Consider the following 72,089-nt stretch of genomic DNA (forward strand, 5'->3'; position numbering starts at 1 on the left):
ATAAAGGACTAAAGATCTCTAAACAATTAGGACCACTTACATTAAAGTCCACCGATCCATCTGGATTGAGGCAGAGGGAGAGAGAGTGGAGTAGAATTAGCCCAAAATTAACCTATTTTCAGCCAACTCTACTCCCTTTTACTCTCCCTCCCTTCCCCCTCAATCCAAACGGGCCCTTAGTGGATCTAGATGAGATGATTGGTGGGCAGCCTTCCCCCCAAATTTTTTTTTTTTTTTTTTTTTTTTTTTTTTTTTTTTTTTTTTTTTTTTTTTTTTTTCGGAGAGATTGATTCCTAGTCTCAAACCCACAACATGCCGCTTTGAGTGGAAGGCACTTGCCATTACACAAAGGCCCAACATCTAATCTGGACCATTTACATGATGATCTGATTATCAAATGACAACAAACTGAGGCCTACATTATTAGGACCACTTACCTGATGATATTAGTATCAAATGGTAACAAGCAGATGCATAAAGTTTCCCACTATGTTCAATTCACCAATGACCTAAGTTCAACCAATTACCGGAGCCACCTGCACAGAAATTAGTCGTGTTCCACACGTCAAATCCTGTTAGATCCAGCCAGTAATTTCAAGCATTGGTTCCACAAAGAAAGAGCACATTGTACCAAAATTCAAATACACAAAAACAGAGGCCAATCGCACCCAAATTCAAGAACAAGTTTATCAAACTTCAACATACAGCAGCACAAATTATCTAATAATTTCCAACTAGACCCTGCAATTGAAACACTTCATCACAAACTGGAACCATGGTGTGCAAGTATATATATAAATAAACACATTCACATAAACCATTGTCAATAAAGTCAAACCACATATTAAACTTAACACAGTGTACTTGCAAAAGAAAACATAATACACACACACAACCAACAATTCCTCAATTAAATAAAGCAATAAAATCCATGGCCTTTGTTCTGTTTCTGAGAAAATATGAAGAAATGGAAGGAACCCATTTTTTGTTTTTTCCATCTTTAAAGATTTCATTCACCAAAACTTGAGATTAGGGAAACCCACGAAACTACAAGTCCTGGGGGCAATTCTTAGATTGTTATGAACATAATGCAAAAAAAGAGAAATGAAATGAAGTATAAATGACCTTGAAAGCGTTTTGTTTTTTTCTTGTTTAGACAAATGAAGTTGATGAAGCTGTTCCATGTAGTTGGAAGATCATCATAGAGGTGAAAACATTGAATGTGTGTTTTGTTTTGTAGTCTACATGGTTTGTTTGTTTGATTTGGATTTGGTTCTTTTATTGTATGACTGACTTCCGGAGAGTCAACTGGTTCTTCTGTAGTAGAAAAATCAAAAAGTTCCTGCACACTTCGGCACTAAAACTAAAAGCCTCTTCGGACGAGCCCGGTTGGGTCAAAGGGCTGGATGTGGGCCTTGGTTGGTCCTGGCATATTTAAGGAAAAAGAAAATATACATAGCCCATTCAATTTGAGAATTTTTTAGGATGCCCATTTGAGATTATTATTATTTAAATTTAAGTGCATTGGTTACTTTTAAAATTTTTATATTTCAATTGAGCAGTTTTTATTTATTTTTTTTTTTTTGGGAGTTGCACAACTTTTGGTTAAAGTGGTATTTATTTAGAGTTCAAATTCGGTAAAAATAGGGTCATCAAGGTAGACGGAAAGAAAAGGTTAGGTAAATTACAAGAAACAAAAGGAAAAAAATAAAAAACGATGGACTTAAGTTTGCGTGCATAATTGTCGTAGCGACGGGCAGCTTCAATGGGTTCAGGATTGTCGCAATACCAATGGATTGTGTCCAAAGTAACAAGCTTAGCCCACGTCCTCTTTTTCAATTCAATTGCAAAATTTTTCTCCAGGAAGCTCCACTGCTCTAAAGTCACCTCTAAACGGTCTCGAGCTGCAAGAAAGGGGGACAGTTAGACTAACAACGATAAACATTAAAAACAAAGTTTATACCAGACGAATACCTACTGGACGGAGGCATTATACCCCAAGTTTTGTCAACGGGCAAGTACTCCTGATCGTTAGGGTGACACATCCAATCGTCAATGAATAAATACCGACTCTTCTAGTTTCTGTTGGAGTCAAAAGTGTCACACACTAGCCTAAGTACAGGCTTCCTTGGATGGAAACTATACATGCCCTTAGACTGGTTAATTTCTAATGGATAGTAGAAATGGAAGAACTCCTTCACTGTCATCCTACGCTCCCCATCGCTCAAAACCCCATACAAAACTTCCGCACTGATGAAAACTCTCTAGGCATTCAGAGAGATTTGGGTGACGTCAAGCCCAAGGTACTAAAAAAGACGACAGTGAAGAGCACTTAAAGGGAACCTAAGTCCGGCCTTAAACATTTGCTCATACACGCCAATGTCCTCGATGCCCTTGAGATAACACTTTTCAAACTTACCAAGTTGACGGATGGGGATGCCGACGGGTATTTGGTATCTCGCCCTAAGGGTTTTGAAGTGTTTTTGCTTGACGATGGAATTGAAGTCATTTACAGTCCACAATGGGAGAAGGATAAACTCTCTTAAGCCGTAAGGACCTACGACGAATTGGACGGGAGGATCAACGTATATTACTTCTAAACTATTCGAGTCACCACCTGAACCTCCTTCCGAACCATCCACGTCCTTATCCTCTTTCACGGAAGAATTGGCAAACAGAACCTTGTTATCGTAGGAGGTGTCGGGGTCCTCCTGACCTGATGGGAACACCTCATCGTAGCCCACTCCTTTGCGGACACACGATTGCTCACTCGACACCTCACTAGACATCTATCACCTACATGTGACAAATAAACCCCTAAGACTCTACAGGTCTGCTTAGGTGACGGGTGCGCAACATTAAAAAAAAAAAAAAAAGTATAAAGCAACGAGTGCTTACTAGTTGAATGATACGTTGTGGCAATGGGCAAGGTGTGGCAGATGGTTGCACCAGGTAGACGGTCACCCAAAGCAACGGAGAAGACGTAGTTGAAAAATAGGTAGACGGTAGCGCTCTGGCTCTGAAAATTTGTTGAGGAAAGTGAAAATGAGAGTAAGCAGTGGCATATATATAGAGGGAATGGCACGAAAGACGAAGGGATGCTTCGGTACGAGCAAATGACCACTGAAAATGTGCCACGTGCCCTACTGCATTAATGGCACTAGGATAGCCTCTCAAATCAGAGTGCATATCCCAAGGGTTTGGTCAGACCATTTGGAAAATAAAGCGACAGACCCATGGAGTGAGGAGGCAACTGAAGAGGATAAAATTGAAGTAAATGGCCTAGTTTGATGAGACTTGCCATGAATGATAGGACTGGTAGTGCATGATCAAAGTGATGGAAGGAGACGGGGGTACACATCCAAGGAGGACAGATTCCCCATGATGGACGGATAAGAATGTAGACAGATATAAAGTGAACGGTGGCAAGGTCACGTGGCATCCACATGACTTAAGTAGCCCCCAAGAAACCCCAAATGGAAATGTCTTGCGCTTCACAATTAACCCTAGTCAACAAAATCTCTATATGGAAAGGATCCCATAAAATACGCACATTTACGAGGATCTTCCTTACAAGAAAAAATTCCTCTTCACCAAGAAACCAAAGTCGGTTCCATGCTACTATAAAAAACCCAAAACCCTCAGGAATCAAGGTACGCACAATTTTACCCCAACTCTGGCACTCTAGAGTTGTGAACATTCTTTAACTTAACCATTGGAGGGCATTTGGCTGGTACCACACTGATACTCTCTGTAAGGTGTGCTTCTTTTTTTGTGTTGTGCAGGTGTTGTTTAGAGCACATGAGGACTGTGTGGCTAACTAACGATTTTCGGCATCATCACACTCTAAATTCACAAAGTTTTGCACACTATGTTCAGATGCAACTCAATGACAAGTATAACAACAAAATGTATGAATGAAGTTCACAACAAAACAATGAAAACATTACATAACACTTGAACAATAATTATATACACAGGTATTCATTTTTTTTTTTTTTGGTAGTAAATACACAAGTATTCTAGTAATGCATCACTTAGAGACAGTGGTGGAGTCAGGAATTTATTCCAGCGGGGCCAAGATAAACACAATAAAAATCTTTATTAACAAAAATAATGATTGAAAACATTATTTATTTGACAAATTAACTATAACTTAATGAAGATGTGTCATCTTTCATGGCATTAAAACCATTTATAATTGATTTTGAACTAAATTATTTAGAAATCACTCACTCAAAATCTCATTGGTCGTCCTGTTACGAGGCTTCTTCCTAACAAGTCTATAAACAATAATTTAATTTAGTTATCCAAGCCACTACTATTAATTAAACAAATAATTTAAAAAATTACTTTGATCAAATTATAATAAATTCAATTTAAGTGTTAACTAGGTTGCAGTACAAAACAATCTGTGGTTGCTTTAGGTTTTTTATTATTTAATTTTTGGTTTAAATTAGATTGTTGCTTAGCTGGAAACCATTAAGTGTTAATGTGCTGTGCAATGAAGTGTCATCGGTGGTGGTGTCTTGCCTTTTCAAACTTAAAGTACAAATATTTATTGTATTGTAGTGTGTTAAGTCCAAAAAAGTGAAAAAACTACTTAACTCTCAGTCTTCTACTTAGAATCTATTTAGATACCGCTTATTGCTGAAAATTGAAAACTGAAAACTGAAAACACTGTAACAAAATAATTTATAAATGTGTAAGTAGTGCCGTAGGACCCATTTTTAATGAAAGTTTTGCTGAAAAAAGAGGTTTGTAGGTCTCGTGAATAGTGCACGAGACCTACTGACAGACGCTGGACACAGCTGAAAAATCATTTCAGCTGTATTCAAATGTTCACTTAGTCTAAAAACAATACATTTAAATTTGTATACAATAGAACATAGATAGAGAGAGTGAGAAACCCATACTAGACCAAAGATTGCAGCGGAGGCAGAGATGTGGAGGTGGCGTAAATGTTGAGTGGGGCTAATTTGTTGGTGGCTCTCATGGCCTCTTGCTCGGTTGCAGCTGGCAGCGTAAAAGTAATTTTGTTTTTCTATACAAACGGTAGTGAGCCTCCTGAAGTTTGGATCTTTGAAGTTAGCAAGTTTGGGTTGTGTTTTTGTGTATTTATTCGGATTTTGGAGTCCTAATTTACAAGGGATTTGAGTTTTTTTTCTTTTCTTTTCTTTTTTTCCATAATTTTTTATGGGCTAAAGAATGGGCTGTGTTTGTTAGAACTTGAATTGCTATATGTATTTTTTGTCAAAAACCTTGGGGGGTCGGTGATTAAGTTTTTCCTAATTTTTAAGGTTTATTTATTTATTTTTACTACTATTGGAGAAATTTTCCAAAACACGGCATGGTGCAGTGTGGATTGTGGTTTTATAATAAGAAAATGCACAAACTACATCGCACTACACCCTCTCTATATATTAATTTATTTTTAATATTAAATATATTATTAATAGTTTAATAACCCTAATTAAAAAAAAAAGTTTAATAACTCTAGCAAGTGTTGACTAGGAAAGCCAACCTAAAATAAAGAAAAAACTAGCTTAATAGTTTAAAATTTGGCCCAAAATAAAGGGAAAAATTAGTTTTGGTTTAGGTAGAAAAAACCCAAAATTTGAAAAATATACTTACTTCAAACTGCATCTTATACACTGCACCACACATGTGATTGCAAAAATGAGGTGCGTTGTGGTTATGGTTTTGACTAAACTCTAAACCGCACCACACCGCATATGTGACAGCAAAAATAAGGTACGGTGCAGTTATTGTTTTAGCTAAACAGTACCGCACTGCACCGTGAACACCTTGGTCAGCGGACACAAATTTAGGTAAGCATCCAAAAACTCTCTCAAATAACCAATAAAGTGCATAACTATAGCTAATCATAAAATTCCCAAAAAAAAAAAAAAAAAAAAAAAAAAAAACGATAGTTGCAAAGAGTTGCACAGTCCAAATAACTCAAATCATAGTTGCTACATTGGTAGTCAATAACTTAAGCCTTCGAAGTAGTTTGATATTTTATTTATTTAAATTCATTGACCAGTCGATCTGGTATGGGTTTAAAAACAATGTTGTTCCCTCCCCACAAATTGATTGGTATGGCCTTCAATGGGATAGTTTCTTGAGTGTTTTTTCTATTCTTTCGGTCGTGGCTCAAGTTCATCTACCAAAACCCAATCAAATCAGTACAAGAGACAAAGAGTGACTCTAGAGCTAGTAGAGAAAACTAAAGCGCATGAGAGGCGAATATTAGTAGCCCAAGTCCAAAGGGTATGAACTTAAAACGAGTTTTGTTATTTGTATTATTCTCATTATTTATTTATTTATTTCCATCTTATTACTAGAAAAAAATGTAATTCAAATATGGAATTTCATGATGAACAAGATTTAGTTTTCATGGTCTCAAAACTATTAAAATTTATATTTTTTTCTTTTTCAAAATTGATTTGAGTTAGGCATTTGATCATGTTTGTTATAAATTGCATTATGGCTGCCCTTCTCTAGGCTATAGGAATGTTACTCTTAATATGTTTGCTATAATGTTTGATAATTAACTTCAATGTGATGTTTTAGTTTTGGCCTTTGTTTTATAGTAAGAGTGTTATTCATTTTCACCAAAGAGAAATTGCTATTGTTCTCTTTTTCCTGTCTTCCTATATGCTGAACTAAATTTCATTTTTATCTCTATTTTGTTTGTCAATTCCTCAACAAATGTCAACGATCAAGCCTCATAATCACTGGAAGCTTTTTATTCTATTGAAGGTGATACCAATCAATTGGTAACCATTCTTTTCTTAGAACCTTTTGAAGGAAAGGGGAATAAATTTGTTGCTTTTCTTGGGTGGGGCTTGACAATTTGCTTTTTTTTTTTTTTTTTGGGTTCAATACACATTAGTTATATTAGATTTTCATTTCCTTATACTAATAATTTGTTATTTATTGTTTAATTTGACTGTTTGGTGTCCTAGAAATTGTGGGAAAATGGAAGAGAAAAGAGAGTAGAGTTTGAATCTTAAATTTTTCTGTTGTATGGAACTTAGGGTATAATCGTTTAAATTTTTTTCTCTTAATTTTTTTTTTAAAGGAAACTCTAATTCTTCAAAGTACATTAGCTTAAGTAGACTATTGTGTTGTGGCTATAATTTTTGTGTTTTGGACCTTAGTTGGCCTGTTTAGTTGACGAATAACTTTGGCAATTGTTTAGCTTCTAAGAAATTGTTTAGTATTTTAGCAGTGAGTAAATTCAAAGAATTGAATTCTTTTTAAATTATATTAGTATCTAGCTTTAAGCTAATTGTTATGTGGATGGAAAAACTAATTGGTTCTTGATTCTTGAATTTCTATCTATAATATTGTGTACATGAATAATAGTTAAGCTTTTAGTTTTAGATTTTGAATTATGCTATTTTTTCAACAACTTTTTTTTTTGAGAATCTATTTTTCAACAACTTGATTTTCTTTTTAGAATTTTTTCCTTTTGAATATCTAGAATATTGTGTACATGAGTTTTAGACAAAACTTAACAATACTACTTCTTTTGGATTTTACTTTTTCTTTCCTTATCAAACACAATATGATACAGCTAATGTGATCTAATGAGGGCAGAAGCAATTGTTATTTTTTGGTCATAGCAGTTGATACAATGCGATGATTTTCCATGGCCATTTAAAGTTCATAACCTGGAATGCTAATAGTCATCTTCTCCAAGGTAAGAACAATTGGCCTAGTTCAGTAAGTTTGCCACCAACTTTGACCATGTCATGACAATGTAGGTGACTCACTTACTTACAATTTGTATATGCACTACTTTAATTCTCTGTGGGAATTCAGAACATTGATAAAACAAATGTAACTGCAAATGGGTGATTTGTATATGGACACATTGATAAATGTGTGCAGTGGACATGGGTGGAATCAATGGCACATTACTATTTGACAATTTGGTCTTTGATGGAAATTGGTATAGGTGAGGGTCTATTAAATTTGATTGTTTTGCTGAAGTAAGGTTTGTTAAAAACATATTTTATTTATTTATTTTATTGTAAATAAGTTTTTGTACATGATGATTCTAACCTATAAAACTTCACTTTACTTCTTTTTTTTTGTGGTCTCATCCTTTTCTGTTGGCAAAGACATCACTTTTAAGAATTATGAATTTATCAGCTGGTACAAAGGTTGCTCCTAAAAATTTAGAAGAATTAAAATATTATACAATCTCATAATGGGAAGAAAAATAGGAAATCTAATGTTGTGTTGGCATGTCCCTCCATTATTGGGTTACAAATATCATATCTAAAATAAATAAATAAAAACTCAAAATAATAGAATGATATATTTGTAGAGATGGAGAGTTAAAAAATACTTTTAGAAATAATTCAATTTTTTAGGAGAATGAATTATCTTCAATAAATTTTAGAGAATAAATTATGGATTATATCATATTACAAAATAATTATATATTCCCACGTGTTGTATGTGTTTGTGACTAATTAATATAATAATGGGGAAATGATGTTTATAAAATTCAGCGAAAGTTCAACGTTTATGAAACTGATGGAACTGACCATATCTCTTCCACCAAAGAAAAAAATACAAAAAAGATAGCAAGCCTAAAAGTGATGGAACTGAACCAAAACATAAGACTAGCTAGAGTGAGCCTTCTGCCATAGTTACAGTCCCGAAGAAAATACCATGAACAACAAGCATTTCCCAATATGCATGTACATCTAAACCAATGAAAAACTTGACCCTAGAACAAATGGTATGTGATGAGGATAAAAAGGATGTAGACAGTCTCACTCTACTAAATCGGTCACAAGCAACAGTGCTTTAAGCTTAAAGTAATGGAGGGAGACGGTGCGCAAGGAGATAGACTTTCCATGACGGTTGGATAAAAAGTAGATGGATACAAAGTGGACGGTGGCAATGCCACGTGGCATCCACATGGCTTTAGTAATCTCCAAGGAACCCTAAATGGAAATATCTTGCGTTCTACGATTGACCCTAGTCAAGGAACCCCCTATATGGGAAGAATCCCACAAAATACATACATTTATTAGGGTTTTTCTCCATAAGGAAATACCTTTTTAGCCAAGAAACAAAAGTCAGTCCTAATCTACTATAAAAACCCCAAGCCATCAAAAAACAAGGTACGCATAATTTATCCAAGCTCTGGCACTCTAGAGTTTGTAAATGTTCTGACTTAACCTTCGGAGGGTATTCGGCCGGTACCACACCGGTACTCTCCGTAGGCTCTTCTCCTTTTTGTTGTGTAGATGTTGTTTGGAGCATGTGGGAACTGTGCAACTTACTGACAATTTTCGACATCATTAGTAGGCGTCGTTTGTGGGAAACAAGTTTTGCAAGCCATACTATCGCTTCCCGAATGAAGGGTTGCACGGTACTTACATGCTCGATGGCAACCACCAACAATGCTCAAGGTGATGAATCACGTACTGCCGCCCTCAAGAGGTAGGTCTAGACTCTCGTAGCGGCAGTAGAACGCCTCACCAAGCAAAATCATGACCTAGAGGAGCAGCTGCGCCAAAAGAACACAACGCTTAACACTCAAGAGGAGGATCAGGAAGGAACCAGTGCTGACAGAAGGAATCAAGAGGGGCTGGAAGGCAACAACGCCCGAAACAGACATGAGCGAATGGATACAAGTCGTCCATCCACTGTAGATACTGTTCCACCTCACATGTTAGCGGAGATGTAGATGATAAAAGAGAGGACGGACGTCATGATGAATGCCTTCAAAGGACGGGTGTTAAGTGACCTCGACGAACTGGTCCATCGGACGAACTCACCTTTTACGGCAATAGTCACCTCAATCCCCCTTCCACCAAAGTTCTGTATGCCACAGATAGAAACTTATGACGGGTCCAAGGATCTCTTGGATCACCTGAAATCTTTCAAGACCCTAATGCACTTGCAAGGAGTAGCGGGTGAGATCATGTGCAGGGCTTTCCCTACTACACAGAAGGGCCCCACAAGGATTTGGTTTAGCAGGTTGACGCCCAATTCCATTGGTACTTTTAAGGAGTTAAGCACCTAGTTTGCTTCACACTTCATCGGGGGACACAGGTATAGGAAGTCAACTGCATGCCTGATGAGCATTAACCAACGAGAAGATAAGACGCTGAGGTCTTACATAGCCCGCTTTAACAAAGAGGCCCTTTCAATTGATGAAGCTGACAACAAGATACTTATGGCCGCATTCACGATTGGGTTACAGAAGGGTAAGTTTCTGTTCTCTTTATACAAGAATGACCCAAAAACTATGTCGGAAGTACTCACAGGGCTACTAAATACATGAATGCAGAAGATGCACTACTAGCTTGTGAAGAAAAGCCTAGAAAGAGGGAAAGATAGGAGGAATCCAAATAGGACAGGGGGCAAAAGATAGCAAGGACAGGAGATAGAAGGGATGATAGGCGCTCTAATCCTTCTACTAGAAGGTTCGTAAGCTTCACCCCGCTGAACACTCTGATTGATCAAGTCTTAATGCAGATCAAGGATGAAGGAGCCCTGACATTCCCTGGCAAGCTAAAGGGAGAACCTAGCAAGAGGTCCAGAGATAAATACTGTCGTTTCCACCGTGACCACGGTCATAACACATTTGACTGCTATGACTTAAAGCAGCAGATAAAAGCTCTTATTAGTCAAGGGAAGTTGCAAAAGTTTGTCAGTAAGGAAAGGACGGACTGGCCCCAAGAAACACCGGCACGAAGAGAAAACGAGCATCCCGAACCCCCACTAGGAGACATAAGGATGATCGTGGGAGGAACAACATCTGGCTTGTCCAAAAAGGCACGCAAAACTTACCTATGGAAGGTCCAAAATGTCTCGTTGACGGGATTCTTCCTGAAGATGGCACAAATTGACAACCCTGTCATTGGGTTTACAAAGGAAGATGTCAGGCGCCTCCACCACCCTCATGACGATGCGTTTATGGTTAGCATTCGGGTAGGGGAATACAATACCCACCAAGTCTTGGTAGATAATGGGAGCTCTGCCAACATCCTCTACTATCCAACGTTCTAGCAGATGAGGATTGATAGGGAACGACTAATTCCAGTTAATGTGCTGCTTGTCAAATTCGGAAGAACAAGGGTACACCCTCTAGGAGCAGTTACTTTTTCCGTAACAGTCGGAGACTACTCATAACAGATCACCAAGGATGTCATGTTCTTGGTTGTCAACTGTTCATCTGCCTACAATGCTATCCTAGGCCATTCTACCCTTAACTCATGGAAGGCCGTAACTTAGACTTACCACTTGCTAATCAAGTTCTCGACTGAGTACGGAGTAGGAGAAGTACGGGGAGATCAAGTGGCAGCACGTGAATGCTACATTGCTATGCTGAAAATGGACGATCATTTACAGACCATGTGCATAGAAGAACAATGGACGGTGGCAGAACCCTTGGAAGTATTAGAGGAGATAACCCTGGATGATTCTAGACCCGATCAAACAACCAAGATCGACACTCTGGCAAGCACATCGGTCCGCCAGGCACTCACAACGTTTCTAAATAAGAACCAAGACATATTCGCCTAGAACCATGAAGATATGTCCAGGATTGATCCTTCCATCGTTGTGCACAAGTTAAACATGTCACCATCATTCTCTCCCATCCGCTAGAAAAAAAAAAGGGTATTCGCTCAGAAATGGGACAAGGCCATAGCCAAAGAGGTTCGCAAGTTATAGGAAGCAAGATTTATACGAGAAGTATATTACCCCAACTGGTTGGCTAATGTGGTAATGGTTAAAAAGTCAAACAAAAACTAGAGGATGTGCGTAGATTTCACTGACTTGAACAGGGCATGCCCCAAGGACAGCTACCCACTTCTGCGGGCTGACACTTTAGTGGATTCGACTGCGAGACACTAGTTGCTGAGCTTCATGGACGCGTTCTCTGGGTACAACCAGATTAAGCTGGACAAGGCTGGCCAGGAGAAAACTTCGTTTGTCACTAGCTTGGGTATCTTCTGCTATAAAGTAATGTCGTTTGAGCTCAAAAATGCGAGCGCCACATATCAAAGACCGATGAACAAAATGTTCGCACAGCAAATTGGGAGGAATGTGCAAGTCTACATGGACGACATGCTAGTGAAGCGCATATGGGAGGATGACCATTTGAATGACCTCCAAGAGACCTTTAACACCCTTCGCTTTTATAACATGAAGCTGAATCCAAGCAAGTGTGCGTTTGGGGTGACGGCGAGAAAATTCCTAGGGTTCATGGTGTCCTAAATAGGTATTGAGGTCAACCTAGACAAGATATAAGCAATATCAGAGATGATGCCACCAGCAAACATCAAAGAAGTACAGAGCCTAAACGATAAGGTTGCTGCACTAAATAGGTTCGTATAAGGAGCAACGGATAAGTGCCTAGCTTTCTTCCGAACGTTGAAGAAGTTGTTTGAATGGACAGTTGAATGTCAACAAGCGTTCGAAGACCTGAAAGCATACCTCTACTCCCCACCATTGTTGAGTCCCTTCAAACTCGGGGAGGAATTATTCCTCTATCTAGCTATCTCCTCGGCAGCGGTCAATGCAGCCTTAGTTAGGGAAAAAGACAAGGTACAGAAGCCTGTGTACTATACTAGCAAGATGCTCTAAGGTGCGGAAGAAAGGTACCCCCCGATGGAGAAGCTCACCTTCGCGTTAGTGACTACAGTGTGTAAACTCAAGCCATACTTCTAGGCCCACATTGTGGTCGTTTTGACAGATAAACCTTTATAGAGGGCAATGAGTAGCCCTGAAGCAACTAGATAGATGGCATTATGGGCAATTGAGTTGAGTGAGTTCGACATACTGTATTGCCCACAAACAACCATAAAAGGCCAGTTGTCACTGACTTCATTGTAGAATTCACCAACACGAAGGGCTAGAGGGTAGAAGCATAGCCACAATGGAGCATCCACATAGATTGATCTTCTAACAGGCAAATGGGTTGAGTTGGTGTGATTCTCCATAGCTCAGAAGGGGATAAGGTTGAGTGCATGGTCTGACTTGATTTCCCTACAACAAACAACGAAGGGAATATGAAGCCTTGGTAGTAGGACTGGATCTAGCAAAAGCAGCAGGAGCCACGAATGTAATAGTGTATTGTGACTCTTAAGTAGTCACCAGCCAGGTTAACATTGACCATAAATGCAAGGGCGAATGCATGAAGAAGTACCTGGAGCAAGTGAAGAATCGGGTGAACAACCTCCAAGCAAAGTTCGTTCAAATCCCAAGGGAAGAGAACGAGCCAGCTGATTGTCTCGGCAAGGCTGCATCAACGGAGTTTATGATTATCCCTAGTTAGGCACTATCCTTCATTCAAATCTCACCACTAATAGACGCCATCAGTGGTGATTTGAAATGTTAAGTCCAAGTGGACGGACTCATCCCAGAGGGGTGATTTGATATGTTAAGTCCAAGTGGACGGGCGGGCTCATCCCAAAGGGGTGATTTTGATTTGATATGTTAAGTCCAAGTGGATGGGCTCATCCTAAAGGGGTGATTTGAAATATTAAGTCCGAAGTGGACGGGCTCATCCCCAAAGGGTGACTTGAAATATTAAGTCCAAGTGGACGGGTTCATCTGAAAAGGATAACTTGTGCTTATTAAGTCCACAAAGTGGACAAGTACTCCTAAAAAGATAACAAAGTCCTTAAAGTGGATGGATGGAAGGATAACCGATATTTATTAAAGTCCACAAAGTGGACAGGTTACTGCAAAAAGGCTAACCAAGTGCATAAAGTAGGATGGATCCGTCCTAAAAGGGTGACTTACATATGATCAAGTCCACAACTTGAACGGAATGAATTCATCACATAAGGGTACCTATATCTGATCAAGTCCACAATTTGAACGGGATCATTCGAACTAACAAGTTATAGTTGTCAAGTTCACAAGAGGATGGGTTCGTCCCAAGAGTCCATTTACAAAAATTAAAGTCTGAAATTGATGGATGTGTTACAAAAGGAAAGTAACCAAAATATTACAAAAAACCATAAAAGAAAGTACGTACATGCAAAGTCTAGAATAAGCGACGGATAGATAAAGTTAATAAATAAAGGCCTATGAAAGGAAAATTGTTTACAGAAACCCAAAAGCAAAGGTGACGGATAGAATGAATATTGTTCTCAAAACTGAGCCAAAAAAAAAATTGACAATACACAGTGAAAAGTAAAAAAGTAATGATAAAAATTATTGTTAGGCAACAGGGGTCTCCTCCTCTTTCTCCTCAGCTGTCTGGTCCACTTCAAGTTGATGGATACCTTCCTCGACAGATTTTTCTTGGTTAGCTTGGGTGGCATCCCTGTCAACTTGAGGGTTGGGATTGGTCTCATCGGTGAAGAGCTCATCGATTCCTTCGGAGTAGATGGGCTTGGCAGGAGTCTGAGGTGGGGTGTCAATGGAGACGTGAGAAAGATCCAGGTCAGGGTAGGATGCTTTGACCTTACGGAAGCAGTTGTCAAATCTGTCAGCGAAGGAGCCACCAAACTCCTTCAATAGGGTGTCGGAGTCACGGTACTCTCGCACTGCATCCTCCTTGGCCTGACGGAGGTGATACTTTGCTTCTGAGATCTCCGCCTCCTTATCCTTAAGAATCTTCTTTAGCGCTTCAACTTGCGCCTCAGACTCCTTTAAAAGTTGCTTTGTATAATCAAGCTTGGAAACCTGGACGTCCTTCCAGGCCATCAATTCCCTCAGCTCTGAGTCCTTCGCCTCCACTTTCTCCTTCAAGTGGGTGATTACCATCTCGTGGGACGTACATTGATCCATGAGACCTTTCATCATGACGACCCCCTACAAGAGTCAAAGACTGATGTTAGAACAAAACAACAATGGGATGGATGGAAGAAAAAGGACAAAAAAACATGCTTGAATAAACTGAATAGGCCCATCTCCCCCATGGCCTTCGTGGCATGGTTGCCCAAGTCTTCATAGTCATTGTCTTGGATGACGGATGATAACTACTTGAGCGTATACCCAAAGTCCTCACAGAGGAGGACTGGGCGCTTTTCTGTGACGAGGTTCGCACCCGTCATCAGTCCTTTCCCTTTTCCAGTCTAGGTTTAGGGGGCAGCTTGTTGGTGGCGGCAGTCTCACCAACAGTTGGCTCCGCAACCACTTTGGGCTTCTTATGTTGACGGTCCACCTTTTCGGACAACTTCCTTTTGGTGGATGGGTGGGCTTGGCTCGTCACCTTAGGTGCCTCCTACTTATTCTTCGCAGCTTGCGCCTTAATGTAAGCTCTTCTCTTGCTCTTTTCCATCTCTGCACAAAGGTGGACGGATAAAAGGTTAGATAACTTAAAGCAAGGAAATCACAGTTAGATAAAAGGAGTCAGATAACTTGTGTGATAGACTTATGTTGGCGGATTTGAGAATCGTAACGACGGGCAGCCGTAGTTGGTTCGGGACCTTTGCAATACCAGTGGAGGGTATCCAAGGTGATGAACTTCACCCAAGTCTTCTCCGATAGCTGGATTTTAAAAATCCGTTCCAAGAAACTCCACCATTCGAGAGAAACCTTTGGACGGTCTCGAGCTACAATAGGAGACGGTTAGTACATTATATAAAAAAGTAAGAAGCCAAGTTTATTGCTGACGGACACCTACCAGTCGAGGGCATTATACCCTAAGTCTTGTCCACTGGCATGAACTCTTGGTTGTATTGGTGACACATCCAACCATCCCCCTCAAGGAAGAAGTACTGACTCTTCCAGTTCCTATTTGAGTCGGGGGTATCATAGACTAGTCTAGAAGATGGTTTTCTTGGTAGGAAGCTGTACATCCCCTTAGACTGGACGATCTCAAATGGACTGTAGCAGTGGAAGAACTCCTCCATCGTCATCCTACGTGCTTCCTTTGAAAGGACCCCATATAGAAATTCTGCGCCAAGGAAGACCCTCTAGGTGTTCGAAGAGACTTGGGTGACGACCAGCCCAAGATATTGCAGGAGGCGATGGTGAAGGGCATTTAGTGGAAACCTAAGTCCTGCTTTGATCATTTGCTCATATACTCCAACATCGTCAACCCCCCGGTAGTAACATTTCTTAGATTTGTATGGTAGATGGATTGGTATTTTATGTGGAATTTGGTATTTTTCCCTAAGAGTATCAAAGTGCTTTTGCTTGATAGTAGACCTGAAGTCATTCACCATCCATAATGGAAGGAGAATGAATTCTCTAAGGCCATTCGGTCCAATGATGGATTTTGGGGGGGGGGGGGGGTTGGCATTGACTAAGTTGTCATTGGAGTCACTTTTTAACCCATCCATGTCCAAATCCTCATCCCTTGTGGAAGGTGAGGAGGCCGACGGGTTCCTTTCGTCACTTAAAGTGTCGGGGTTGCCTTGACCTGACGGATTCACCTCATTGTAGCCCGCTCCTTTGCGGACCCATGATTGCTCACTCAATGCACTAAACATGTCACCTACACGTGACAAATAAACCCTAAGACTTTGACGGTTTCACATATACGATGGGGTGTTTAGAATTTAAGTAAATTGCAAGGGAATTCAACATAAAAAATACTTACCAATTGAAAAGAATTGCAAGAGGTGTGGCTGACAGTTGCACTGAGTAGACGGAAAGCAAAGTCAATAAGGTAGACAGATGCGCTCTGATTGAAGATTTGTTGTGGAAAGTAAAAATGAGAAGGAAGGAAGCGCATATATATAGAGGTAATGGCACGGAAGATGAAGGGATGCTTCGGTTCGAGTGAATAACCGCTAAAAACACGCCACGTACCCCTATGACATTTATGACCCTAGGCTAGCCTGTCAATCAAAACGCATCTCCCAAAGTTAAAATTAGACCGTCACTCCATGGATCCGTCCTAACATTATGTGACGGACACATGGAGTGAGGGGGCAACTAATGAGGATAAAAAGGATGTAGATGGTCTCACTCTACTAAATAAGTCACAAGTAACGGTGCTTTAAGCTCAAAGTAATGGAGGGAGACGGTGCACAAGGAGACGGACTCTCCATGACAGTTGAATAAAAAGTAGACAGATACAAAGTGGACAGTGGCAATGCCACATGGCATCTACATGGTTTAAGTAATCTCCAAGGAACCCTAAATAGAAATATCTTGCGCTCTACGATTGACCTTAGTCAAGGAACCCCTCTTTGGGAAGAATCCCACAAAATACGTACATTTATTAGGGTTTTTCTCTATAAGAAAATAACTTCTTGGCCAAGAAACAAAAGTCGGTCCTACTCTACTATAAAAACACCAAGCCCTCAAAAAACAAGGTACGCATAATTCATCCAGGCTCTGGCACTCTAGAGTTTGTAAAAGTTTTGACTTAACCTTTGGAAGGTATTTAGCTGGTACCATACTAGTACTCTCTATAGGCTCTTCTCCTTTTTGTTGTGTAGGTGTTGTCTAGAGCACGTGGGAACTGTGTAGCTTACAAATGATTTTTGGCATCATTAGTATGGAATGACCAAACCCACAAATACATAATGAGTTAAAAGGTTATATCTAGAGCATAAAACTCCCATGTTTTGTGGAGTTTGGGAGAAATCTCGGTAGGCAGCCTTACTCTTAATTTTTTTTTTTTTTTTTTTGTTTTTTTTGCTTTTTTTTTTTGGTTTTTTTTTTTTTTTTTTTTTAAGAGGTTAATTTCTGAACTCAAATCTACAACCTATCACCTTGGGTGGAAGGAACTTGTTGTCGCACCAAAGTCCGACTTCTAATGAATTATATATAATGAATAAAAATATATTTTTATGATATCCCCACAATATACAGAGACATAAATGATATTTTATAAGGAAATTTGCTCTTCCTTTCATGTATGTATGTTCATTATCTCACATTCTTCCCAATGAATGTAGTAATGGTGTAGCAAAACAAAAATAGCAAAAAAAATCTAGTAACATTCTAGTTGTATATTACTAGACCGGTCTTAGTAACCAAGAAGAAAAGCATAAATAATCAAGCACAAAATTTATATCTAACAGTCATCCGATGATATATCTCTATTAAATCTTAGTAAATGCATGATGATATATTTTTTTTCCATAGAATATGACTATTTTGAATTAAGTCAATTCACACACTCAAATAACTAGTTGCTAACCCATGCGATGCATGGGAAAGTTCTTAGAAATACTAAAATTTTCCAATGAAGGAGTGGTCAATTCAGTGAGAAAATGAATGTCACTATTAATGTTTTTGGAGGGTTGAGAGAAATTTAGTTAAGATAAATGGACCTTTTCACTATGGATTTGAAGGAATAAGTCACACAAATGGTTAATTACGACACTAATACTCAAAGCAATACACATAATTCATTAGAATGTAAAGGATTTGAGTTGGTCTGCCAAGGTGTGTGTGTGTGTATATATATAGTGATCTCGTCTCATATTTCTTAGTCTACCGACAAAATTTTGAAAAATAATATGATGTTTAAACATTGGTTATTGCCTGCACAACAAAAAGAGCAAAATTTCAAATCAAAATATTACATATCACATCTAAAAGAAACAATAACAAAAAGTAAAAGTATACGATATGCACTAATAACAAAAATTTATAATATTTGAAGAGTTTTGCAAATCAACTCAACAAAATCTTATTAAATTGGTCAAGGGCAACTTCACTAACTATATTTTATCAATATAAATAACCTTCTTCATAAGACTTTTGCTTAAATTATCATACTAAATATGAGAAAACAGGTGCAAGCATATTGTTGTTGACTCTACACTGTATCCCAAAGAGTTTCTCTTGGATTGCTTTGTTCTTCTCTCTGGCTTTATAGCTAAAGCTCTCCCATCATAACGTTGTTGGTTCTACACTGTATCCCAAAGAGTTTCTCTTGGATTGCTTCATTCTTTTCTCTGGCTTTACAGTTAAAGCTCCTCCATCATAATGTTCCTACCTCGTAAAACTTTGCAGACAAAAGTAGAATCACTCCACCTTTATTTATCTCTCAATAATTAAGATAGATAGCTAACTTACACATTTTCAGAATTTTCATTTTCTACTTTTGCAACCCCCAAAAATAGTTGTCCTGATTTTATCAAAAGCTTGCCTGCCATTAATATTAAAATTCTTAGTATATACACAATTAGCATAGATACAAATTAATTCAAGAGTAGCCTTGTTTTAAAAAGGCCATAAAGCTCAAATATCACCAGCAACCAAATAAATGAAATCATTGCTCAATACTAACAGTAAAATTCCCATTAATCTAGTGCAATATATAACAAATGTAGATTTTATAAAAATATCCTATAACACATATACAATAGATCTTACTCCCATATTCATGTGCTAAATGGTTTCACTTTAATATATAACATAATAAGGATTTGTGTCAATACTAATATGCTACAAACCTAATGTAGATTTTGCTCTCATATATTTTGTGCCTTAGTGACAAAATTCACAAAAGTCCCATCCAATAGTTTAGGCTATTATTTCCATGTTTTGAAAAAAAGAACTTGATATTTATTGAAAAAGGAATGAAATAAAAAAATAATTAAAAATCACAAAATGAAGAACCAAAAATCAAGAACATAGAGGGAGATTGTTGGAAGCAGAATTAACGAACCTAGCATGAATTGTGAAGAGTCAATTGATAAAATTTTAGACTCAATTAGAAAGGAAGCAACTCTAAAAGTTGAAGCTCGCCAAGCTCTCTTGCATTGTTTTTGTACCTCCTGAGGTAGGGATACCAAGGGTTTTACTATATGAGCAGCTAATAGACCAAACAAGTTGGCCCGTATTTCGTCAATAACACATCTAAAATGACAAAAATCTAAATAGATTAAAATGGAAGATCACAAAAGAACTTAACAATTTATTTATAATTGCCGAAAATGATACAGGATTTCCAAAACTGCTAAAGTTTGTCAGAGTTACCAAATTTTATATACCTAATGGAAACCCTTACTTGGTTCTTCATCTCAAACACTTATAAAATTAATCTATTTAGTTTAGACAAAGAAATGTTAATGAACAACCCACATTGAATTATGTATTTGTATGATTCTAATTCATAAAGTCTAAAACTTATCTAAAATTTTTCAATCCAGTCAAAGAATTAAACAAAGATGTAAAAAATCAGGGAGAGATTATAGGAACTGGTAGGGCACATCCTCAAAAGCATATACAGTTGAGAGAGAAATGATCACTTTTGAATCAAGCACAATCCTTAACAATGAAAATATCATGAGACTTAAGATGTAAACCTTTTTTTTTTCCTTTAGTCCCAATGTCAACAAATTTATATTAAATATTTAAAAAACAAACAAAACAAACAAAAAGAAAAGAAAGATATAATACTTGTTTCCAAACTTTTCAATAGCTTTAGGTAATTGCTCATACTTATACTCCTTCATCTCCACCTCTACCCCTACTTTCTCCACCACTCCTGCACCTTCAAAAATACCAAAATAACCTAACTCAGATTCTTACTCACTAGGGGCAACAATAGTAGCAGCAAGAGACACAATCGAATTCTTATGTTTTGATTCAATGTGTAATGCCATCACTAAGCACTATCTTTGTGAAAAATAATAATCATGAATCTGAGTTTGAGGATAATCCAATAATAGCCTAAACGAACAATTTTGTGTACCTAAAAACAATAGGTAAAAATATTCAACCATTATTAGAACAATTAAAAACCAAAAAAGACGCCAACGGGGGCTTGGCTCAGCTGGGTATGGTTCGTTCACTCTGCCTAACACACTCAGGTTCGATTCCCACTACTAGCAGGAGTCCGTTGTTGGGCATCACATTCCTAAGCGTGTGTGCTTTGCCCGGGGGTTTAATATAACCACAAACACCCCCATTTTTCTTTCTCAAAAAAAAAAAAAAAAAAAAAAAGAAAAAAAAAAGAAGAAGACAAATTTCTTTCAAACTAAATAATCAGCCTTTTGGAATTACAGTAGCCAAAGAAGTAATAGGAAAAGCCTTCTAGAAACTAATTATAAATCAAAACCTTAATTAAAACCAAATGTATCCCTTAAGAAAACAGTAATTAACTACCACTAACACCCAAAAATCTATAAAATATTTAGAACCTTATTGTTAAGCTTTGACTAAATGAACACAATTTGAAAACCAATGTACCAAATTGGATCCAAAAACCACAAATTCAAGTTGTAACTTATCTGACCTGAAATTGCAGAGACATTTTGTGCAGTTCAAGCATGCAAATGTTCATTAACAATAGCTATATCTTGTGCAGTCCAGGCATCATAAAAGTACACAACTCACATCTTGTGCTGTTTGCAAAGACATGAGAAATACAAAAGAAGTTGATCAAGATTGCTTAACCCCCAAATGTCAAAAGAATGAAAATTAGAAAATTTTAAGCTAAACTATGGTTTTTCAATCAAATGAATGCAATAGTAATAATTATAAAGAAAGAGAGGTAAACATTGGGTTATTATCAGAACAAAACCTTGTCTTGTAGTATGTGATATCAATATACACATGAACTATTCACCTGATATTCCTAATAAATGAAAAATAAATTCTAAACTTAAACTGCCCCTATGACAATTCTTAATTCAAGCAATCAAAAAAATTTGTTGGCACCTTAAGTAATCAACAAATTTCTTTTATTCTATTAACATAAACGAATTTTGAGCCTCCTTTGAAGCTACATCTTTTCTTCTAAATGAAAATCCAAATCTAAAAGTCATATTTCTCATGTATATTCATAGAAGGAGTGGATAAAAACTCTCTAAACCCAACATATTATCTAGTCTATTGTCAACTAGATAGAGATATATTCCCCTAGAGATCAAGGATATGATGAAAATGGCAAACTATTATCAAATTTAAGGGAAAAGAAAATGAATTTCATAACCACCTTATGCAAAACTAAAATGAACATTTTTTTTTCTTAATGAAAATGTAGTGGCATGAGCCAAAGAAGGGACAATCATGCATAATTTACATGATAAGCTACAACTTGAAAATGCAGAAAATAACCCTCTTACTAATTAGCCAAAAAGGTCATATCACCAAGTTTTAAGGTACTAAGGTGGTACTACATATGCATAAAGATGAAAAGCATTGTTAGTAAAATCATTTGGAGTACAAATATAATAGCAATACTATTAACCACTATTCAATTGGCAAAACTAAAAGTTGTTTTGGGATTTTAATCAAACAATCTAGACTTAAGGAGAATCTACCAATTAGGAACAGTTACCACATCAAATTCAGATCCAAATCCCATTGATGTAAAGTTGTTTTGTTTCATCAAGCTAATTTCTTCTTCATCAACTGCTTTTGTTATATATTTTTTGTAACAGACTGAAAAAGAGAAAGCAATGCAACCAATAATTGAAAATAGAAAACTCCACTACTAGCTCCAAACCCATCAATCTATGCTAATCATTCAAAAGAAACACTCCCAAACGTAACCCTAAATCATACTTAATAGCCAAAAACAATATAACAAAATTAAAAACTTACTGGAAATGTTTACTGAGAAGTTCTGGTCTAATTATAAAGTCCATTAGATTTTTCTCTCCCTCTCTGACTCTCTCTGCCCCTTATTAAGGCTCTCAATGAACAATAATAATGTAAGGCTCTTTTGGTTTTTAAAAAAAACCACAAATTGACTCCAAATAAAGAGAATAGGTAAGGGGAAAAACCTAAAATTAAAATAAAAACATCACTAACCATTGTTTAAAATGCCAAGAGATGAAGCCCATGTAGAATTTGATCTTCTATAGGGTTTCCCTAGGTTCAACGAAGCCAACATCGTTTAAATCCGTAGTTGATAGAATCTTTACTTTGATGAAATTTGGAACTCTAACTTCAAATTGTTACTGATCTGGCATTGAAAGTTGCGGGAGACTTGGAGAGAGATAGTGGTTGTGTGAGGATTTGAATAGGATTGGAGTGATGGTGGTTGTGTGAGATTTTGCATCATTCAGTAGGTTGCCTTTCCGTGGTGACACCAATCCGTGGTGGCGGCGGCAACGATGGTGGGAGAATCTGAGTTTTGGGTTTTGATTTTGAATGAAGGAAATGGTGAGTTTTAGGTTTAGGGGAAGGAGATGTTAGTGTGTGAGATGAGAAGAGATATTTTTTCCTTTTTTTGGGTTTTAAAGAGGTATTGGGTTTTGTAACGTGTATTTGGTGGGAAAAAAATTAGATTTATTTTTAAATTAAGTTTAAAAAATAGAAAAAAAATTTAAATGCTGACGTGGAAAATTGTGGGAGTTTCAGAGATTTTGGTTATACATATATAGAGAGAGAAAAAAAGAGAGAGATAATGCACTTATTCACTATTACTAAGACTTTGTACTGTACATCACCCACATCATTCATCTATTCTCCAATAAATTCGTTATACAAAGTGTCTTTTTTACTGCTTAAACTATTAAACAATTGCAGGGAATTAATTAACCAGTGTGTCCTTATTTGGCTAGAAGTCTAATTTGCATTGGAAAAAGAAAACAATGATGAGGTGGAAAATTTAATTTAATTTAAATTTAATTAAAGAAAACAATGATGAGGTGGAAAATTTAATTTAATTTAAATTTAATTTAAATATTGTGCTGACGTGGAAAATTGTGGGAGTTTCAAAAGTTTCGGTTTTATATATATATATAGATAATAAATGGCACATTGTCTAGCGATCTCATCCCACTGACTAAAGTAATTTTACAATGATCACTGGACAAACGTACAACAATTGTTTAATTTAAGAAATTTAATTCCTTCTCCGTCCCCAAAAAGGATTAGAGACTAGAGTTTTAGTTACTTGCAAATTCCTTCTCCGTCCCCAAAAAGGATTAGAAACTAGGGTTTTAAATTACTTGTACTCTTGAGACTAGGGCATGCCCTTTTCTCTCTAAGTCGGTTTGTGGCGTATCTCTATATAATAAAGAGATCTCTCAGACTCACTCCCACACTACCCAACCCTAATTCTCTCTCTCTCTCTCTCTCTCAATTAGTTTCTTTTCTAGTCTTCTTTTATTAGTCATACGCAAATCTAAGAAACAATGGAACCTTGTCAAAACAACATAGCCTTCGACCATAACGCACCATGTCCACGTCCGGACAGCTACAACAACGAAAGTGGAATTTTGGTTTTCGCTTTTATTATGCTGGTATTATTTTATTGGTACGTGTGTCACGTTTGGTTAATAATCCGCAGAATATTTCCGGAGACTCAGAGTACTGATGATCATGGCCATGGCCGACTCAACAGATTGCCTGCCAATTCTTCTGAAGGACAGGATCCCACCGCCAAACGTGCTGGCCGTGGGGAAGGACTCGACCTCTACGCAAATTTGTACCAAATTGACAGCTGCGCTATTTGTCTCACTGAGTTCGAGGAGAACAATGGCGAGGATGAGGCCGAGGCCATGAAGGTGAAGGTGATTCCGTTTTGTAAGCACGTCTTTCATCCTGATTGCCTTGACACTTGGCTCTCGGCGCATAGTACCTGCCCTATTTGTGGATCCAAAATTGATGATCAGGGTGTGAATAAGGAGAAGATCATGTGTGAAGGCGAATATCAGCTGAGCATGCAGGGTGTGATGAGTACTACTAAGTCATCATCAGGTGATCAAACATACATGACCATGACGGTGGGGAACGTACATGACCATGTGTGTATAGAGATCCATGACCATATATGACTGTGTTTACATGAGATAGGACATCCATCTTACATATATGTTGCAATCAACGCTTGTTACTAATCAATTTTTTTAATAATATTGTTTTCACTTCCAATTTTTGCTTTAATTTTAGAGTACCGATTGATGTATGATAACAAGAATCATTAGTTATGTGAAATATTTGTTTAGTTTTGTCTCTATTGAAAATTGCCTCAAATTCTTAATTTAATTTTATTTGAATTTCCTTAGCATCAAAGGAAAGGTTTTTCCTTAGTATAAAATACAAAGATTTTCTTTGGTGCGTAAAACAATGATTCTCCTTAATATGGAAGGAAAAATAAAAGGATGAAGGAACTCGAATTTTTCAAACGACTTCAAAATTTTCATAAGCCTTTTTGTGTTAGAGGGTTCGTTTCTTGATTCTGGTACAGTCTAAATAAAACATACAACAAGGAGAGCTATGGGGAAATGGATCAATCCACAAAATCCCTAATAGGTTGTAGATGTTGGTCTAAACCTCTGGTTCACCCCAATTCATTAATTCTGGTCTTTATCACTCTCTCTTTTGCTAAGACTTATGTTGTATACATGTATATTACTAAAAATCACACAGACCGGAGATGACACTTAATAGAAATCATCCTTTCAAGCCTGGTAAAGCATTCCAACCTCAATACGCTGCTATAATGGTACCCCAGAGCAGGCAGGGCAGACCGCATTGACGGAGATGTCTAAATTTTTTATTTTTTTTAAAATATTACTATCCCCATTAATAATGCCATCAATTCTTTTGAGAGTAATGTTATAGCCACAAACGTTTTTACAATGTTTATACAAACTATTGAGGTAGCAAATTTGTATTGGTTCGTACACTTGCATCACTTTTACTTATCAATAACCACTTACCACATTAGCAATTTGTAAAAAGTTTGTAGTTTTAGCATTTTTCACCTTTTAAAGGACATACAAAATTAATAAATTAAATCTAAAACAAAATATACAAGCCCAAAAAAATTAGCCCAATAACAAAAATCACCAATAATAAAACTAAAAAAGTTAAGGCCAATCAGTCTATTTTACCCAAAACAAACAACTTGGTCATTTAAAAAATTTTAAACAAAAATTCTTAGTAGTAAAGCAGTAGACTTAAAGGCCGAAGTCATTGCACACAGCTAGCAGCAGAGTCACCCCCCCCTAATTCCAAATCCTGGCTCTGTCCCTGGCAGACCGACAATTGTTGTGCATAACTTCGTGAAATACAAGCATGATTCGGTCAAACCGGCCACAGTTCTTGCCTACATGGAACCTTGTCTTCCCTCTGACGTGGAAATTATGGGATTCTTCTTTGTAGACAACCATCTATTCCTGAAGTGAGAAGCCAACGTTTCATTAGAAACCAAGCAGTACCATCCTCATAAAAGTATTCAACAGACTTCTCAATTCAACCATAGACCCCTTAAGTATCCATCCTCAAATGTTTTCCCTTCTCTTGAGATGCTATATAAAATGTCTCAAAAATCTGCACTGCACACTGTTTTGAATAACGTTCTGCTTTGTTTTTAAATAACATTTTGTAAACCAATTTTTTGTCATATATGTGTTTACTCACTGACTTGAGTATGGTTTAAAGGATCTAGAGAATGTAGATTACTATTGCGTAGATTGTAAAGCAAAGTCTAATTATGAGTTATTAACTTCAGAAAAATGCCAGCCAAATGTGAAGTATGTCTGTCCTATTTTTGTGTGTGTGTGTGCAATTCTTTTCCTTCCAGTTGATTTTTGGGGTAATTGTATATTTGACTTTATAGACTAAGGAGTTTATCATCAGGTTTTAAGCCTAATTTTGAGACAATTTTTGAAGTAGGTCTTTAGAAAATAGTGGACAAAATGTTCTACCTGGGAAGGTAGCTGTGGTGTGCAATGGCATGGAAGGAACATATATTCCAAACCTTTATATGTAAGCCTTGAACTCAGTTCCAAATATTACATGTACGTTGACATATTTTTCTTTAATACTCTTGTAGGACCTTTATGCACTCCTTTCTCACCACCACATTCATTTTCTTCTTATGCAATCCTTACCGCAACTTTCTGTTTGTTTTGTTGAAGGATTCATTAAGATGCTTCATTATTATTTTATTTTGCCCCCATCTTAGAGTTATGTGCAAGTGCAGTTCATGTGAGTCAAAGAAGTATACATGTAGAAGATCAAATTCTACCTGAATTGTTATTAGGAATTTTCATTTTCTAGGTTTCGTTACTTTTTTATTTTCAATTAGGTGGCACTCTCCATATCTATGTAAAGAGGTTAGTATTTTCTTTTAAACCTTTGTGTTTTTGGCAATCTTTACACCAACTTGGACAATTCCATTAAGACAAAGAAACCAATGATGTTTCATAGTTATCAGAAGGACAAGATCAAGGACTCATGTTGAAGGTCAAGCAAGTTTGGATTGTAGCTATTGACTCAGGCAGAGAGATAGAGTATCAGAACAAAGCAATGGAAGAATTGTAGCTGAGACTGTATAAACGACAATGTTTATATTTAAAATAGCTATACTACCTATACTTTAGGATTAGTTTAATTCATAGCTATTATTTATATACACTTGTATTAATTTGATTGGTTGTAGAGGCTAGATCCGTATATTGTGGAATTAGTTAGAAGTTAGTTACTCTTAGACTTTGCATAAATACTTGATATACTTTTATTTTCTTTCAATGCAATATATAATTCTTTCATCAAATTCTCATAATAGTTACTTGTTGTCTCAAATGACATAGTGCCTCAACGAAAGAGCTAGCCAGATGCTCTAAAATATTGGCACTTGAAAAGCTCAAAGTTCCATTTTTGACAATTTTGAGTCCAACCTTAGGAACAAACTCTGGCAGCCATGGTACAACTCCACCATGCAAGTTAACCCTATCCTCTAAGAACTTTCCCGTGCATCACTGCATTGCACGGATTAACGACTAGTAATAATAATAACAAAATTGGCATCTTGGCCTCTAGGGAATCCCATCCTATCCCTACTAACCCAAGTAATTTTACAACGGCTAGACCTGAGACTAGTAGGGTTTTAGTTTAAATCTTTTTCCTTTTCCAAAAAGGATTAAAAAATTGGTATTCCGATTTTCAATGGAAAATAATTACTTATTGCTCTCTCCCTCTCTATATATATATTGCTAGTCGTTAGCCCTTGATTCTCATACCAAAACATTACTCTCTCGCTCTTGAGAAAACAAAAACAAATTAAAGGAAAGCCATAATAGTTTCTCTCTCTGTTTTTAGTATTTACTTTTCTATATAGTTATGGGTTCAACAACAAGAAGAAGGGAAAGTTGTGAGATGAAGAAGAAGAAGATGAAAACAGATTTGTCTTTGTTAGAGAACATGGGCATTCATGATATGGAGGGCCATACTATTGCTCCCAATTGGACTCCATTTGACAAATTGGTTGAGGTCTCAATCGTAGCCATAAAGAAACTTCACAAGTTTCATAGGCTGTTCCAAGAAAAGTCTCTCAAGAAGCCACTCAATGGAAGAAACCCCTACTGTTGTGACTGTGCTTGTTCGAAACAAGCAATTAAGATTTGGAGACCAGGATGTTGATGATCAAGACTGTTGTTTTGAATTGGAAACCAAGAATAACATGCCAAACCTTGTGGAGCAAGAAAAGGCCTTCATGATCACAACCACTGTTGTTCCTGTTTCAAAGAGAGTAAGATTGGGAGATCAAGATGAATGGTGTTTGGAAACCAAGAAAAAGAAGCAGTCTTAGAAATCAAGATTGCCAATCAAGACTGCAATTCCACCGGGTCCAAACCCACCACCTGATCTACCTCCATAGTATTTTTTGTTTTTACGAAAAAGAAATTCTACGTTCACAATATTTTTCACAATACTTTCACAATAAATTCTAAGTAACAGGATATTATTGGCTATTATTGGTGGTTAAAAAAATAATTTCAATAGTGGGTTCAAATTAGAACTAGTAATAACTGAATGCTTAGAATTTATTGTGAAAATGTTATGAATTTAGCACTTTAAAAAAAAAAGAGCAATACACAAAATTTCACAAGATTTTTCACAACAATTGAGTTGGCAAATTTTTACTAATTTTCATCTAGGTCCACAACTAACATCACTTTTTTACTTACCATTATTAATTTGCCACATCAATAGGTGTGAAATGTTTTGTCAATTTTTTTGCATCTATAGACATTCTCAAAAAAAATATTCTAGGTGGTTCATATTAATTAGTAATTTTGCATCTAACAAGAGAATAGAGTTTGAGCAATATTTAGATTTTTTTTTTAAGTCCTTTTTAAATATATATAAAAGGCCTCAATTCATTTTTTGCCTTAAGCCCCTCAATGCATCAAGCCACCCCTGAATAAGTTGTGTTTGTCACATGTGGTGGCACATAAATTGTGACCATTAAAACTATGTATTCTTTTATTTTAATTTTTAAAATCTTTTTCCTGAATATAAATCTATCTTGTTTAAGTTGTCACTATGGGTATGCTTCTATAGAGCATCATATGCAAGAAATTTGTTTGATAAGCACGAAATATCTTAGTCCATAAATTCTAAGGCTCCTTTATGTTCTTTCTACGATATGGTTATGAAGGCTTAAGTATTTAAGTATTTAGGCTTGCTTCTACCAACTCTAGCTAGCAATGTTGCAAAACTTTTGGCCAAGGATGAAATCAAATATGAATTAACTTGATTTGTTCCAACCATATGCATGTTATAAAATTTGGGAATTTAATTAATTTTGTGATGTTGTAAATTCAATTTTTATTTCAAAATTGTAATTCAATTCTTTTATCAGCAGATTGAGATTGAATAAGCGCTCCTTAAAATTTTTCTCAAAGGGGTTTAAAGTAGGTAAATAGAGAGTCGCACGAATTTCAAGGAATTATTTTCTTTTCTTTTTAAATTTCATGTTAAAAAAAAGAATAATCAAAATAAAGAGAAGTCTAAATAACACACATGCATGCACATACATGTGTAAAATTTACATTTAACATGATTAAATATATAATTTTCTAGTATATACAAAAACTTCATCAAATCAGTTTTATATAATTCAAGACAAATTCTTTCACTTATTAAGTTATAACAATCCTTTAAATTATATTTATGATTTATCACATTAATATTCTTTAAAAAATTTAAATCAATAGTGTTGATTAAATAAAATAAAAATTACACATTGGAGTATAATGATAGGTTTAGAAAACATAAAATGTATATAAATTACACGCAAAAATATTTAGTTTATAAAATATGTAACAACATCATAAGTTTATAAAAAAAAAATCGAAAGTTGCAAAGAATTGCACTATCCGAATTACACAAATCAGAGACATTGCATAGGTATTTGATAACTCAAGCCTTAGAAGCATTTTGAGCTAAATACTTTCATTCATTATATGCATCTCATCGCATCATATGGCATCTCATTAAGTAATGTTTATTTATCATGAAAGTATTTGGCTCAAATTATTATCCCATCTAATAATTAATGGTGAGACCACTATCAGAGATAAACAGTAAGCCCTTTTAAAATGGGAATCAAGTAATGAGCTAAAAAAATATTTTAGTCTTTTGATGAAAGACGAACGCCAAATTTTTAGTATTGTTTATTTTTATTTTTTTATAAACTACGGACAGAGTTGTTATAACAAAACAACGTAAGAGACCGTCTAGGGTTACATGGAGCTATTATTTAAAGAGGTGTTATAGATGCTCGTTTTCAACTAGTTGATTATATATAGGACATGCAGACAATGCAGTAGCAACTACTACTACTCACACTTCAGGGCAGAAATCTGCCTTGAATGTAACAAGTAGGAGCTAGCTGACCAGGTGTTGAACCATAAAGGGAAGTGATCGAAAAGGAGCACGGTCAATTAATGAAGAACCGAGTTACACTCTGAAGAGGATAAAATTGAAGTGGACGGTCTCGTTTCACGAACCTGCCATCAACGACGCACTACCAAAAACGAGGTCTATAGCCGCATTTGAAAAACGCAGCTATGGGCTAGGAGCTGCATTTCTATAGTGCCGTGTTTTCAAACACAGCCTATGCAGGGCGACAATAGCCCCTTGCGAGGACCTATAGCCGCATTTTTACAAACGCAGCTACAGATCACCCTATAGCCACGTTTTATACTCCCTATAGCTGTGTTTTTCCATAACCCATAACCTTAGACCTATAGCTGCATTTTTGTAAAAAACGCGGCTATAGACACGCTTTGGGCTGCGTTTTTGTAGGTACAACTTATAACCGCATTCTAAACGCAGCCCGAAGTGGGTATATGGCCGCATTTTTTACAAAAACGCAGCTATAGGGACAAACAAAGAGACACACATATATATAGCTCTGAACTAGTGGTAGCTAATGACAGAATTGGCCACCAATGTCAATTACAAAACTAGCCACAAAATGAACAGATGGAAATCTCACACAATGGTTATCAACATTTTCCATTGTTTGGGAGATCCACTACTACTTTGCCTCATTTCCCCACCTTAATGGTTTAGTGAGAAGGATAACACTTTTGCTATCCAACACCTCCACTACAAAAAGAAAGCTACAAGAGAAGATAACTAGTCACCAAAACGTAACACAAAGCCTAATATGGGAACCTTGGATCCCTAATTGTAGTAAACAATATGACTATTAGTATTGTTAGATTCTAAAGACTTAGGATTTTATGTATTTAGAACTCTAATGTGTATTGTTGGCAAACTATGATCAAAACAAGATGTTTAGTCGTGTTTAGACTTGCTCAAAGTTGGTTCATTTATGTAAAGTTGGAATAAGCTAATGCAGAATTTATTTATGCTTCTTGGCCTGGTTCGATCGATCTAAGTTTAGGCTTGATCAATCGAAAATTGGGTCAGAGGCGTTTTTCTGCAGAATTCCAACTCAACCCTAGTTTGTTTTAAAACGTCTAGGGTTTTTTAATTTGCCCTAGGTATAAAAGGCACACCCTAGCCACATTTTAGTATTGCTCATATTGCTATTTGTGTAAATCTCTTATGAGATCTGTAAGGAGCTTTCCTTTACACAAGTTTAGGATTATCAAGAAGGAGATTTCTTCAAGAGCTTGATGATCGTTCAGTTGCTACCATAAGAACTTAAAGAAACATAAGCGGGTGCGCTTGTACTTGCTGGAGAATCCAAAAAAGGAGTCCGTGGTTTCGGAGTTTGCACGTGGTCATGTCAGTAAGTTTCTACTAGTGGATAGCAATAGGATATTAGTGGTCTACGTCCTGTTGAACAACTTCGATTCTTTCATAGTGGATTCAGGTTTATCTTGAGGATAGCTAGGTTAAATCCTCCCCAGGTTTTTACCGGTTTGGTTTCCTAGGTGATCATATCATTGTCTTATTTACCTTTCCGCTGCTTTGCATGATATAATTGTTTGATTGTGATAACCTAGATTTGTTAATTTGGACTAAGTAACAATTTGGCTAATTACCTAGGCTAATCCAATTGTGTTTTTAAGGGGTCTAAAAACTATCAAGTATATCACAAAGCCATTAAAAATCATCATTAACTCAAAAAGAGCTATAGAGTAAGACAACACAATAACACTTAGTATCTTAAGAAAACCAGCAACATCAGATGAACAGAAACTAGCAGTTACAAATTCAAAAAAATTTATTATCCATCCCTGTAACATTACTTGCTGCAAGAATAAAAACTACATATCTTTCATTACATTTTTCAGTGGTAAAAGAACTTTTATTTTTTTTAGAAAAAAAGTATACAATGAAGTGACACCCAGCGAAAATAAAATAGCCAATTACTATAACTTCAAGATTCATTCGTTTTGCATTCAAATGGAAAGTATTACACTATTTTTTTGACATGGAACAATTACACGTTTAACATATGTAAATTAATAGTACAAGTCTTCCCCCCACCCCCCCAAAAAAAAAAAAAAATCAGTACAAGTCCTTGTTAATACAAACTGTAATGAACGTAAAGCCATGGAATTGATCCCAAGAAGGATCAATTAAATTAGAATCTAATGAACCAACAACAACAATGTAAGTGATCAGCAAAATTGAAAAGGTCACAAAAGAATTCTTCTACGTATCTTCTACGTTAAATTTCTCATCATTTAGATTAGTTTAATTCATAGCTATTATTTATGTACACGTGTATTAATCTGATTGGTTGTAGAGGCTAGATCTGTATATTGTGGAATTAGTAAGAAGTTAGTTACTCTCAAACTTTGCATAAATACTTGATGTACTTTTATTTTCTTTCAATGCAATATAGAATTCTTTTATCAAATTCTCATAATAGTTACTTTGTTGTCTCAAATGACATAGTGCCCCAATGAAAGAGCTAGCAAGATGCTCTAAAATATTGGCACCTGAAAAACTCAAAATTCCATTTTTAACAATTTTGAGTCCAATCTTAGGAACAAACTCTGGCAGCCATGGTACGACTCCACTGTGTAAGTTAACCCTATCCTTTAAGAACTTTCCCTTGTATTGCATGGGTTAGAGACTAGTAATAATAATAACAAAATTGGCATCTCGGCCTCTTGGGAATCCCATCCCATCCCCACCGACCCAAGTAATTTACAACGGCTAGACTTGAGACTAGTAGGGTTTTAGTTTAAATCTTTTTCCTTTGCCAAAAAGGATTAGGAAATTGGTATTCCGATTTTCAATGGGAAATAATTACTTATTGCTCTCTCCCTTTTTGAGAGTCTGGTACAACTTCAAATGGGAAGATTCCCCATATGAGTTTTTACTGACCCCCTGAAGTCGATCACTCTCCTTTCTTGGACTAGCCATCCGAATTCGTCCAAGTGAGGTGTTACTAATGGCCTTCTTAGCCTGTTCAGCTCCTTCGCCTCCTCCACCGTAGTCATGGGTATGTCTCTCTGGAACTGCCACCACGGGTTTGGAGTTGATCCCCATGTCGAATGATCTAGACCCAAAGTTCCCGTCCTTAGACTAGAGGGAATGATCGGGAAGGTGTTCTTCCATGCTGCTTCCAGTTCTTGTTCAAAACAGCCCAACGGCGTCGTGGGACAAGCTCTGATTTGGGCAATCACTTTGTCGGGTACCATAATGGCCTTGTTTCGGTGCCATATTGCCTAGCCCAACTGGGTTAGATGAGAAGGTTGTGGGTTGTTTGCCATGAGAGGAGGACCGAGTTGCTTCAGAAGAGGAAGAACGTTGAAGCTGAAGGGGATTCTCAACACTTGGGTTAGGCCTCTTCAGACCTTTAGCTCCTTTTGAATTTGTCAATTTTTTATCACGGTTTAGCTTAGTACTTTTGGACTGAGTGAGCATTGAACTACTCTTTTGATCTAATAGTTGACTTACCGTGGGACCCAATGAGATTTGTTCAGAAGATTTCTGGGCTTCCCCATTTTTCCTATGCGTGTACATCACCCTAGTGTCAGGTGATTTGGAAAAAAGGCCCACAGTCTTCTCGGGCAGGTGAGAGGCACCAGCTTCAAAGCGAAATGTCAAATCCGGCTCATAGGTAGGCAGGCTAGAAAAGTGGTTTCCATCCTTTTCCTTAGTTCCAAAATTGTTAGGAATCCCTTGTTTAGTTGGAGAAAAAGCCCCATGATTTCATCCAGTTCTAACTGGATTTCTTTTTCGGGTAACTATCATCCACTCACCATAGTTTTGATCATTATGATCATTGTGGTGAGGTGTCTGCTTCTCATTTGGGTTAAAAGGCGAAGCTTCATCACCGACTACCGTGTTAGGCCTGGTGAGGTGAGGACAGCTATCAACTTTATGCCCAATTCTTCCACAGTTGAAACACAGCAAAGAAATTCCTTCATACATGAATTTCTGCTTAAGCTGACCCACTCTGATAGTGTTAATGAGTGGCTTTGTAAGATCAATTCGAAGACAGAGGCGTGCATAGCTGCCTCTTGTACCCGATGCTGTGTAAGAGTCTACCCTTAGCACCGGTCTATGGCTCCTCCAATTTCTCTAAGGACTGAAGCATCATAGAACTCAATAGGCAATTCTGGGAGCCTAACCCAGACTACCACAGCTGAGAACGAAGCTTCCGATGCTTTGAAGTATGGCTCCCATGGCTTAATCATGAGGAAATGTTCCCCAATAAACCAAGGGCCACCTTTTAGCACTTTGTCATAATCAGAGTTCTCACTAAACTTGATAAGGAAATAATCCTTTCCAAGGTCAACACAATCCATCTTAGCTATGGGCTTCCAAAGGGTGTTGAGTTTGAAAGTGAGGTAGTTAAAACCAACTGTTCTACCATACACTTTCACGATCAACGCCTTGGCCCAAGGAGCCCTTATACGGGACTTTGTCTCTTTAGAGAGACTTACATCAACCATGCCTTCAACTAAATCCTCAACTTCATCATCAGACACTTCCTCAGGATCTTCCATTCTATCAAAGCTAAAAGCCTGGGCATATGCCCCTGGTATGTCTCCTATTAAGCTGTCTTTATAACTTACCTGTTTGCAGGGTGGAACAAATGGTTTCTCAATGCTATTATCTTTAAATTTCTTCACACTCCTGAACAGTTCAGCTTCTTCTGCTGCAAAACATTGGGTTGGCTGTTGAAACTCAGGTTCCATGGTAGAGTAGTTCAAGCTTTACGTCTTTCTTAAAGAGATGGGTGCAACACGAGGACTTCCCAGGAGGTCACCCATCTTAGTACTACTCTCGCCCAAACATGCTTAACTGCAAAGTTCTGATGGGATCTGGTGCATTAGTGTTGGTATGATCGCACCCACAGTGGGATGCTATTTTTAGCAGCTCATTGTAGCTAAAAGTTATATACTTAAAACAATATTTAATTCACACATGCTCACCATCTCTCACGCGTGACGCTTTCTTTCTACCCTATCTCAATATCTCTATCTCTCACACACAAATGCAAAACAAGAGAAGCAACAGCTTTGCCTTTCTCCACAGAACCTCTCTTTGCCTAAGACTCTCTTCAACCAACCCTCCCTCCCCCCAGCCCAGCCCTCTCTCCCCTTCGCCCAGTCCTCCCTCCGCCTAGCCCCTACTCCCTTCACCTAGACCTAATCCTCCTTCCATTGGGTCTATGGATTTCTTTGGGTTAGGTTTTGGTTTAGGTTAGGGTTAGGTTTTGGGTTAGGGTTTGGTCTTGGGTATTGCTTATTAATCGGCAAAGGGAATGCTCCTCATAGGATCAATGATCTCAATGACGAAGCATTTCAGTTCATCAATTGGTAGGTCTGTTTCTTAACTGTTTTTCCGTTTTGAATTCACAGATAGTTGCATACTTGCGTTTGTTTCTTCTTGTTCTTTATGCTTTCACTTTGTGCATGATCAAATTTATCAAAAGAAAAACAAAAGGAAAAGATTGATGATAGTGCAACACAAAGCTTTTCAATTTCACAACAAAGTTACTAAGAAGTTTATTTGATTTGCTATTAGTTTTGCATTTAATTTAAGGTCCAATTGTTTATACACTTATGAAAAATAGAAAACATGTATAACACGTTTATACACTTATGAACAACCTATGTCAAAGGTTTCAATTAGTTCAATTCATTAGGTCTAATGTCATTGAATAAGGGACCTATTTATCAATGTTAAAAAAAATATGACAGTCACGACAAACATGGATTTCCAAAAATATGATTCTTCAATTAAAAAAAAAATTATTAAAAAAAATTCGGGTTTTAAAAAATGTGTTCGCTACGTTCAAATGATCAATTGAAAATACCTTTGGAAACAAAGAACAAAGAAAACATAATGAAAGAATAAAAAAGTAATAGAAAAAGAATATTTAAATGAAAAGCTAAAAATTTTAGATGCTTTGACGTTGAGTGTATTGTAAAGTGAGTTTTTAAAATAGATAAAGTAGTTTTTTAAGTTGTTTAAAGCTATAATTTTTAGCAATTTTACTGTGAGTGCTCTAACACCACACTTTATAATCACCCAACATCAAAGGTTTTATTTTAGCATTCAATACATAAAAATAATATAAACAATATAATAAAATAATATTTTCAATACAATAAACAACCACCATAACCACCACCACCACAGCCACAATCACCCATAACAACCACAGCCACCACCACCCACAACTGCCCAAAAGATATTCCACGTCACATGCATTTGGGAAAAAAAATTATTTTAGAAAATACATAGAAAATAAAAGAAAGCAAAATGTGAAATAGAGACACCAAACAAAACACACACAATTAGAAGCAGTTACATTAAAGCTTAAGAAACCAACCCAATCATCAAATCAACCATACCTGTCGGCAGCAACCACAAGTAAATTGAGTCTTTCTTTGAAACAAAAACATTAAAAAAATAAAACAAAACAAAAATAAAAAGAAGAAGAAGAAGACAAAGTTACCAAAAGAGAAACAAGAAAGAATTAATAACTAAATGTCAACACCCAACCATCACAATCCCTCCAAATTGCAACCCACAAAACCCAAAACAAAATTACCACCCAAAACCACCATTAGCACCACCCACAAGGGCCACAACCCCTACAAATTTGAACCCCCACCACCCAAATCAAATCACAAACCCACCAAAACCCATCTACACCCGCTGAACCATCGCAAGACACATGAATTGAGCCGCCCACATTGTCACAAATCTCAGTCGTCTGAGGAGAAAAAAAAAAGAAGAGAAGAAATTGAGAGACATAATCACAGGAGATACTGAAAGGAAAAAAAAAAAAAAAAAAAAAAAAAAAAAAAAAAAAAAAAAAAAACTAAACAAAGAAGAGAGAAAAAGAAATAAAATAATTTTTTTTTTTAATAGCTTTGGAGCTACAGTAAAGTGTCATCTTACTATAGCTTGGTTGCTAAATTTTTTAGATTTAACAACCCTAATGTAGCTAGCTTTTTTGTGTTTTGATTGCTAAAAAAAGTTTTAAGTCATTTTAGCATCTTTAATGTGAGTGCTCTAAGATGTGCTAAATGTTGAAAATTTTGGCACATGCTATAGCGATGTTCTACTTTTAGAAGGGCAAGACTAAGGGTCTGTTTGGGAACAGTGAATTTAGTTTTTTACTGAAAACTTGTTGCTATAACTATAGAAAAAAAATTATGTATAATTTTAACCCTATTTTAATGCTTGAATATGCAAAATGACTTCCAAATATGAAAAGAAAATATTTAACAACAACAATAATAATAACTAATTTGTTTGGCTTTGTTATAATTTAATATCAAGTTTGTTATATTATAATTAAGATACATATTTCATCAAAGCCATCAATTAGAGTTACCAAAAAATACCATAATGTTAGTGGTAATTATAACAACAGTCAACTAGAGTTTGACAAAAAAAAAATGCCATAATATATTGTAATTATAACATTAATAACAAAGGAAGTCCTACGATGGACGAATCCCACATATCGATGTTGTGATATTGTTCTGAACCACTTTCATCTCAGGTTCATTTAAAGAAGAGATCACATGTGTCATTTCATCATAATAACCCCTCTCACTACTTTCGTTTTTGTCACATCTAGAAGTTCCTTGTCCAATATCATGTAATAAAAATTTGAAGAACCACTGTAGCAACAATAATGGATTCTTGAATGTGTATATCATAGCTAGCATATCTCTCAAAATTCTCCATATATTCTTTTAAATACCAATAGTTCGCTCTATGACAGAACGAAGTGATGAATGGAGATAATTAAAATTTTCCTCTGGAATTTTTGGTCTTCGACCTTCTTGAAAATCAGAAAGGTAGTAACTCTTCCCCTTAATGGTGCAAGGAACCCTTTTTTCATAGGGTACCTTGAATCAACAAGATAATATTTTCTAACAAATGAGAATGTTTATTATATTAGCACTTTCACTGCAAACAAGATTTTAATACGTTAATTAAAATTTAACAATACAAACTAAGTGGAAGTTTGGGGAAGTTGTCACTCTCATTATTGAGGTAACTTAAAAATATTCTTGTGTCATATGCTAACCATTCTCATCCAACACAAGCAAATGTGAATTTCATGTCAAAATCACAAGCACACATGCAATTAGTTATTGACCCCCATTTTCTTCCTCTATATGTATGTTGATTATAAATTGATAAGCCCACAGAGATATGAATCTCATCAATAGCTCCAATGCATTCTAAATCATTGTCATATCAATACCATGTGAAATTTGCAACGTGTTATGTCATAAAAACAAATTGAAAAAAATTCATTTAAGATACCAAAATAACAAAGTACCTTGAAATGTAGCCAATATCTATCACAATATTGTAAATGTTGTGGCACATTAGGAAATGCAAGATCTGTAGGCTTTATAATGTCTTGTGATATAACATTGCCTAACAATGTAACTATCATTTTCACGTGTCAACTTATTGTCTCACCCCAACACTGAAATCTGTCCTGAAGCATTTTATTACCCATGCCATTTCCTGTTGACACCCTATTTTGCAACCTGCATTTAACCTCACATGGAGGGTAAAAGGGTAATTTCACCTTGGAAATATGCATCTTGATTCTGGTCATTAGATCCCTAATCTCATTTCACCAAAATAATCTTGATATTGTAACGATTAAATCGATTGGTCATAAGCCCGAATCGGACCATCAGATTGAAAGTTATCATCTAATCAAGTTTTAATGACTGAGATGCACCATCACAAATTGAGTCCGACTATATGTGATTATGAATAATTGATTTCAATTATTTATAAATATAATCAATTTGATATCAATGACGTGTCATAATTTATTTGGTTAGGACTATATTATATGGTAGGGTTGCACACACCTAATTAATTAGATAGTTAAACATTAATTATTTAATGAGTAATTTGTGCAATTATTTTTTAATTAGAGTAAATTTGGAACCAGTTAAGTCTAAAATGGGAATGATTAGAGCCATTTAATGTTAATTGGGAGCTAATTTAGGACCTATTAATGTTAATTGTTCTGAAATCATTTTTCTAACAAATGACCTCTACTCACTATTTTATCAATATCTCTCAGAATTTTTTGAATCTATGAATGAGGTTAATTTTCATAGAAACTAGACATACGGGGCTTCAATTTGATCACAAGAATGAGACAATTCTGATCAGCATTGAGTCAAATATGATTTTTCAAAGTTAGCTCTATAAACTGTTACAGTAGTTACGGGAAAACCGAACTTTGCTTCCTCCTCACTCTTGTCAATCTCCACATTTAATGAACCAAATTTCCCCAAAGGCTAAAATGAGGTCTAGGTTCATGATTCTTTATCGACCCTCATTAAATGACCTTCTATTCATATTTTTTCCGCCACTACTATATAAACTTCTTCTCTCCTTCATTTCAAAACACACAAAAAACCCCCCTCTCTTCTCTTCTCTTGAGTTCTAGTGAAGTTCAGTAGTCTTGTCATATCTTGGTCTTCCTGAGACTTAAAGTATTAAGTGAGACTCACTCTCCCTCTCCTAACTCTTCTTTTCCTCCACCCTTAGAACCTCCATCAAGAGTCTCCTCTTCTACCATATGGATCTTGTATAAAGATATAATCCCCTTCCCTAACTGTTTGTTTATGTTGCTATAATGAAAATTTAAGATTAAAGTATGATAATTCACTTGAATATGTTTGAATGTTCTTAATTGTTCTTATGTGTTCTTCATATGTTCTTGGTTGTTCATCACATATTCATGTATATCACTAGATTTAATCTTAAATCCACATAAAAAATATAAAAAACATGTTTGTTTAATAATTTTTTAAAATTCTTGAATCTAGGATATTACCATCCACACACATTCACTAGAGTTTATTTTTCAATCCAAATATCATGCTTAATAAATTGAATTAGGGTTTATCACATGCACACACATTAAATTCAATATGCAAATTGATGGATAACATATTGGATAATATGATATGAATGTTGGCCACCATAGTCTAGAAGACCAGTTTCACCGGGCAAGGTACCTTCCCACCTTATAACATAGCCTTCGAACTTAGATCAAAGGTTGATAGACCAATGCTTATCTATGTAATTTTCAATTTATAGATTGTAACTAGGAAACATAGCCATGTATTTTATCTTAGATTGTATCTAGGACTAAAGCCATGTAATTTTCCTATGATCAATGTAAATTCAATTTCAAATTAATAAAATGAGGAACTTTTCAATTATGGTTATTTTTTTTTTCCAATAATTAAATAAGTGGCGATTCCATTGTAAAACCCTTAATTTAAAGGGAAAAATATAACTAGTCGAACCTCCATTTTGAGAGGCAATAACATGACTCCACCTATTTAAGTGGGTTTGACCTAACATCCTATAAAAACGGGCCGGGGGTGCGATCTCTCACAGTGGCGACTCCACTGGAGATATTGAGGGCTAAGCTTCAATTAGATTATGGTAGTCAACCATGTCATTGTTTGTTTATTGCTTTTTTGTTTATAATATGTCTAATATGTTATTATTTTGCATGTCATGCATCATTTGCTTAAATAAAATTTATTTTATTTGTGTGCTAACCCGGAAGCCCGGTAGTATTAGCCGTGGATTGTGGTCTTCCTGAGACTTACATACCTAGCAGTGAACCTACCATCCACCGCGACAAGGATCATCATGGTTATGCCATGGTGGTTCATAAGGACAAACTGTACCGTTTGGACCAACACGGCGCTCCTGGCGTCACAAGTTGGGAGGTACGACGTCTTAACTTGTGGGAACCTTTAACCTACCTTCTACCCATGTTGTAATGACCCATAGAGTCTACCTTTAGGTCGATCCTTGTAAAGTGCATTGCATTATGCATGTGTTTGGCCGTTGTTTGAATCATGATAAGCCCAAGTCCAACGCTTGAGCCATCATAATTGTTTGAACCTTATATGCTATGAGTGAACTCAAGCCCAAAAGCCTATGATTGAACTCTACTTAGTATGGAAGCCCAAAATTGTTTCTGGAATCATTCTAAGCCCAACACTTGAGCCCATCAAAGGTGTATACGCATGATCAACATCAAAGGCCAAAAGCTCGCAAGATGCATACCTTCTAAGTGCAAGCCCAAGCCATTTCATCATAATCAAGGTTCAAGCCCACCAAGCTTCAAGCATCCTAAATGAATCAAGAAGAAGCAAGTGGCCCAACTTTGCCTCAATCCACATTTGGTTTGCAACATCATGGTTAAGCCTAAAGTTTGTTTGTTTATTCCATGTTTGAATTCAACTTTTTCATGTAGCATTTAATGAGCTTTGTTTATGTGTGTGTGTGTGTATATATATATATATATATATAAAACAAAAAAAAATTCAAAAAAAAATTTCAAGATTTCCAAATCTTTCCCCAAAAAAGAGAAATTTTTAAATGAAAAAAAGTCTTTGGACTAGGGGCATTGAGCCCTTAAGTCATTTTTTGGGGGGAAAAAAAAAAAAAAAATCTTTGAACTAAGGGCATTGGTCTTCCTAGTGACTTTTTCAAAAAGGCCCATTTTTTTTTTCAAAGATTTCAAGATTCTTTAAAGTCTTCTTTTCAAAATGGTACATGAGGATCCCTTGGACAAAACTTTTTCTAAACACTTTTGCTAAATTACTTTGAATAAAAAAAGAAATGGTCTTAAAAGGCAATCAAAAAGAATCCATCCATTAGAAAATCCCAAGAATCCATGCCCTTGATCCAATTTTCAAAAGTCTTTTGTTTCACATCATTAGAGCATTCATACTTTTTCTTTTAAAATGAATTTATTAAAAGAGCTTGGGTCATTGTGCCTGCAAGCAAGCATTACTAGGGATAGGAGGCCGTCTTTGGTAAAACAAGATTATACCTTAATACCTAGAATGATCATTATCTATTGCTTGCTCATTTGAGCCTTTAAATACTTAAGCCTCTTTTTTGCATGAACCCACTAAAATCTAAACCTAGGGTGGGAAAATTCAAAGTATGCATGCTCATATCTCATGTTAAGGAGGAGTCGACCTTGTAGCTTTGAAGCTAATTGATAAAGCTCTCCTAGAAGACATGAAAGACAAGTAGAGAATTCATTAAGGTAAAGATAAGAGATCATCAAAGTAAAATTAGTTTTCACTCAATCAAGGAAAGAGAAATGAAATTCCATCAATGTGAGAGAAAACAAAATGTGCGTCAAGTTTAAAGAACCTAAAATTCATCATGCCAAGAAGAGTAAAAGGTTCATCCAAAAGAAAGTTCATCAAAAAAAGGAAAAGATTCATCAAGCACAAAAAGGTGCAAGTGCATCGAGGTAAGAAAGAAGTCTAGAGAGTGCATCAAAATGACCAAAAATCATTAAGCTAAGAAAAACAAGGAGGGAAAAATGTCCCCAAAAGTTCATTCAATCAAGAGATGAAAGACAAAAAAAAAAAAAAAAAAAAAAAAAGCCCGCTAGGCTGAAAACCCAAAAGGGCAGTCTAGGCAAAAGTTAGGGCCAAAGAAAAGAAGAAGAAGAAAATAAAAAGGGGTAAATCCCACCAAGTTGGAAACTTGAAGATGCAACCTAAAAAGAGAAGGATTTTACAAGATGAAAGTCTAGAGGTATGATTCAAGGGGAATATGCATAAAAACAAATGTTGATACAAGTGATCAATGAAAACTAGTGAGAAGGTGGCAAAGAAGAAATGGGAAAACTCCTTCAATACTTGATTTTTGAGTAATGCATACTTGGGGGAACATCATAGGGAATTTTGAGCCTTTTTATATCATTAATTTCATAATCTAAACCCAGCCTACATTACTACCCATGAATAAGACCTCCTTGAAGTCTTGCTAATTGTAGGCGCATCTTAAACTCTAATAATATTTTTCTCTTGAATTAAAAAGGAAAAAATGCTTAAAATTGTCAAACCCCACAGGATGATATGTTCGAGGACAAAATTTCTTAAATTCTCAAATCCTCAAAATGACTCAAAAGAACTTCCAAGCCTAGAGCACTCTCCTTGTTTGCACCCCAAAATGTGATTCATAAATATTATCATATTTTATTTCTTGATTGCCTTTAGAGACTTAATCTGATGATGTTCAAAAGGATGAAACAAATTTGATTACATGAGTTTAATGATCTTGATCCTTCCTAATCAAAGAGATTTGTTTGATTCTTAAACACTTTGATTTGCCAAAATGGGTGTTCAAAGGATCACCTCTTGTTTGTTAAAAAAAAAAAAAATGAGAGAAGAAGAAAAAAAGAGAAATCTCATTTCCACCAAAAAAAAAAAAAAAAATCATTCATTTTCAAAATCCAGTTCTCTTGAACTACGTCTTGACTTGATCCTCTATGAGAGAGGTACGTAGGCAGCCTTTCAAAGGCCCAGTCCCAATCATCCAAACAACCTTGGGGAACAAAGTCAAAACAATGTGACAAAATTGTTTGGGTGCATGTTAGGTTAAGCCCACTTGTTTGCATTAAGCATGTTTAAACTTGGTGCGTTAGCCTATTTATATTGTGTGCAAGTTTTCACGATAATTGGTTTCTAACAAGCTAGGGAAAGAAAGCCATTTTGTAGGAACCAAGGATGGCGGACCACGATCTTCTTTCATGTTCGTCAATGGTCACAACATCAAATGAATTTAGCTTCAATCTAAGCATGGAATATGCCCCAAACTAGGGGCATTGGGTAAGTACTTCCAATTCATTTCAATGAATAAATCCATTGCTAATTAAAATTATCTTTTTGCAAGAATTGAGCAAGGACTTATCCAGCAATCTGCATCAACTTCCAGCCAAAATTATTCTCATTCAAAGGATAGGTTTTTCAAAAAAAAAAAAAAAAATCATCATGAATAAATCTTTATCACTTTAACTCCATCTTCATCTTCTTCACTTTTTGATAATGAACAAATCTTCAGATTTCAAAAAAAAAAAAGACGAAAAAATTTTCCAAAAAAAAAAAAAAAATCAATTCTTTCTAAATCTTTCAAAAAAGAAGAAGGAAATTTTCAAAAAAAGGCCTTAGGACTAGGGGCATTGGGCTCATACTTCTTAGGTTGCTTTCAAAAAAAAAAAAAAGATCATCAATCAAAATTTTCAATTCCTTGAAAAAATTCATGATTTCCAAATTTTTCAAAAAAAAGGGAGACAAAAGACAAAATTTTCCAAAAAAAAAAAAAAAAAAATCAATTCTTTCTAATTCTTTCAAAAAAAAAAAAAATCATCAATCAAAATTTTCAATTCCTTGAAAAAATTCAAGATTTCCAAATTTTTCAAAAAAAAAAAATCATCAATCAAAATTTTCAATTCCTTGAAAAAATTCAAGATTTCCAAATTTTTCCAAAAAAAAAAAAAATTCATCAATCAAAATTTTAAATTCCTTCAAAAAATTCAAGTTTTCCAAATTCAAAAAAAAAAAAAATCATTAAATTCTTCTTCAGGAACAGAAAGCTATGATCCTCTTCCATATTTTCCAATGGTGCAACATCAAGTCAACTGTCCACCCTCAGCATTCATCGAAGCATGGAATATGTCCCAAACTAGAGGCATTCGCCAGGTATGCCAACTTCTTTTCAATGAATAACTCCGTTACTAATTGAAAATGTTAATTTTGCAGGTACTAGTGTAAAAGGCCACACACATCGGCATGAGCCAAGATCTAGAAATCCTAGGTCCTCTGAAATATGAGCCAGGATCTAGAACCTTTGGTCCTCTGAAAACATGAGCCAAAGCCCAAAAAACCTTGGTCCTCTGAAAAACATGAGTCAAGATCCAAAAATACTAGGTCCTCTAAAAACATGAGTTAGGATCCAGAACCTTTGGTCCTCTGAAAACATGAGCCAAAGCCCAAAAAACCCTTGGTCCTCTGAAAACATGAGCCAAGATCTAGAACCTTTGGTCCTCTGAAAACATGAGCCAAAGCCCAAAAAACCCTTGGTCCTCTGAAAAACATGAGCCAAGATCCAAAAATCCTAGGTCCTCTAAAAACATGAGTCAGGATCCCGAACCTTTGATCCTCTGAAAACATGAGCCAGGATCCAGAACCTTTGGTCCTCTGAAAACATGAGCCAAAGCCCAAAAAACCCTTGGTCCTCTGAAAACATGAGCCAAGATTCAAAAATCCTAGGTCCTCTGAAAACATGGGCCAGGATCCAGAACCTTTGGTCCTCTGAAAACATGAGCCAAAGCCCAAAAAAAACTCTTGGTCCTCTCAAAAACATAAGCCAAGATCCAAAAATCCTAGGTCCTTTGAAAACATGAGCTAGGATCCCGAACCTTTGGTCCTCAGAAACACATGACTAGAATCTCCATATATTCTTGACCTCAGGTAAGCATGCCTTGTACTAAAAAAAAATTGCATGCATGAACTACGTTTGGACCTGATCCCCCCACCAAGAGGTACGTAGGCAATCTCCCCTAAGATTCGGTCCACATTTTGATCCACTACATGACCGTCTACATTTTTATCTACATGCATCATACATTCACTACGGTTAAATATTGATTGCAAAGTTAGGTGTCTCTTTCATACATTGACATTCGCTTTTCAAGCTCTGCTAATGAGGGGCATTCTGTTGACACCCTATTTTGCAACCCGCATTTAATCTCACATGGAGGGTAAAAGGGTAATTTTACCTTGGAAATATGCATCTTGATTCTGGTCATTAGATCCCTAATCTCATTTCACCAAAATGATCTTGATGTTGTAACGATTAAATCGACTGGTCATAAGCCCGAATCGGACCACCAGATTGAAAGTTATCATCAAATCAAGTTTTAATGGTTGAGATGCACCACCATAAATTGAATCCGACTATATGTGATTTTGAACAATTGATTTCAATTGGTTGTAAATATAATCAATTTGAGATCAATGATGTGTCATAATTTGATTGATTAGGACTACATTATATGGTAAGGTTGCACACACCTAATTAACTAGATAGTTAAATATTAATTATTCAATGAGTAATTTGTGCAATTATCTTTTAATTAGAGTAAATTTCGAACCATTTAAAGCCTGAAATAGGAGTGATTGAAGCCATTTAATGTTAATTGAGAGCTAATTTGGGACCTATTAATGTTAATTGTGCTGAAACCATTTTCTAACAAATGACCTCCACTCACTATTTCATCAATATCTCTTAGAATATTTTGAATCTGTGAATGAGGTTAATTTTCCCAGAAACTAGACATCCGGGGCTTCAATTTGAGCATAAGAATAAGACAATTCTAATCAGAATTGAGTCAGATATGAATTTTTGAAATTGTCTCTACAGACTGTTACAGTAGTTACGGGAAAACCGAACTTTGCTTCCTCCTCACTCTCATCAATCTCCACATTTAATGCACCAAATTTCCCCAAAGGTTAAAATGAGGTCTAGGTTCATGATTCTTTGTCAACCCTCATTAAATGACCTTCTATTCATATTTCCTCCACCACTACTATACAAACCCCTTCTTTCCTTCATTTCAAAACACACAAAAAACCCCTCTTTTCTCTTCTCTTGAGTTCTAGTGAAGTTGAGTAGCCTTATCATATCTTGGTCTTCCTGAGACTCAAGGTATTGAGTGAGACTCACTCTCCCTCTCCTAACTCTTCTTTTCCTCCACCTTTAGAACTTCCATCAAAAGTCCCCTCCTCCACCATATGGATCTTGCATGAAGATATAATCCCCTTCCCTAACGGTTTGTTTATGTTGCTATGATGAAAATTTAAGATTAAAACATGATAATTCACTTGAATATATTTGAATGTTCTTAATTATTCTTATGTGTTCTTCACATATTCTCGGTTATTCATTACATGCTCATGCATATCACTAGATTTAATCTTAAATCCACATCAAAAATATGAAAAACATATTTGTTTAATAATTCTTTTAAATTCTTGAATCTAGGATATCACCATCCACACACATTCACTAGAGTTTATTTTTCAATCCAAATGTCATTCTTAATAAATTGAATTAGGGTTTATCACATGCACACACATTAAATTCAATATGCAAATTGATGGATAACATATTGGATGATATGATATGAATGTTGGCCATTATAGTCTATAAGACCAGTTTCACCGGGCGAGGTGGGTGCCTAATACCTTTTCACCTTGTAACATAGCCTCCGAACTTAGATCAAGGATTGATAGACTAATGCTTATCCATGTAATTTTCAATTTTTAAATTGCAACTAGGAAACATAGCCATGTAATTTATCTTAGATTGTATCTAGGACCAAAGCCATGTAATTTTCCTAGGATCAATGTAAATTCAATTTCAAATTAATAAAATAAGGAACTTTTCAATTATAGTTTTCTTATTTTTCCAATAATTAAATAAGTGGCGACTCCATTGTAAAACCCTTAATTTAAAGGGGAAAATATAACTAGTCGAACCTCTATTTTGAGAGGCAATAACACGACTCCACCCATTTACGTGGGTTTGGCTTAACATTCTATAAAAACGGGTCAAGGGCGCGGTCTCTCATATGTCCAAGAACCACCAATATAATTGCATCAGACTCTTCCAAGTGAACTCCTTTGTTGTCCTCATATCCATACTGAGTATACAATGTATTACACAATTCTCCAAAAACATGGCATGATACTCTAAAAACATAGTGACATTTCTGCTCATTCCCATGTAAGATATATTGTACCCATTCATACTCTGATTGTACATTTTGATAGGCTAAGACATATTGACTCCTTGTGATGAATTAACCAATTAATTAACCAAGTTAATTAATTAATCTGATTAACATGCAATACGAGTGGTTGCACAAACAAATCACCAATTAAGTTAATATGCAGTAGAAAATAAAATTGACACGATGATTTGTTTACGAATGATGAATACCTCCAAGGCAAAAACCTCACTAAGTGATTTTAAAGTCACCACTCTTGAGAATTCACTATTATCACAACAAGCGGTTACAAGTAAAGGAATCACACTACTTTATACCAACCTACAGTTGAACCCTTATCCCAATACCCAATTGGACTTATTCTATAATGACAATCTCTCCTTTCAATGCACAGCTCTCAGGTACGTGACTAACCAATTGATGCATGGATCCAAGTATGTGACTAACCACCAACTTAAGAAGGATGTTAGCTGCAAAGTTCTTTAGTTCATCAACACAATGAAAATTACGAAACTCCTTGGTTATAAAACCCTACGGCATATAAACGTAACCGCTTCTTGAAGAGAAAGATGAATTAGGGCAAATTGTCTCTGGTCACAATATGCTTGTGAAAAACCTTTGCATCAAGTTGTACTCACTTGCATTAGCTGTGACGACCCTTAAAATAATCCTTATATATGTTTAAGATTGTGAGAAAAGAAAGCCTAAACATGTATACACAGATTGGAGTGAAATCAAATCTGAAAAATTGATTTTCTTAAATCTTGATAGATAGGGTATCTATCGAGCAACTGTCGAGTATCGGGCAAAAGCTGCTTTTTAAACCTCGATAAATGCTATCTGTCAAGCTAGCTGTTGAGTTTTAAAATCTAGCACTTTTTCATTTGATTCTTGGACAGATTTGCATGACTTTAACACTCAGATTTGAAACTTTGTTCTTTGAAGTATTAAATATATCCTAAATCTATCTAATTACAAGTAAAATGTGTTTTGTCAAAAAATTAGCCAATTCTACATTGACATATATTCCTAATATGATTCACATATGTCCTAATAATCCCCCTCTTTGGCAATCCGTGACAAAACCACAACAAAAAAATGAACATATGAGAAAAGTCATAAATCACTCAACTCATACTCACTTGTTGAATACAATAAATCTATCCTCTTTCTCATAAAAAAAAAAAAAAAAAAAAAAAATTCTATCATAACACAAACTCTTGAAAAACTTTGCAAGAAGAGAGTTCATGGCAAAAAAGACTTTGACAGCCTATATTTTTGAAATACTTTAAACAAAACTCATCACGGCATCTTAGTGTGAAACAGAAATAAAAGATTACATACAAATAATAAGAAGCATGTGCATAAAGAGAGAAAAGAAACAACACATGAAGAGATAGGTGAATAAACATACTCAGCATATATATATATTAAAAGTTAAGTACGATGTATGTCAAATGGTTACAAAATTGGTATACATGAGGTAAAAGTAAAATAAAGAAAAGAAAATACATAATAACCTCACTACATCCCTCATAAACAAAAACAATCCTCCTATCAAAAATATCTATCTCCTATACTAACTCTGCCCCTAAAAACATGACTACCCTCATATCCAAAACTACTCCTCATTTTTGTCACGAATTACAAAGGGTAAGTAACTCAAATAGTCATCGTGTCCTCACCGGAAGAGCTGGCATCCTCATTCTCATCATCATCATCGTCGGAGTCACCATCATCGTCCTCGTCCTCAAATGCCTCTAGAGAAGGTGAGGGAGACTCTACGAAACCACCAAGGACTCTACGAAGCCACCAAGGCGAGCCTGCCGTCGAGCAATACGATCAACATGGGTGTTCACTTGACACAACTCATCACTAAGCATGTCAAGGCAAGCATCCATGCACTGACACTGCACCATGATCGCCTCGAGGGTCACACCAGCCGCGGATGTAGAAGGAGCGGAAAAAGCCGGAGGAGTCACCATCTTGGTCCATGGCTGCTTCAGTCAAAGCTAGAGCTCGCTCTATCTAACGGTAGTAGTGTCTATGACACACATAGGAGAGAAGTGTATAGACTCAGGATAGGAGACAGAAATATGGCGAAGAATCTGCATGATAACTGAAGAGAAAATAAGCTTATCACAGGTCATCGTATCTCTATAGACATCTATAAGGAAGAGAATAAAGTGAGAGGAAAAAATTTATAGTGAGTCCCTCAGGAAAGGATAACAAAAATCGAGCACGAGGCTCAGTAATAGAGTTATAGTGAGACAAAGGGTGGAGAACAAATGTCATCACCATGTTAAGGAATCTAGGACCTTTTGCAAAGCCCGAGCAAGGAGTGTTTTGACGGTCACCCTAAGAAGAAAATGTCTCACAAAAGCAAGATGAGAGTTCGTCTTTGGACACAGTCCTAAGACGCTCACAGCTAGGGTAGTCAGCAAACTCTACCCTCAATACGTGTAGCACCTCGGATATAAGATCCAGAGTGACTAAAATGCACGTACCTAGAATGCAAGTGACAAAGTGAGGTACAGAATAGTCAAATCCATGCATGTTGGAGTAAAACTCCTGTATGATCACGGAAGGATAGGTGACTGGGATGCCACACAGTGACTCTCAACCCCTACTGTAGATGACAGTGGGAATGTCAGTATCGAAAAAGTCCGATAGAACGACTTAGTGTTCGGAATGAGTGTCGTGTCATGAGTAGTTCACCAAAAAGTCCTTATGGGCTTTATCATCACGAAACTGGATGTAAGATGGAGTAGAATTAGCGGGGGAAGAAGAAGAAGATGACTCAGAACTAAGAGGGTTCCGGGACGGAGTAGATTTCCGTTTAGGTGCCATAGAGCAACTAACGAAAGAAAGAAAAAAACACTCAGAAAAACACCAACACAGATCAATATCAAAATAGAGATAAATGAAAGTATGTATGCATTAAAAATGCATGAACATGTGACATGCAAAAGAAAAAGCATCATGGGTTCAGCCTAATCCAAACCTACTAGCACACATCATTTTAACATAGTAATCACACATCCAAAATGCATGAATCATAGTTAAAATGCAAATGTGATGCAATGCATGATCATTTTGAAAAACCCCTAGAATTTTAAAAAAAATCCCAAAACCTAGGTCTAAAATGAATGAAATGCATGAAAAAGGAGAAAAAAGAGATCATACTGAATGAAGAACACAAGGTTTGGGCCGAAAAATGAGTGGGGAAGGTGAAGAATGTGACCGGGAAGAGTTTGGAAGAGAAATGAGAGAGTTTCTATCGAGAGGGATCGGAGAAAATGAGATAGAAATCGTGCTGACCCTATATATAGACAAATACACAGCTCGATGGATCAGTAGGTATTAAGAGGTGTCGAGAATTAAAATTAGCTAGATGGAGCTATCGAGGCGCTATCGAGAGATGTCCACAGCAAAGTGACCTCGCTGAATCGAGAAGCTATCGAGAATCTATCGAGCATACAAAAATTTCCTCAATGGATCGAGAAGTTGTCAAGCAGCTATCAAGCCAAATTCTCAAAAACTTCAATCGATCGAAATTGCGATAACAACTATCGAGAAAAGAAGCTCAAAAGGCTCAATAGATAGTCTAGCTGTTGAGAGGTATCGAGAAACTATCGAGATTGCTTAAAAACAATTTTTCAAAAAAGAGAAAAACACAGACATGAATGCAATCAAACGTGCTACTTAACCAAAGATCCAAACAACATTTTGAACTCTCAAAAACATCTCTCAACTAGAAAAATGTCAAGCATTTAGATCCAAAACACACACATACACACACACTAAACAAGTCTAACCAATTTTATTTTTCAAAAACAAGTCAAGACAGTTTAGTGAGTATATATTAACACGTGTATTTCTTGTGATGGCCAAATCACATTGTACCTGCACATGTATCAAAAGTAGTAAAAAAAATATTGCGTGTTGTGTGTGAAAAACATCGCACGATATCATAATTGTCTACATGTTATGACGATTTGAGATATGAGAAAATCACTTTAACTCACACACAATCATAACTGTTTGATGGGGACTATCACCTTCGAGGTACATCCTATAATTCCCACATCTCCTAGAAACACACTTGCAACCATATTTAAAAGTATTTTGATTCTTTTTGCTTTTGATTTTCTTTGCATATTTTTCTTTTTGAGCATATTATGCATGGGCATATAAGAGAGGGAAGAAATACCCAATTATGTTAAGTTTTTGACATTGCATTTTTGCTATGTCGAAGCATACAAATGTCATTTCATGATTGGCGGGCAACAGTGGTGAGATGGTGATTTATGCCTTTCTCTTAGGATTTTCTAGTCCTCGTTGAAAAGAGTGATACGAGTGTTAAGTATAAGAGATTACATAATCTTATTCGTCACAAACACAAGCCACAAAACTCACTTGCTTAGTTGTGCATAAAGATGCTCATCTAAGCTATAAAAATGGTCATCCAAGGTACACAAGTATCAATGTACACAAAATACATACTGTTTTTTTTTTTTTTTTCAAAATTTTTTTATGAAAAAAAATAAAACAAAACTAAAAATAAATAAACAAAAACATGTTAAACAAAATAAAGCATAAAACTGGACTGACTCAAAACAAGAAAGCACATCACACAAGTAATGCATACTCAAAAAAAGAAACGGAGAGAGAGAGAAACTGACTAAATCACTGGGAGCATTTTTCCTTCCACACTTTGGAAGAACCTTTCCGTTTTGCCAACCCTTGATTTGGCAATGAGGGGGAAGAATTGAAACTGTTCAAGTTTGAAAGGAACATGAGAACTTTGAGTAGATCTCCCAGAGGAGCAAAGGAGGATGGAAACTGATTCTGGTTTCCCGATAAGATCATATTGTTGCTCTGTTGAGTGGCTAACCACTTATAGCAATTAGGTCAAGTATGTCCAGTCGCTCCATAGTGATGATAAAGTTGCTACTTCTTCTATTTAGACTTTTGAGTGTTTCCCTTCGTAGCCCTAGAGTTTTTAGTTTATTTCTTATCAAGTTTAGGGGGTGCTTCTAAGATAGATTTACCATTGTCTAAGTTCTTACTAGTTAAAGCAGTTTTGACATCATTATTCTCATATTCAACATTATCAGTGGCATAAACAAATACAGTAGTACTAGTAGAAGAAATACTAGGAGAAGAGAAGTCATACCCTAAACCGATTCGATTGGAAGCAGATTTCTAAAGGCTGAGCATCTCGTCAAGCTTTGCACTTGAAGTCCTCTCCAGCTAAGCTTTGACTTGAAACAGCTCCGCTTCAAGCTTCTTGGTCTTCTCAGCCAAGAAATTATTCTTAAATCTTAGTGCTCCAATGGTCTAATTGGTTTTATCAAACTTCGTGCAGATTTCTTTTCGTTCAAACTCCACTTCACTAAACTTCTTGGTTACCAACCTATACAACTTCTCATACTTTTCCAAGACCTTGTATAATTTTGCATAGGCTGTGTGGATGTCATCTTGTTCATCCATCTTCACAAATTTAGACTCCACCAAATTCTCTTCTTCATCTACATCTTCAACAATCCCCTCAGTAGGATTTGCAATGGCAGTGAAGGAATTTAGGATTCCATCCTCCTCATTATCATAATCATTCTCAGGCTTGGTGTCACTCAAAGTAGCAGCAAGTGACATGCTCTTCCTAATGGTCTTGAGATACGTAAGGCATTCTTGTTTCATGTGATCGAAGCCTTGACACCCAAAGCACTTTGTTCCTAAGGGAACAGTATATTGACCACCATCCTTAGCATCCTTCTTTCCTTTGTCTTGGTTCTTGAACTGAAATGAACTGGATTGCTTGTGGTCTTTGTCAAATCCTTTGGCATTAGCATTCTTCATAAACTTCTTGAATTGCCTTGTAATATAGGATTTCATTTTGGAATTTTCATCATCTAAAGACTCATCTGTGTCACTATTCTTGGCCTTCAATGCCATGCTCTTGCCCTTACTAAATTTCCTAATCCTTGTCAAACCCAACTCATAGGTCTGTAAATTACCAACCAATTTTGTCAAAGGAATTTTGTCGATATCCTTTGATTCGTCAATCGCGGTGATCTTGGCATGAAGTCTCTCGGGTAGAGATCTGAGCACCTTTCTAATAATCTTGGGTTCGAGAATGGTTTCCCCAAGATTAAAGGTTGAGTTCACTATGTCCTTGAGCTTGGCATAAAACTCATCAAATAACTCATCCTCCTCCATCTTAATCTCTTCAAAGCTCGTGGTAAGCCTCTGAAGTTTTGAATCCTTAACAGCCTTGGTTCCTTCATAGGTTGTCTGGAGGATGGTCTATGCTTCCTTTGTAGTTTCAGTGGAAGATATCTTTTTGAACCCCTCATTTGTGACTGCTCTGAATAAGACATTCAATGCCCTATTGTTGAAGTTATCCGCTTTGATCTTTGCATCATCCCAATTAGACGACGCTTCCTTAGGCTTGGTCCAGTCTATCTCCACAGTTTACCATACTTTTTCATCTAATGACTGCAAGAAAGCTCTCATGCGTACTTTCCAGTATGCATAGTTAGTTCCATCAAATAAATGAGGTATAATTAAAGATTGTCCTTTACCATGACAACATGGGTCAATGGATCATACAACGAAGATTAACCCTAATTAGAGTGTGTCTGCTCGGATACCACTTAATAGGCCAAGATGTATTGACCCCTTGTAATGAATTAACCAATTAATTAGTCAAGTTAATTAATTAGTCCGATTAACATGCAATACGCGTGGTAGCACAAACAAATCACCAACTAAGTTAATATGCAGTGGAAAATAAAGTTGACATAATGATTTGTTTACGAATGTGGAATACCTCCAAAGCAAAAACCCTATTGGGTGATTTTAAGGTCACCATTCCCAAGAATCCACTATTATCACAACAAGCGGTTACAAGTAAAGAAATCTCAGTACCTTTTACCAACCTATAGTTGAACACTTACCCCAATACCCAATTGGACTTGTTCTGTAGTGACAATCTCTCCTTTCAATGCACGGCTCCCGGTACGTGACTAATCAATCGATGCATGGATCCCAGTACGTGACTAACCACCAACTTGAGAAGGATGTTGACTGCAAATTTCTTCAATTCATCAACACGATGAAAATCACGAAGTTCCTTGGTTACAAAACCCTATAGCGTACAAACGCAGCAGCTTCTTGAAAAGAAAGATGAACTAGGGCAAATTGTCTTCAATCACAATATGCTTGTGAAAAACCTTTGCATCAAGTTGCACTCACTTGCATTAGTTGTAACGGCCCTTAAAATAATCCTTATATATGTTTAGGGTTGTGAGAAAAGAAAGCCTAAACATGTATACACAGATTGTAGTGAAATCAGATTTGAAAAACTAATTTTCTTAAATCTCGATAGATAGGGTATATATCGAGTAGCTGTTGAGCATCGAGCAAAAGCTGCCTTTTAAACCTCAATAAATGCTATCTGTCGAGTTAGCTATCGAGTTTTAAAATCTAGCACTTCTTCACTTGATTCTTGGACAGATTTGCATGGTTTTAACACTTGGACTTGAAGCCTTGTTCCTTGAAGTATTAAACACATCTTAGGTCTACCCAATTACAAGTAAAGTGCGTTTTGTCAAAGGATTAGCTAATTCTACATTGACATATGTTCCTAACATGATTCACATATGGTGTGATTCCTTTCTCTTTCTCTCTCTCTCTCTCCTTTTTTCCGATTCCCCATTAAGGATGACCTTCCTTCCTTTTTATAGCCATTTGAATTGCATCCTAGCCTTCCACTTGGAGGGTTGTTGATCTATCTTTGGATACTTGTCCTATCATTGCTTTACTGGTGGTGGTAGAGTAGGTTACAGGCTATGAGGGCACTGTTCAAGGGTTTTTCTATCATTAATGCGGCAGGCTGCGTTGTTGCAGAGCATTTAATATAGAGGTGATAGATGTTTTATCTGGAAGTTTTCTCCTGCTTTTATTCGTATGTCACCATGGTCCTCCTCGACTTCTAATCTCATAGTTCTTATGGCCTTTCTCCTATCTCCCGAGGGGTCTCTATTCCTCGACTTCCTTGGGTGAACTACCCTCCTCGATTTTATTGATCCGCCTAGTACTTCGATTGTCTTGATTAGGCTGGAACTAATTTGGTTTGAGTCAATCAGTTGGTTGTTTGACTAACTCTGTTAGGTGAATCCTTTAATCTCAGACAACTATACCATGTTGAACAATTCTCTCCTGCTAATCATTTTACCTAGTAGAAATATTTCCTATCATTATTATTGCTATTTTGTTCATGTTGAACATATCTCTGTGTGTATATATATTGCTAATTTCTTTTTTTACGGTAACCAATATTTTCTTGAAACAATGAAACATATACCACTAAATTGTTATATATATTCGACAAAAAGGAGAAATTTTTTCTTACGTGGCATATTTATTTTTTATTTTTTATTTTTTTTTTACCAAAGGCGATAAAATTTTATTAAGTAATCAAAAAAAGTACAAAACTACTTAGTAAGAAGAGTGTCAGAAGCAAAAGGCCTACGCAGAGGCTATGATAGCTACTGGGCTCAGAAAAAGAAAAAGAAAAAACAAAACATGAAAGGATCCAAAGCAAGATGTGTGTACAATTACTACTACACAGGACGGAGAGCTGCCATGTGCCGTTGATACTCCTCAAGGAAAGCAATCGCTCCCCGGTGGATCCCAGCAGGGTGAGGCCGAACTTGCTCAAAGTGGACCTTATTGCGAGCATTCCACAAGGACCAGGAAATCATAGCCCACACTTCCAGCTCTTTCTTTGGAAGTCTACCCATCATCTGCCTAGTCAGTAGGTGAAAACATGAAGCTACGGAGTTGGACTTCTGAATTTTGCCTCGGACATGGGACCAAGTGCACCGAGCAAACAGACACTCCCACAGGACATGGCATGTTGTTTCATCCTGTTGACCACAAAAGGCACATTTGGGGTCAACTTGTACTTTCCGCCGTCGAAGATTGACCCTAGTAGGCAGGATATCAGAGCAAGCACGCCAAATGAAGTTCCGAACTTTCGGGGGAGTATTAAGGGACCAAACCTTGTTCCACAAGCCCTTATCCTGGTTAGCAAGAGAATGCTCCCCAATGGTTGCATTGGAAAGACGAAGTGCAACATGGTAGGCAGATTTGACCGAGAATGTTCGACTCTTTGTCTCAATCCATTGAAGCTTATCTCGTGTTCGTGCATCCCCTAGCTTAATCCGTAGGATATCATCCCTTGTGGAAGCATGGAACAATGACTAAATCAACGGTCTATTCCACTGTCTGGTATCAGCATCAAACAGATGACTAACCTTAAGTGATCGGTCCGCTCCAGGCTTGAAACTAGGAGGCCGTGGGAGCCATTTATGACTCTCTATGCCAACAGTTTCGCCATCACCAATCTTCCAGGCAGAACCCGCAGTGATGAGCTCTCTTGCTTGAAGGAGGCTGCGCCAAACAAAGGAGGGGTTGCTACCCAATTCAGCATCCATAAATGAGCAGGAAGGAAAGTATCGAGCTTTATACACCCTATAAAACAAAGAGTGGGACCCCTGAATAAGGCTCCAAGCTTGCTCAGCAAGCATGGCCAGGTTGAAAGCATGAATATCCCGGAATCCAATACCACCTTTATTCTTGGGGGAACAAAGCTTATTCCAATTAATCCAATGAATTTTCCTCTCATTACGAGAGTGACCCCACCAATATTTAGCCAAGACAGAATTTATACCATCACAAATGGCCTTGGGAATTTTGAAAAGACTCATAGAATAAGTCAGAATAGCCTGTGCCACGGTCTTGATCAATACCTCTCTTCCAGCTTTTGAAATATGTTTCTCCTTCCACCCCATCACCTTATTCGTTATACGTTCCAACAATCCCCTGAAAGTAGACACCTTGGATTGTCCCCCTACCATTGGCAGCCCCAAATATTTCTCATAGTCATTCATCACTTGTGCACCAAGTAAGGCTTGGATCTCTTGCTTAACCTCAGGTGCAGTGTTCCGACTAAAAAAGAGAGTTGTTTTTTACCTATTGATAGCTTAGCCAGAAGCAGCTTCATATTGTGCCAATATGGCTAAAAGGTTTTGACACTCCCTAGTGCGAGCCTCACAGAAGAGCAAAGTATCATCAGCAAAGAGAAGATGAGAAATCTTTACACCCCCACGACATGACATTAACCCATGGATCTGGTTGCTTTCTGTGGCTTTTCTAAGCAAAGATGAAAGACCCTCAGCACATAATAAGAATAAATAGGGGGATAGGGGGTCCCCTTGCCTTATCCCTCGAGTTGGGGTGATGAAACCTTTTGGCTCTCCATTTATAAGAATGGAGTAGGAGGCTGTGCAAACAGTTTCCATGGCCAAATCTACCCACTGCACAGATAACCCCAACTTGAGCATTATCCTTCTAAGGAAAGCCCATTCCACTCGATCATATGCTTTACTGATATCCAGCTTGACAGCCATGTGCCCAGTACGTCCGCGCCTCCTATTTCGCATTCGATGCAACATCTCAAATGCCACTGTCGTATTATCAGTAATAAGCCTACCTGGTACAAATGCACTTTGTGAATCCGAGATGACATTAGGGAGGATAGTTTTCAACCTGTTTGCTAACACCTTAGATACAATTCTAGAGACCACATTACTCAAGCTGATCGGACGGAATTCAGTAATATGCTGGGGGTCATTTACTTTTGGGACAAGCACAATGTGAGTAAAGTTCATTTTACGGAGGCATCTCCTTGAATGTAAAACCGAGAGCACAGCAGAGGTAACATCCTGCCCTACAATATGCCAGTACTTTTGAAAGAAAAAAGGAGACATACCATCCGGGGCTTTTGAGGGGTGCATCTAGAACAATGCTGTACGAACCTCATCCTCAGTGTACGGCTGCACTAAAGTTTCATTCATGCCGTCTGTGACAACCCGGTCTATAGAGTCTAACACCTCATCCATGTGCATCGGATTATTGGAGGTAAACAATTCTCTGTAATACTCCTCAGCTATAAAGGCCACCCTACCCTCATCTGTTTGCCAAACTCCCTGCCCATTATGCAAACCGTTGATATGATTTAGGCGTCGTCTATGGCTTGCACGCTGGTGAAAGAACCTTGTGTTCTTATCCCCAGCAGGAAGCCATACAGCTCTAGACCGCTGTTTCTAAAAGACCTCCTCATGATGTAAAAGCTCGGTGATGGATTTTTTGACCTCCGTAATCCTGCACAAATTTGATGAGAAGTCCCCACTTGTAAGCTCATCTAACTCCCTCTGATTTTGATTCAACTTGGTTCTAGTATCCCCGAAAGTGACCCGGCTCCAGCTAAGAAGGTCCAGGCGGCATCTCTTTATTTTTTCGAATAAGCGAAACATCGGACTTCCTGGCAATACCTCCTGAGCCCAAGAAGTTCTAATTCTGTCTTCGCATTCCGTATGAGCCACCCACTTCTCCTCAAAACGTTGTAAACGTTTCCGACGAACAATTTGGGGGCTTGAGTTGTCAAGATTCAGTTGGATGGGGTCATGGTCTGAGTATGCGACATTAAGATGTACCACGCTTGCTCTAGGGAAGAGTTCCGACCACGCATTATTCGCACAAGCTCTGTCCAACCGCTCCTCCACAAACTCCATCTCCTGCCTCCCATTTCGCCACGTGAAGATCCTCCCACTGTAACCCAAGTCAACTAGCCCGCAATGGAGAAGTGTGCTCCTGAAGGCTTGCATCAGTCCCAACGGCTTAGGTATTCGACCATTCTTTTCATCCGAGGACACTATCTCATTAAAGTCACCAATGCATAGCCATGGTAGGGTTGGTGTAGCTGTGCAGGTGATGCATATTTATTTTTCCATCCATTATAGACGTGATAATCAGGGACGGAGCCCAAATGGCCCCCCTTGACCCAAAAAAATAATTAGTAGGTATATGCATCAACCCATTATGCTTGGCCCCTCCTCTCCAAAACAATCACAAGCCTAGCCCAACCCTCTCAAGCCCAAAAACTCAACAAAACTTAAAACCAATTAGCCAAAATTTACAAACCTAATTCACAAAAAAAGGAAAAAAAAAAAAGGGACAAACGCGAGCTAAGAGAGAGACCGAGAGAGACCCATCACAAAAAGCTTTCATATGTGATACTTTAACCTTTTTTTTTTTTTCTAGCCCTTGTCAAAAGTCCTCTCAAATGTCAAATGTTGTCTTTTCTACTTTTTTTTCTTTTTTTTTTTAGCCCTCAATTAGTTGTAAATGGTAGTTTTGTATTTAAAATCTAAATTGATTTTTAATTTTTTTCATAGATATAAATGTATGGACATAGGCTTGGGCTTAGAATAGAATATTGGGATTAGGATTATAAATTATATATACATATATATATATATATATATAATAGCAATCATTTCGAAATGGTACATCAATATTGATTGGTACTATGATTGTTATATATATATATATATATATAATAGCAATCATTTCGAAATGGTACATCAATATTGATTGGTACTATGATTGTCAAAATCGCGATTTGAATTGTAAGATCGCACGATTTTATGATCCCACCTCACCAAAACGTTTAGAATTGCACTAAGATCGTAAAAATTGTAGGATCATACGTATGATCATATAGGATCATAGGATCGTATGGGATCCTACCAAAAACAAAAAATTTTGGTTTATTTTTTTTATGGGATAAATTTTTTGTTTTGATGAAACTTTAAGGGTTTTTATTTTTTCATGTTATGATGGTATGACTTTTTATTTTATTTTTATAAAATTATATTAACCTAAGCAAATGTTTTCTAGTTTCTATTTCACTTGTAATCAAAATGAATGAATGCTTCATCATTTCTAAATGAAGAATCTGATGTTAGCTTTGCTGCCTTTTAAGCTATAATGTTGTTATATTTGTTTGATCAATATACTAATTTGTGTTCTAATATTACTAAAATATTTTTTATATATAATTTTATCAATTATGCTTGTATTTGTATCTTGATTGATTGATTTTTTTAAGCATGCTCTTTAATTGTTGCTGAGTGATATAACTTGAATAGTTGAGTGTGAAATTATATCTTGATGTTTTTTACAGCTCTAATATATAAATATATAATGTCTACATAAATGATGATGATTAGGAATTTAGAATGATGATTATAATAATCTTCAAATGAGAATAATTAAATGTTCATTTCACTTTAATATTCATTTTTCTTTTGGATTTCATATTGTATTTAGCTAGTTTCCATTTACTAACTTATTTTGGATTTCAAAATTGGAACTTAGAACTTAGAAAATATTTTCCATGTGTTTAGATAAATATTTTTGTATTTGGTTGCTAATTAAAATTTATTGAACTCTTTAGATACATTGGGTCAAAACTTAAATATATTTGTTTTGTTAGTATAGACTTAGCGATATATGACATGTAAATTACATCATATGATGAAAATTTTAGTTTTTTTATGGATGAATTTATAATTAACGTGATTATTCAACATATAAAGTTATTATCAATGTGTTTTTTGCTTTAAATTTGAAAATATGTGGATCTTACGATTCATGATCTGATCCTACGATCTACGATCCCACTACTTTCAACGATCCTACGTAGGATCTTGATTTTGACAACCTTGATTGGTACTGAAATATATCGTTCTCTCTGTCAAATTGAAATGGTCTCCAATACAAAATTGACTCCCTTGATTATGAAACAATGATTTTGTGTTTTTATCTTTATTAATAGTTTATTAATACTAAATGGATGCTTATTTGAAATTTCATGAATTTTTTTTTTTTTTTTTGGGTGTGTGGCTATACTCTACCCCCAATTAAACCCCAATGCATTATTGGACAGCCATTCTATTCTATTAATATGCTTCAGTTAGGAATTTTTGTTTCGAAGCCCTAATTATGGTATTGAATCAATTGATATATTAATCATTATTAATTCTAAACATACACACATATGACCTTTATATTGACATATTGTGTTACAAAGATTGTTGGGGGCATTTATGACTGACCATGGAAACTTTTTCTAATTTTAGAGTAAAGTAAATAAAAATGAATTTGACTCTTTTAAGGATGTGAGCATTAGCTATAACCCCCAAATTACTATTTTTTACTATTAAATCAACAAAAACAATCATTATCGCAGATGCTAGTTCTAAAATTTTTGCAACTTAGCTACAGTAAGATGGTATTTCTAGAAATTACTGTAGTAAGTTGTAAAATTAATTTTATTACTTTCTCCTCTCTCTCTCTCTCTCTCTCTCTCTCTCTCTCTCTCTCTCTCTCTCTCTCTCTCTCTCTCTCTCTCTCAGATTGACATGGAGATGATGCCGTGGAGATCGGCCTGTGGTGGAGGCATGGTTATGCCTAGGTCACGGTGGTTGCTGTGATGGTGGGTTTGTTGGGCTTTGTTCTTGGTTGGGTTGGTGGAGGTTGTGGCAGTTAAGCAATGGGTTTTGGTGTGGTGGTGCCGTGGAAGTCATGGTTTGTGGTGGAGTCATGGAGGTCGTACGTTGTGGTTAAGGTGGCATTTGTGGTGGAAGTTAGGGGTCGTGGTTGTGGCTGGGCCACGGTGGTTTTGTTCTTGGGTCACAGTGGGTTTGCTGCTTTGTTCTTGGGTTTTGGTGGGTTTGTTGCTTTGTTCTTGGCTATGTTGGTGGTGATTAAATAATGGGTTTTGGTGTGGTGGTGCCTCCTACTATTGGTGGTGGTGCGGTTGAGAGAGAGAGACACTGCGAGACAGTGATAGAAATTAGATAGAGAAGAGTTAAATAGTTTTATATTATTTTAATGTGTTGCATGTAAAAATAAAAACTAAGATTGTTTGGTGTATTGTAAAACAAGATGATATAATAGATAAAGTTAATTTTTAGATGGTAAAATAGAATATTTTTTGCAATCTCAAATGCTAATGCTCAATGGTGCTTTAAAGCTGAGATGTTATTTGGAGATATTTGAACCCAAAAACTTTTTTGATATGGTTGAAGAGGGATTTTATCTTATCAACGCATGGGATTGAAAATTTGGAATGTAAATTTGTTGTTTTGTTTTGAAATTTGGAGACCACCTGTAGATTTTATTTTATTTTATATTATTTTTAATTTCTAGTTACTGTATCCATTAGTTTTTAAATTGTAACAATTTAAGCCCAATATTTTTTTTTAAATTTGTTTATTTAACACAGCTCTCATACCCTACAAATGATTGTAGTGATGATTATAAGAAAATTTTAAATCTCTACTAATAAGGATAAAATTATAAATATACTCACTGAAATAGAGGCATAGAGCGATGTTCTAGACAAACCTGTTGGCCTTGTATCCACTGACATATGGCAACAGTATGGAGTCTACAGCTCCAAGCTGACGGCGTCAACCTGGAGCGAAGATGAAAAGCAGACGACAGTAAGCTGAAGGGTATGCACGAGACTGATGGTTCTGACATAACCTAAACTTGGCCTCCATGCATGTGTATACGAGGAAATATCTTGTGCCCCACATTTAGAAAGACTCCTACAAAGAAAGGGTTCTGTAAAATACGCTCATAAGGACTCCTATAAGGAAAAGACTTATAAACCAAGGAAAAAATGTCAACCCTCTACTACTATAAAAGCTCCAATATTCTCATTAACCAAGGTACACATTATTCACCCCAGCTCTGGCACTCTAGAGTTGTGAGAAGTTCTAACTTGACCTTCGGAGGGTATTTGGCCGGCACCACACCGGTGCTCTCTGTTAGGTTTTCTCTTTTTTTGTGCAAGCATTGTTTCGAGCACGTGAGGCCGTGTGACTTACTGTTGATTTTTTGGCATCATCAATTGGCGTCGTCTATGGGAAATAACAGTGATTTGTAAGCCATATTATCGCCTCCCTAACAAAAAGTTGCATGGTACTTACTTGCTCGATGGCAACCACCACCAACAATCAAGGCAACGAACCACGACCCACTGCCCTGAAGAGGCAAGTCCAAACCCTCACAGCAGCAGTGGAATGCCTCACCAAGCAGAATCATGACTTGAAGGAACAGCTACGCCAGAAGAACGCGGCGATGGACACCCAAGAGGAAAACCAAGAGGGCATTAGTGCTGAGAGAAGGAACTAAGAAGGACCTGAAGGTAGCAACGCACCGAGTAGGCCAGAACGACAGGATACTAGTCGTCCATCCGTCATTGATATGTTTCCACCTCAAATAGTAACTGAGATGGAGATGATGAAGGAACGAATGGATTTTATGATGAATGCCCTTAGAGGACGAGTGTCCACTGACCTTGATGATTAAGTCCACCGTACTGATTCACCATTCACTGCATCTATCACCTCATTCCCCCTTTCGTCAAAGTTTCGCATGCCGCAGGTGGAAAACTACGACAGATCAAAGGACCACTTAGATCACCTGGAGTCTTTCAAGACCCTAATGCACCTACAGGGGATACCAGATGAGATCATGTGCAAAGCCTTCATGATCACGCTAAAGGGATCTGCAAGGATCTAGTTCAGCAGGCTGACGCTCAACTCTATTGGTACCTTCAAAGAGTTAAGCATCCAATTCGCCTTACACTTCATCAGGGGACACAGGTATATGAAGTTTACTGCATGCCTTATGAACATCAAGCAGCGGGAGGACGAAACTCTGAGATCCTACATCACCCATTTTAACAAAAAGGCTCTCTCGATAGATGAAGCCAACGACAAGATACTCATGGCTACTTTCACGAACAGACTATGGAAGGGTAAGTTCCTGTTTTCCCTATACAAGAACGACCCGAAAACTATGTCAGATGTGCTGTACAAGGCAACAAATTACATGAACACAGAAAATGTGTTGTCGGCCCGAAAAGAGAGGCCTAAGAAGAGGGAAAGATAGGAAGACGTACGGAAGGATAGGGGGCATAAGATGGCTAGGACCGGAGAATAGCGGGAGGACAGATGCTCCAAACCCCACGCAGGGAAGTTCACGAGTTTCACCTCGCTAACTGCTTCGATCAATCAAGTCTTGATGCAGATCAAAGACGAAGGAGCCCTGAAATTCCCCAGAAAGCTAAAGGGAGATCCCAATAAGAGACCTAGGGACAAGTACCGCTGCTTCCACCGCGACCATGGTCATGACATTGCCGACTGTTATTACTTGAAGCAGCAAATTGAAACTCTTATAAGGCAAGGAAAGCTACAAAGGTTCGTTAGCAAGGAGAGAGTGAACCTGCCTCAAGAGTATGCCCCCCGATGGGATAACAAGCGCCATAAACCACCCATAGGAGATATAAGAATGATCGTAAGGGGCATGACTACTAGGTCATCCAAAAAAGCTCGAAAGACTTACCTTATGATGGTTTTGAACATCCAACTGATGGGTTCCGTACCAAAGATGGTAAGGATTGACAACCTTGTTATCGGGTTCTCAGAGGAAGACGCTTGACGTCTTCACCACCCATATGACGACGCACTTGTCATTAGCATACGGGTAGGGGATTACTATACGCACCGAGTTCTAGTCGACAACAACAGTTTAGTCGACATCCTTTACTATCCAGAATTCCAGCAGATGAGGATTGACAGAGAGCAACTGGTTCTAACGAATGCCCCGCTCGTTGGCTTTAGAGAAACGAGGGTATTCCTCTTGGGCGTAGTCACGTTGTCCGTCACGATTGGTGACTACCCCCAGCAGATCACTAAGGATGTAACATTCCTAGTGGTCGACTGTTCGTTCGCGTATAATGCCATACTAGGACGACTTACCCTCAATTCATGGAAGGCAGTAACTTCAACCTACCACCTGATTATCAAATTCCCTATAGATTATAGGGTAGGAGAGCTGCGCGGAAATCAAGTAGTGACACAAGAATGCTACGTAGCTATGATGGAGATGGATGACCACCTCCAGGCCATGAATATAGAAGAATACCGGATGGTGACAAAGCCCGTTGAAAGGATTGAAGAGATAGTTCTTGACGACTCCAAGCCTAACCAAATGACAAAGATCAGTACCTTCGCCAGCCCAACGGTCTGCCAAGCACTCATGACTTTTCTCAGAGATAACCAGGATGTATTCGCCTGGAGCCATGATGACATGCCAGGAATAGACCCTTCAATCATGGTGCATAGACTGAATGTGCCGCCCTTTTTTTCACCCATCCATTAGAAGAAGCGAGTATTCGCCCAGAATGAGATCAAGCGATTGAGGAAGAAGTTCACAAACTACAAGAAGCAAACTTCATTAGGGAAGTTTACTACCCCGACTGGCTGGCAAACGTGGTGATGGTCAAGAAAGCCAGCGGGAAATGGAGGATGTGTGTAGACTTCATTAACCTGAACAAAGCATGCCTCAAAGTTAGTTACCCCCTCCCACAGGTTGACGTCCTGGTTGACTCCACGGCTCAACACCAGTTATTAAGCTTCATGGATGCTTTTTTAGGTTACAACCAAATTAGAATGCACGAAGCCAATTAGGAGAAGACTTCGTTCGTAACCAACCAGGGCCTCTTCTGCTATAAAGTGATGTCATTTGGCCTAAAAAACACGGGCGTAACATATCAAAGGCTCATGAACAAGATGTTCACATAACAAATTGGGAGAAACGTCCAGGTCTATGTTGACGACATGCTGGTAAAAAGCTGAAAGGAGGAAGATCACTTAGAAGACCTTAAGGAAACATTTAACACCCTATGTTCCTACAACATGAAGCTCAATCTAGGAAAGTGTGCCTTCGGAGTAACAACAGGAAAGTTCCTGGGATTCATGGTGTCTCAAAGGGGAATCGAAGCCAACCTAGACAAGATCCGGACCATAATGGAGATGGCACCCCCGAGGAATGTAAAAGAAGTACAAAGCCTTAACGGCAAAATAGCAGCCCTAAATAGGTTCGTGTCAAGGCCAACGAACAAATGTCTACCTTTCTTTTGTACGCTGAAAAAATCTTTTGAGTGGACAACCGAGTGTTAGCAAGCGTTTGAGGACCTTAAGACCTGCCTCTCGTCTCCCCTGTTGTTAAGCCTTCCCAGCCTGGGGAAGAGTTGTTCCTTTACTTAGCAGTATCCTCAGCGACCGTCAGCACAGCCTTAGTCAAGGAAGAAGAGAAGGTACAAAAGCCCGTGTACTTCGTGAGTCGAGCATTCCGAGGTGCAAAAGAAAGATACCCATCAATGGAGAAGCTCGCCTTCGTTTTAGTTATAGCAGCCCGTAAGCTTAAGTCATACTTCTAAGCCCACACGGTGATCGTCCTAACTGACAAACCTCTATGGTGAGCGATGAACAATCCCGAAGCTACTGGACGGATGGCGTTATAGGCGATAGAGTTAAGTGAATTTAACATACAGTACCGCCCACATACTACCATCAAAGGTCAGGTGGTCGCTGACTTCATCGCAGAATTCACAAACATAGAATGCTAGGAAGCGGGAGATTATCCCCAGTGGAGCGTGCACATGGACAGTTTGTCCAATAGATGGGCTGGCGGGGCAAGCATTATACTTCGTTCTCCAGAAGGTGACGAGATTGAATGCATGGTTTGCCTTGACTTCCCTACGACCAACAATGAGACGAAATACGAAGCATTAGTAGCAAGTCTAGATCTCGCCAAAGTAGCGGGAGCCGCAAGTGTGGTTATTTATTGTGACTCTCAAGTCGTCACAAACCAAGCAAACGGCAATTACAAGTGTAAAAGTGAGAGGATGAAGAAGTACTTAGAGCAAGCAAAGAAAAGGGTAGACGACTTATAGGCCAAGATCGTTCAAATCCCCAAAAAAGAGAACAAGCAAGCCAACCATCTTGCCAAGACTGCGTCAGCAGAGCACATGGTCATTTCTGACAAGGTACTCTCCTTTACTCAGCTTACGCCATTGATAGATGTCATCAATGTGTAGGAAGTAAGTTCCAAGAGCGACTGGACCACCCCTGTAGTCTCTTATTTGAAAGACGGCATGTTACTCGATGGTAAGGAAGCCGCAAGGAAGCTGAAGGTCCAGGCAACACAATTCGTTTTGATAAAGGACATATTGTACAAAAGAGGCTTCTCCCGCCCATATCTAAGGTGTTTGAGTCCCGAGGAAGTAGATTATGTCATGAGGGAAGTCCACGAAGGAATCTGCGGGAACCACTCAGGATCACGATCATTAGTGCACAAACTGATTCGAGCCAGATACTACTGGCTCACCATGCAGAAGGACGCCCAGGCTTATGTCAAAACCTGCAACAAGTGCTAGAGGTTCAGCAATGCCATCAGATAGCCGTCAGAAGAATTAACTCTAATAACGGCCCTATGGCCATTTGCTCAATGGGGATTAGACATCATAGGCACATTCCCGGTAGCAGCATGGCAGCTGAAATTCCTTATAGTAGGTATAGACTACCTCACGAAATGGGTAGAAGTTGAAGCCTTGGCCACCATCACAGAGTAGAATGTTCGGAGCTTCGTCTGGAGGCATATCATCTATAGATATGGGATCCCTAGAGTCCTGGTCTCAGATAACGGAAAGCAATTTGACAACGACTCCTTCAGGGACTTTTGCTCGCAGTTAGGAATTAAGAACCACTACTCCTCCCCCGCCCACCCTCAGGCCAACGGGTAGGTTGAGGTCATAAACCAATCCTTGTTTAAAAATATCAAGACTCAGCTCGAGGAGGCAAAGGGTATATGGCCCGAAGAGCTTCCAAGCGTGCTATGGGCATACAGGACAATAGCCCGAACACCTACAGGGGAAACACCGTTTCTACTAGCAGAGGTCGGGCTCACAAGCTACAGGGTGGACAACCATGATGAAGAGAAAAATGATGAAGCAATGCATCTACAGCTTGATCTACTGGAAGAAGTCAGGGCGACGGCAGAGCAGAGATTCGCACGATACTAGGACCTCATGGCCAAGCACTACAACTCTCGGGTCAAGCACAGAGACTTCAAGGTAGGAGACCTTGTCCTAAGAAAAGTAATGGGCGCCGCTAGAGACTCCGCCCATGAAAGCTTGTCCCTAATTAGGAAGGACCTTACAGAATCACGTCATGGCAAAGGAAAGACACCTATCACCTAGAGACACTAGACAAATGGAAGTTGCATCATCCATGGAACACCGAGCACCTATGGAAGTACTACCAGTAGAGATGATAATGTGGAGAGCAACACTTTTCGTTTGTAGTTTACTTTAGTTAATTTTTTCCATAAATACTTTTTAAGCCCAAAAGGCGGGTTTTTTTTTTTTTTTTTTTCTTTAGAGAACTACTTTTCTACGAATGCATGGTTTATCATAATAAAAGGAGTTTTATTCGGATATGACTAATGTGTTTTTCTACAAAATATTATCAAGTCTATAAAGTGGACGAGTTTACAACTAAGTCCATAAAATGGACGAGTTTACTATCGAGTCCATAAAAATGGACAACTTCATTGGTCCATAAAGTGGACAAGTTCATTAGTCCATAAAGTGGACGGATTCATTAGTCCACAAAGTGGACGAGTTTATTACTAAGTCTACAAAGTGGACGAGTTTATTACTAAGTCCATAAAATGGACAAGTTTATTATCAAGTCCATAAAATGGATAAGTTCATTAGTCCATAAAGTGGACGGGTTCATTAGTCCACAAAGTGGACAAGTTTATTACTAAGTCCACAAAGTGGATGAGTTTATTACTAAGTCCATAAAGTGGACGAGTTTATTATCAAGTCCATAAAATGGACAAGTTCATTAGTCCATAAAGTGGACAGGTTCATTAGTCCACAAAGTGGACGAGTTTATTATCAAGTCCATAAAATGGAGAAGTTCATTAGTCCATAAAGTGGACGGGTTCATTAGTCCACAAAGTGAACGAGTTTATTACTAAGTCCACAAAGTGGACAGGTTTATTACTAAGTCCCTAAAATGGACGAGTTTATTACTAAGTCCATAAAGTGGACGGGTTTATTATCAAGTCCATTAGTCCATAAAGCGGACGAGTTCATTAGTCCATAAAGTGGACGAGTTTATTACTAAGTCCACAAAGTAGACAAGTTTATTATTAAGTCCCCAACGTAGACGAGTTCATAATCAAGTCCATAAAGTGGACAAGTCCATGAAGTGGACGAGCTTATTGCTAAGTCCACAAAGTGGACGAATGTATTATCAAGTCCAAAAAGTGGACAAGTCCACAAAGTGGATAGGTTTATTACCAAGTCCATAAAGTGGATGGATTCATTTCACGTAGGCGAATTCATAAAATCAAGAAGATGAACATACAACAACAAAAAAACAGATATAAAACACCATAAATGAAATGAAGTTTTTACAAACAAAGCCCAAGAAAAAACAAAAAGGGCAGTGTCCAGAAATTAGACTACAGTTACAATAAAAAGGAAAGAAAAATGCTAAGTTCATGATGCAGGGGGGTCTTGTAGGGCCTCGTCACCTTGGAGAGGAAGGTTTGGGGTATCCCAAGCTAAAGGGTTGTCAGCAATTGGAGGATTGGCCGATGGAGTTAGAGGAACGACAGGAGGATTCAAAGTAGGCTGAGCAAGGATGACGCCGTCATCTTGAGTTTCCTGATCTAACTCGGTAGAGTCGTCGGTCTCTTCTAGAACAGCATCGCATGCAGGTGTTGTTGGCAAGGGGGCATCCATTGAGACCTTCGCCAAGTCTAGGTCAAGGTAATTGGATTTGACCTGTTTAAGGCAATCCTTAAACCCCACACCATAATATTCGGTGCAGGAATCAATGAATGCCTGTGAATCCTTGAACTCTTTTACAGCGTCGACCTTGGCTGTCTCCACTTGGCCCAACAAAGTTGCCAACTCTTTCTCCACTGTCTCCTTGGCTTCTAGATCTTTTTTCTGCTGACAACCCTCATCTTCTAGCTTTTCCTTCAACTCCTTCACCTCTTAGTTGAGGGTACGAAGGGTGCTCTTGTATTGTTCTTGCCCATCAGTCATGTTCTTAATAAGCTGTTGCTGACGGGTAATCACCCCTTCATTGGCAACACCCTTGACCTATAAAGCTTTCATACGAACCAGGGCTTACAAAACAGAGCAATCGTCAGCTAATTGGTATGAAAATGAATGAGTAAAAGAAAGAATAAAAGATACTTACCCAATCAAGGTCAAAGAGGCCTGAATCCCCCAACTCCCCCGTCGCCTGTCCAACACAAGGATTCGTGTCTTTATCTCTGATAATGGACTCAAGCATCTCGATAGCATAATCCTTGTGGGTAAGGAGACGATGCTCAGAATCTTGAGTGATGGGGCCGGGCATTGTCATCAACCCCTTGCCAGCCTCGTGCTTTGGAGGCGACGACTTTTTAGAAAGTTTCTTTCCAGGAGTGATGGACGCCTTTTTTGACGGGCAGTCATCCTTCCCGTCACCTTTCCTCTTCATCGCCCCCTTACCAATGGCCTTAGGTGTTGACGAGGACTCCCTCACCTTAGTTTTCTCTTCCTCTTTCTTACAAGCAGCAGCTGCCCTCACCCTCTATCTGGCTGCCTCCATTTCTACAAAGGTAAAAGACGAGTATGCACAAGTGACGACCAAAAAGAAAATGAGTACAAAGATGATGGGGAAATTAAGAGATACTTACGTCGACGAGAATAGGCGTTTAGCTTACGAGCAACCGACATTAGCTCCGGACCTCCGCAGTAAAGGTCTAAAGTGTCGAGTGTAATGAGATCCCGACACTTTCGCTGCTCCAACGGGATCTCTGTTACCCGATGGATGAAGGCTTCTTGCTTCTCTGTGATATGAGGATGAATGCTAGTTGAAAATAAGGGAAGTAGACGGTGTTGGAAGTTTGAAACAAATAAACAAAGGGAAAAGAGCAGACGAGATTAACCTAAATCCTTAACAAAAGCCCAAGTGTTGTAAAAAATAACCATGGAGCATCGTCTCCCATTCTTCTTGACGACACACCCAGTTCGTCCCTTTTACAA

The 72,089-nt window shown here is 37.3% G+C and overlaps 3 protein-coding genes and 1 non-coding gene across 9 annotated transcripts in view; 2 read left to right on the plus strand and 2 right to left on the minus strand.

Moving 5' to 3' along the window:
• LOC126717810 (transmembrane 9 superfamily member 2-like) overlaps window positions 1-1,327 on the minus strand; it is a 10,590-nt gene extending 9,263 nt beyond the window's left edge. For 3 of the 6 annotated variants that reach the window (XM_050419718.1, XM_050419717.1, XM_050419716.1), the window contains exons 1-2: window positions 1,126-1,327; window positions 438-536 (exon numbers count right to left, since the gene is read on the minus strand). The gene's annotated coding sequence lies outside the window, so the exon portion shown is untranslated. The remainder of the gene's footprint in view (window positions 1-437; window positions 537-1,125) is intronic. The other 3 variants (XM_050419715.1, XM_050419713.1, XM_050419712.1) reach the window with 1 other exon arrangement.
• A 9,182-nt stretch (window positions 1,328-10,509) lies between these two features.
• LOC126719530 (uncharacterized) lies at window positions 10,510-11,049 on the plus strand. Its single transcript, XM_050422069.1, has one exon. The coding sequence runs from the start codon at window positions 10,510-10,512 to the stop codon at window positions 11,047-11,049; it is 540 nt and encodes a 179-aa protein (XP_050278026.1).
• A 12,956-nt stretch (window positions 11,050-24,005) lies between these two features.
• LOC126719531 (RING-H2 finger protein ATL39-like) lies at window positions 24,006-24,647 on the plus strand. Its single transcript, XM_050422071.1, has one exon. It carries the CDS (start codon window positions 24,006-24,008, stop codon window positions 24,645-24,647), a length of 642 nt encoding a protein of 213 aa, XP_050278028.1.
• Window positions 24,648-35,287: 10,640 nt separating this feature from the next.
• On the minus strand, window positions 35,288-35,406 carry LOC126720077 (5S ribosomal RNA). Its single transcript, XR_007653243.1, has one exon. It is a non-coding gene; the product is annotated as a 5S ribosomal RNA (ribosomal RNA).
• Between the last annotated feature and the right edge of the window lie 36,683 nt (window positions 35,407-72,089).

Source organism: Quercus robur, chromosome 3 (assembly GCF_932294415.1).
Source record: "Quercus robur chromosome 3, dhQueRobu3.1, whole genome shotgun sequence".
Classification (NCBI taxonomy): domain Eukaryota; kingdom Viridiplantae; phylum Streptophyta; class Magnoliopsida; order Fagales; family Fagaceae; genus Quercus; species Quercus robur.

What these genes read in the sequence shown, in the direction of transcription:
- LOC126719531 (XM_050422071.1), top strand. Translation starts at nt 24,006, where the DNA reads ATGGAACCTTGTCAAAACAACATAGCCTTCGACCATAACGCACCATGT.
- LOC126719530 (XM_050422069.1), top strand. Translation starts at nt 10,510, where the DNA reads ATGCAGATCAAGGATGAAGGAGCCCTGACATTCCCTGGCAAGCTAAAG.